The sequence below is a fragment of the Onychostoma macrolepis genome, chromosome 14, assembly GCF_012432095.1.
Source record: "Onychostoma macrolepis isolate SWU-2019 chromosome 14, ASM1243209v1, whole genome shotgun sequence".
Classification (NCBI taxonomy): Eukaryota; Metazoa; Chordata; class Actinopteri; order Cypriniformes; family Cyprinidae; genus Onychostoma; species Onychostoma macrolepis.
The window spans coordinates 3753055-3825143 of record NC_081168.1 but is presented as its reverse complement, the minus strand read 5'-3'; the positions used below and the strand labels follow the sequence as shown (position 1 = coordinate 3825143).

The 72089-nt window shown below is 36.6% G+C and overlaps 3 protein-coding genes across 5 annotated transcripts; all 3 read left to right on the top strand.

Annotated features, from left to right (window-relative positions):
• Positions 1–36254: 36254 nt before the first annotated feature.
• On the top strand, positions 36255–48253 carry cpeb4a (cytoplasmic polyadenylation element binding protein 4a). Of its 3 annotated transcripts, none has more exons than XM_058798242.1 (10): positions 36255–36374; positions 37259–38436; positions 39680–39770; positions 41535–41558; positions 41807–41983; positions 42073–42162; positions 42406–42524; positions 42718–42832; positions 43107–43288; positions 45282–48253. In XM_058798242.1, exons 2-10 carry the CDS (start codon positions 37321–37323, stop codon positions 45507–45509), a joined length of 2142 nt encoding a protein of 713 aa, XP_058654225.1. In that variant the 5' UTR covers positions 36255–36374; positions 37259–37320; the 3' UTR covers positions 45510–48253. The 3 variants fall into 3 exon arrangements, with proteins under 3 accessions (XP_058654225.1, XP_058654227.1, XP_058654226.1); XM_058798243.1 differs by lacking the exon at positions 36255–36374 and adding an exon at positions 36403–36799; XM_058798244.1 differs by lacking the exon at positions 41535–41558.
• A 2352-nt stretch (positions 48254–50605) lies between these two features.
• Positions 50606–54936, top strand: si:ch211-277c7.7 (uncharacterized protein LOC100538111 homolog). Its single transcript, XM_058798340.1, has 4 exons — positions 50606–51070; positions 51175–51230; positions 51313–51427; positions 54050–54936. Exons 1-3 carry the CDS (start codon positions 50752–50754, stop codon positions 51424–51426), a joined length of 489 nt encoding a protein of 162 aa, XP_058654323.1. The 5' UTR covers positions 50606–50751; the 3' UTR covers position 51427; positions 54050–54936.
• A 6897-nt stretch (positions 54937–61833) lies between these two features.
• msx2a (muscle segment homeobox 2a) lies at positions 61834–64483 on the top strand. The gene is made up of 2 exons (XM_058798338.1): positions 61834–62304; positions 63056–64483. Exons 1-2 carry the CDS (start codon positions 62007–62009, stop codon positions 63508–63510), a joined length of 753 nt encoding a protein of 250 aa, XP_058654321.1. The 5' UTR covers positions 61834–62006; the 3' UTR covers positions 63511–64483.
• The last annotated feature ends 7606 nt before the right edge of the window (positions 64484–72089 follow it).

The following is a 72089-nucleotide window of genomic DNA, read 5'->3' as shown; positions in this document are numbered from 1 at the left end:
CTTCTTCCTTACAGTGATTACAATGTCACTCTGTTAAAAATGCTATAAAAACAACATGCAGGGTTGGGGAGAAACCGAATGCATGCTACTTAGTTATTTAAAATGTGAGTAGCTGTATTTCATTACAGTTACGTCCGAAAAGTATTTTAGATTGCCAGAGTGATTACTTTGAGTTTTAATGTAATTCCAAAATAAGACAAAATAACTGAAATTATAAAAATAGCCCCAATCAAAAATGTATATACCCTTGAATCTTAACTGTCTGTTGTTATCTGGATGACCCATGACTGTTTTCATGTTTTGTGATAGTTGTTTGTTCTAAACAGTTAAAATAGCCGCTGTTCTTCAGAAAAATCCTTTTTCCAGCATCTTTTGCATTGACACCTTTCCAACAATATTGGATGAATTTGATATCCATCTTTTCACACTGAGGGCAATTGAGGGACTTATACACAACGATTACAAAGGGTGAAAACATTTACTGAGGCTCAAGAAGGAAATGCAATGCATTAAAGGTTTAGTTCACCCCAAAATGAAAATTCTGTCATTAATTACTCACCCTCATGTCGTTCCAAACCCATAAGACCTTCGTTAATCTTCAAGATATTTTTGATGAAATCGGAGACCTATCTGACGCTCCATCTTCCGCCATTTTGAAGAGTACCTAAGAACGTATTTGACGTAATGAGTGTTGTTTATGTTCAGGGGGAAAGAGCGCATATGAATGTAATCTTGTTTATGCTTGTTTATGCTTAGGGGAAAGCATGTGTATGCGTTGTGATACTTTCTAAGGCGGATGATGTAACTCGGGGGAGAAGAATGATTGAGTAAATTATGTTATTTTTGTTTTCTTTGCGCAAAAAACGTATTCTCGTAGCGTCGCAAAACTGAAGTTGAGCCACTGATGTCACATGGACTGTTTTACCGATGTATTTACTACATTTCTGGACCTGGGAACATTTCAGTTGTGTTGCTGTCTATGGAGGGTCAGATAGCTCTCCGATTTCATCAAAAAACATCTTAATTTGTGTTCTGAAGATGAAAGAAGGTCTTACGGCTTTGGAACGACATGTGGGAGCGTAATTAATGACAGAATTTTCATTTTGGGGTGAACTATCCCTTTAAGAGCAGGGAGTGTAAACTTTTGAACAGGATGATGTGTACATTTTTCTTATTTTGTTTAAAGATCTTTTTTTTTTTTTTCATTTAGTACAACCCTTCAGAAGCTAATACTTACATGTTTCCAAGAAAAAATATGTACAATTTACCCTGTTCATACCAAAACGTTTACACACCCTGCATTGTTTTGGCTACTTGAGTATTCATTTATTTATGTATTTAAGTTTTTTGCAATTTCCCTTCGCAAAGTATTGCAGAAAACAATGTTGTTAAAAAATCTGATGTTGCATTAATATTGCAAAGTAATTTAAAGTATTTAAATGAAGTTACAAAACTTGTGTATTCTAACACAAAATACATTACAAACTGTAATCTGTAGTGAAATACATTTTAAAAGCAACCTTCCCAAATTCATGCACAATTGAAAAAGATATGCAAACACATTAAATAATGCATGAAAATAGCACAGAGAAACAATAATACAACACCTGCTGCCAATAACGTCTATTATTACTACAAACACTTCATCTATTGCTAAAGTTATTATTGCTAACTTTTCAATGTCAAGTGCTATGCACATAGGGCTTAATAGCGTTCTCATTGTACATTCCCATGCCACAACAATCTCCTTATCTCATATTATGCAACCGACACAGCTAGTGCACTGCGCTACAAAGTTTCATTTTCATTAGAAATTTAAAAGAGCCAAGAGCACAGAGGATTTGTTTAATATCTAATGATTCGCCTCAAGTGGAGATTGAGAAACAGTCGCTGGAACTCAGGAACCCTGCAGAGAGCCCGATCCCGCTGGCTTATGCAGATCAGTGTGAACTCATTAAAATATCTCCCCTAAAATGAACTTTGTCCAGTGCTGAGGAGGAAATTTGAGTCTGACTTTTATGTCAGTCTCCAGTATAACATTTGAATTGGGGAGGGCGAGAGGAGAGGGGTTACCTGAGGTGGATCAGCTCAAGAAACGGATCCCTCACTTTGACTTTGGTGAGAATTTTACAGAAGTCTGGAATTAAGTATTTGTTCTTTAAAAAGTACAGAATGTACTACTACTACTGCAAGTTAATCCCAAACGTTTTTTTGAAGTTAGATATAAAAAGAATTAGATTAATTAGGAAGGATGTGTTTTGAGTGCTTTAATTGCTCTATCCGGAGCTGAAACCAGCCTTTTAAAATTTCCAGATGTTTGCACCTACACTAGAGTGAGTGTAGGTGCAAACATCTGGGAATTTTAAACGTTGGACAAAAAAAGGTACACCGTAGTATCTTATTTATCCCTAAAAGGTGCATATTAGTACCTCAAGTCTGCATATTAGCATGGTATCTTTAGATTAGTATCTTTTGAAAGGATACAGAAGCAGTGATAGCATTTGTATATTTTCTTTCTGAGAATGGGACACAAAACTAATGCACTGCAAAAAAATATTTTTTTTTGTTTACAGTGTCTAAACATTCTTAAAACAAGATCAAGCCAAATGACTTAAGATATTAAGTCTTGTTTTCTGAAAAAACGATTAAAATTAAGTGAGTCCAAGTTTAAAATAAGAACAAATATTTGCCAGTGGGGTCAGAAAAATAATTGTGTTTTCCCTTTAAACTAAGTTTATTTTCTGACCTTATAAGCAAATACTTTTTTCTTGTTTTAACTATAAACTCACTTAATTTTGAGACATTTTTCAAGAAAACTACACTTCTTATCCTGTGTCATTTTGCTTCTCATATATATGCATTCCGATTTAAAAATGTTTAGATATTTGCACTGGAAAACAAGAAAAAAGTTTTTTAGCAGTGCAAGACATTCTTCAAAATATATTCATAGTCATACAGGTTTCGGGACGACATTAGGGTGAGTAAATGATGACAGAATTTTCTGTCCCTTTAAATGTCAGTCCAAAATAATAAAAAAGTGAGTAAAGACTATCAACTACAAATATATCTTCTACTACTCAACGTTTGGGTTCAAGACCCTCATTGCAGTTCATTTACAAGATGGCCTGTGTACGGTAATCAGGGCAAAACGTGATGTTTTGAAGGTTGTTGGTCTCTTATAGAGAGGTGCAGAGATCCCGCAGAAGTGGGAATGGTGGTTGCAAATGATCTATAAACATGGAGGAACAAATGAAGTACAGTGTAAAGCATAATTTGGGCCCCTAAATCATTACCCCTCTGTGTGACAACCCTGGCAGATGCTTGCCAGCGCTCTTCAAAAAAGTGGGTGTTCTGCTAACCCAAGAGCATTCAATGCATCTGGCCAAACACAACACTGGCGGCGTGCCCACCCGTTTGCTGTGCTGGCGCGAGCCCACATCCAGCGCAGCCTTGGCGATCTGCGGGTACACTGGGAAAGGTTGCAGGTACTTCAAACCCACGGGCACTGTAAACCAATCACACAGACCACATTATATGCAACCGTTTGCTGAAATTGTAGAATCAAGAATCAAGAGATTGAGACATCTTGTGATTTTTGTCATTTTGATCTTGTATATTTGTAAAACTGATTTAGCAAGATTGAAAAAAGACAATAATAGCTTGAAAAAAAAAAAAAAAACAATAATAGCTTGTTATTGTATTATTTGTCTGACTGAAAGGAATACTTCACCCCAAAATGCACATTGCTGAAAATTCCAAAGGCCTTCCAAAATGTTGATAAGTTTGTTTGTTCATCGTAACAGATTTGGAGAAATTTCATCACTTGTTCAGCAATGGATCCTCTGCAGTGAATGGGTGCCGTCAGAATGAGAGTCCAAACAGCTGATAAAAACATCACAATAAGTCACAAGTAATCCACACCACTCCAGTCCATCAGTTAACATCTTGAGAAGCCAAAAGCTAATTTACTGTAATAGACATTTAAAACAGATCCATCATGGTTTTAACTTCTTAAATAATATTGCAGTCCATAATATTACACAGATCAAGCACCATTTATAAGTGAAATTAAAACACTTCTAAACAAATATGTGGGTGGATTTTGATGTGAGAGAACAACAGGAGATGGATAATTGTGATGTTTTTCTCAGCTGTTTGGACTCTCATTCTGATGGCACCCATTCACTGCAGAGCATCCATTGGTGAAATCTTTTCTACATTTCTTCTACAGCTCGTCTACATCTTGATTGACCCAAGGGTGAGTAAATATTCACCATTTTTATTTATTTTTTTGGCTGAACTATTCCTTAATTTTACCACCCTTTAATTCAAGGTTACTCAGTCCAGACCTGTTTTGTAAATCTTCACATTTGTCATCTGTTCCTGGTGTCCTGGTCTGCTTCTGTATGATATCGGTTTTTAGAAGCTAATGTCAGTGTTGACACTAAATAAAGCAGACTACAAGTATGCTACTGAGCTAGTTCCAATGTCATGACAGCCTTGGAAAAATTTCATATTTATTTTGCATGCAATTAGACTGGGGCCTGTTTTCTTCAGTCTCTTGTGGTTGATATTTTTATCAGCCAGCTAGGATTATACTTTTTGCAAAGTGCCAATACATTTTTCCTAGTGTGCCTGCGTGCGTGTGTGTGTGTGTGTGTGTTTGCATTCATACTGTATGCATATTCAAAGCACACCTTTCTGCCAGTGCCCTTTACCACACTTGGACTGAAGAAACTTTCTTGAGAAAAGTCACTACTGGTCCCAGTGCGCACTGCATATACATAGACCAGCAGCTCTGCCAGGATGACGGCGATCAGTGGTGTGTGTCAGCAAAAAGTTGAGATGTAGTCTTGAGGTTTCAATGTACTTTGCTTTCCAGGTGAATGTATAGAGGGCATTTCAGCATGCGACCTGAGATAACTTCAAAATGAAGCTCTTGGCCAGTATTGCTTGGAAGCGAATGAATGGTGATAGCACAGGCCAGTTCTTTGTAGGGATAATTCATCAGTGGTTGATTTATTAAGGATATCATTATATTTGGCATATTCAGGAATGAATTGTGCAGGCCAAATTCAATGCATATATCTCTTAACCGGCTGAGTGTTTTAGACTCATATTCATTAAGGGCTGTGTACTGATGAACGATCCAGGGAAGCTATGTTAGGCAGTAACTTGAGACGAACATGAAAACAGACTTGGCAAAAGCTTCACAAATACCACATCAGGACTTTGAAAACCATAATTGTGGGTTACATTTTTCGGCATTGTTTATTTCAGAGTCTGGGGTTACAATTAAGGGAATTTGCCTTGCAATTAGTATGTTAAAAATAATAAAACAATTTACCTAAAATACCTGCATTTTGTGTAATGATTCGGACCAGCAAATTGAAATTACAATGTTTCGACATTGCAGAGTTCTGTTTAGATGTTTAAGCGAAGGTACCGCATTTTTGCGAATCAGAAGCAAATTGAATGTCAAGTCAACGGCATCCGTTGGAATTTTATTTTGAGACTCTGCGAATTGATCCTCTGACTTATTATTATTTTAGTGATGATGTCATTTTAAAGTGATAGTTCACTCTAAAAAATTCTACGTTTTATGTCGTTCCAAAGCTGTATGACTTTCTTTCATCTGCGGAACACAAAAAAGATAGGTTGGCTACTAAACATTTTTGGCAAACATTGCATGGACAAAAAACACTGAATCATTCATCAAAATGTTGCTGTTTCCGGGTTGGTAAATAATGACAGAATTTTCATTTTCGGTTCATTCTGGCTAATTCAATTTCATCATGGATTCAAGTCGGTTCACATCACATAATATTTAAAGAGTACAGCTCTGGTTGTTGAACGCCGGGTTTTTGTCTCGCTTAGAGAAGTGCTTTAGTATGCAGCTGGGAATGAGAATGATTTCTGAAGATACCCAGAGGGTGAGACATTTTAATGACAGACAGGTCCCTACTGCTGCAAACTGTAATAGAGCTGAAGAAACTTTTGATATCACCATTAAACCATAAAAAAGCTTTTTACTTTCCAGCTTAGTTTTACCATAAAACAGATACGGATGAAAGTTTATGAGGCAGTTTGCAATGGATTCAAATCTGCTAAACAAAGCACATCTCATTTTCTAAACTGAATGTTTCCTAAGTTCTTTTGACTGATGTATTTATATGAAACAATTTGCATTGAATTCGTTTATGATTGTTAAAGGAATAGCTCACCCAAAAATGAAAAATCTGTCATGGTTTCATCCTATGCATCCCACTTTTGTGATTTTCTTCTATTGAACAAAAGGAAATAAATATCTTTACTGCTCAATGACAAAAAAGCACAATTGAATTATCATAAACAAGATCTTTCTGAAGCTTTGCAATAGATTTGTCTCATCCCTATTCACTTTCACTCTGTGAAAAAGAGCAGCCAGGACATTATACAAAATAAGTCCTTTTGCATTCCACTATCAGTGACTGCTTATGGCTTTTCAAAGGACTTTTTGGTGTTTAGATTATGGTCATGATGGTCGAATTAGTTGACTGACAAGCCCGTGCTGCAAAGTTCACAAGCCGTTTTATATCTTGTATATCTTTATATTTTTCCATGAGCTCTTAAGTTTATGCCTTTGGTTATTTCCTCTCAGTTGATTAGTTTAATATGGAGTACACAATTAAGACCCAAAATAGCCAGATAAACCCATTTTCTGTTCCATTAGCTACATGCCTTTGCTTTTTGAGGTTTGTAGCTATATTTGGCCAAAGCCAAGTGTCCAGTCATCTGTGTGTGTGTGTGTGTGTGTTGCTATAGAATCTGCGCTTTTTCCATTGAGCGTGACACATGTGCTTTGAGGAGAACAGAGTAAACCATAAACAACTGCTGCTCGTCCCACGCAAGCCACTCGTGCTGGGGGACCGACTGAGGTCTGGACCTGTCGTGCAGGACTGGAGCTCTCGGCTCACGGAAAGCTCTGTCTCTCATCGGGGCTTCTTCTGCTGAAGACTCTTCGGCCATAATTAGATGTGATGTTTCGAGTCCAAAACGACGTAATTAGACACAGGCTTCAAATTTTCAGCGGCTACAGAGGCAGATGTGCACAGGCGAGATGGTTTTGGATGGAGCTAACCGGGATGCTTGCCGGTTCCACAGTCACCCGTGCATAAACACCCGAGCTCGGCCTGGGGCTTCAGCAATGACTGGCATTCAACAGGCATCGCGGCGGTGTGCCAATGGAGCCAGGCGCTCCTTATCTCCAGCCGCGCTGAATCCTTCGCGCGTGGAATGACAGCTCAAATGTCCGGTCCCTCTGTTTCTCTCTCCAGCAGCTCTGAGTTGCTGTAATAACGTTTGATTTCCCACATGCATGCGGTTGGCTCACCATGAGAAATGCGAAGGCGAATTCCAGCATATATTTAACTGGCCCTAAAAATAGCAGAGTAGAATTGAGATGACCTCGGAAATGAAATCACTTGTCACTTTTTGCTTTGGGTATTTAATAGGTTTTAGGATGTTCTAAGGTTACCTTTTAAATGGATAGTTACTCGAGATCATGCTGAATTGTGAACATAGACGTGCAAATGGGAAACATGGGCTGTCATTGGTTTATATTCAAATGATAGAATGATTTTATAATAACATAAAACCATAAAACGTGAAACTAAAATAAAATTTCTGTCATCATTTAGTCACCCTCTTTCCAAACATGTACAAACATCAACGCAAAAGTAGATATTCTGAAAATTGTCTTCCATTTTGTCCATTCAATAGAAGTTAATGGTATCCAAAACTATTTGGTTACCATTACATACCATAACATTCTTCAAAATATTTTATTTTTTGTGTTCCATAGGAGAAATGCATTTTGTAATGACGTGATGGTACCTAAATGATGACAGAATTTATAGTCTTGGGGAAAAGAAAAGCAATAGTTCAATAGTTAAAGAAATGGCCATCCGAGATGTAGATGAGTTTGTTTCTTCATCAGAACAGATTTGGAGAAATGTAGCATTGCATCACTTGCTCATCAATAAATCCGCTGCAGTGAATGGGTGCCGTCAGAATGAAGCGAAAAGCTGCGTGTTTGTAAAAAACAAATCCATCAAGACATTTTTAACTTAACTAAATGAATCCTCTATTGATAATAAAGTCATCTGGTCTGAATCAGGAGCGAAATATGCACATATCAAGCACCATTTACAAGTGAAAACATCTTGGCTAAAATTCTTTAATGATGAATTTATCACAAACAAGCAGCATGATGTTAATTGATGGACTGGAGTGGTGTGGATTACTTGTGGATTATTGTGATGTTTTTCCAATGTTTTTTTGGACTCTCATTCTGACGGCACCCATTCACTGCAGAAGATCCATTGGTGAGCAAATGATGCAATGCTACATTTCTCCAAATCTGATGAAGAAACAAACTCATCTACATCTTGGATGGCCTGAGGGTGAATCATTTTTCAGCAGATTTTCATTTTTGGGTCAAATATCCTTTTAAGATCTAACCTATTGAAGGCATTGTAGACTACTTCAATCCCTCAAAGCCACATTTTCATTTGTGAAAATTGAATATGGCATCTACCCTTAGAAACTGTCCTTTATATTTCACTTTATATTACCTTTGAATGGCTTGAAATACCAAGATCATTGCATTCACATGGTGTTCTTTTCTGTTCCATTCTACATTCAGAAATAATTGTGTTAAAGTGCAGTTAGAGATGAGGACATTGGTGGCAATTATATGATGGTAACACGGTGTTATTAGTTTCCAGTGCTCAATTTGTGGTTTTCAGGACAGAACAAAATACAAAATCTTAGAATTTCCTCTCAAACGGCATTAAATCATCTTTTGAGCTGCTGCCTTGAGAATCAACCACCTTTCAAAATCTTAAATTACAGTGCTTTTAACCAGCGAGAACACAAAAATCGAGTCATGTAATATGCTTTTTAGATATTTCAACCAGTTGTTTTTGCTCTGGAATTTCCTCAAGGACATTTCTACTTATAGCACACTTCGGCACGCATAATTTGTCAAATATTTAACATTTGGTTTCAGTTATTCACTGCACATGCAACGAATGACTGACAATAGATAAATAAAAAAGTAAATATTGTTTGTTCATGTTCGCACTCTCATGTTTATGGCATGCCATTTAGGTTTGTTTATCATCAGGTGAGTTTATAGTTTCAGGGCTAATGGATCTTGTCGAGTGTTTGGGCATGTGCATGTGAGTGATAATGAGAACATAAAATCTCAGCTTTAAATACATACATACATGTCAATACCATGCACAAGAAACACTTGTTCTATTTGAAGTCTGCGCACTTGAATGCAAAGACTGGGATCAAAGCATTACGTAGAGCTTAATCAGAGGGTCTGTTTTTCACTACAGTCGTCAGATGTGCCGATGTGCCTGCTAGTGTTGACAATCACAGCTGTATATTAATTGTTAATGGTATGAGACTCCTTTTGCCTTTGTTTCAAGAATTCTTTAAATAGTACATTTGTCAGGCTTAATAAAGGCATTTTGGTTTTAGTTTTTGTGCACCTTTCACCATGCTGCAAAACAATCCATATCACACAGAATCAAGCTTGACGTGACCCATTGTGCTCTTCGCTAAATAGAGGGAGTTGATGTTGAATTAAAGGATTTTAATGACAGTCCATCCTACAAAAGCCAGACGAGATGTAATATTTCCATAAATATCACTCTATACACTCCCGGTTCTTATGCACATGTGAGTATGTGTGTCCAGCCGCATGCACACGAGGAACGTTACACCGATTTCTGCCACAAAACGGTCCCATGAGCCTCGAACACAGTAGCAGGCCTTGTGAAATCTGTCTCTCCTCACCATAGACAGAGGCACTTTGCTGAAAGAGAGACAGAATTTCTGAGCAAAAGGAAAAAGGGAGAGCAAATAACAGCTTTGAGAATGTTTGGATTTTAAAACCAGAACATTAGTACAAACCATAATAGCTGGCTCAGAGAGCGTCGGGTAACTCCAGAGTCTCTCTCACACAGGCAGTGATGTAATGCCAAACATTTCTGATGAAGCATTCAGTTGTTGTGCTCTGAGAGATCTATTTATACTTTGTTCATCCACTCCAGAGCGCTCCGTGTTTTGTTAATGGCTTGCCATAAATTATTGCAACCAGTTTTTCTGATTTCTAATGGTTTGGCTTCACTGTCGGTAATCTTCAGTGTCATTATCACGTAGGATAACAAAATACTTCAAGGGATGAGAGGAATTCAAAATAGCTGCAGTCAATGGAGTCAGTGAATGAATAGCAATAGTCCAGTAGCTGATTTAATGAAGTAAAAAACAAGTCTGTGAGCGACTGGTTAACTCATTTTTTAGTGAGGCCAGATTAGTCCGCTTTTAAATCCCAACAGAAAAAAAATATACTGAAGGTGTTGAAATGTTTCTTTTTGATTTAATGTTGAGCAAAACGCTTTTGAGGAAAATTCCTGGCTTGGTTTTGGTGGTCAGCTCTACTTTTCAGTGTAAACAGACATGTTTTGGGATGAATCTCGCTGTTAGGTAGAACTTTTTGCTCATCGGTCAGTGCATCTGTACTGTTAAAATGTATCTTCCTTGTATTTTTAAAAGGTAGAGCACACTGCAAACAATAGAATATTGATATTATAGATTAAAGGGTCAGGAAATGTAGCAGTTTATTGTAAATGAAATTATTTTGCCCCCTGGTGGCTGCATTTAAACCATTTATTTCCCTCATCACACACTCTTCCTTAAACCATCTCTTTGTCTTAGTCCCATACAGGCTTATATATATATATATATATATATATATATATGTAGAGTTCATTTGCAAAAACAGATTAACTCAAAAATCATGTTTTTTTTTATCCTGCATTCCAGTTTATATCAATCAAACTGCAGTTGGGTTGTTTTGATTAATTATTAACTAAATTAACTAAAAAAAAAAACACAGCTAACTAACACAATAAATCACAATTTATTTATTTGTTTGTTTATTTAACAGGGACAATACATTAGGCATTGTTACACACAGACAACCGATGCCGTGTACATAGGGCATATAGCATAAACTGATTGAGAAGCTTGACCCCAAATTATCGCACAAGGTCATATGTGATAATATCATAGCATGCATAAACACTTGAGCTGCTTTAAGAGATATACATGGTCTTATCGTACAAAAACAGTTCAAATTTGTCTTAATAGTCTTAGACATTTTCTTAATATGGGCATCAAACGTAAGCTTAGAGTCGATTATAACACCTAAATATTTAAATTCACTCACTTCCTTGATTTCCTTTTGGTCACTTTTGATTTTAAATACATCCAGTGCTTTGTTCTTTAATGAAAAATACATTGAAACAGTTTTGTTGTAATTTAAAGTTAAACAGTTATCCTGCAATCACTGGGAAATACAGACCAGTTACATGGTTAACATTTCACCAGCCAGATGAGAAGTTTCTGATGTTACATAAATAATTCTGTCATCTGCATACATTTGACAATCAACCTCCTTGCAGCTTTCAGGTTAAATCATTTATATACAAACAGAAGAGCAACGGACCTAATATTGAACCTTGTGGTACACCTAGTTTGCAATTTCAAGTGATGACTTCACACCATTAATTTTAACACATTGCTGTCTACAATCCAGGTATGATTTGAACCAGTTTAGAGCTTGTTGAGAAAAGTTAATTTGTTTCAATTCATTTATGAGTACTACATGATTCACAGTATCAAAAGCCTTTTTAAAGTCTAAAAATACAGCTCCCACTACTTTTCCTTGATCCAAACTACTTTTTATGTTATCTATAAAATGACATATAGCCATTTCTGTTGAATACTTTGGCCGAAATCCAAATTGCTTAGAGTTCAGCAGATGATTTTTTTCCCAACTAATTCATTAATTGTTCAACCACTAACTTTTCTAAAACTTTGGAAATTACTGGAACAATTGAGATGGGTCTATACTTACACACCTCATCAGTCTCCCCAGACTTAAAAACGGGGGTCACCACAGCTGTTTTAAAATTTTGTGGAAACTCACCAGTTTTAATAGATAAATTTAACAAATGAGCTATTGGGCTTACCAACGTTGCGCTATATTTTTTAATAAAAGAAGCATCTAAACCAAATATATCTTTAGCTTTTGAAATGCTTAATTGATTAATAATTTTATCGATTTGATCTTTGTCAACCTGTGAAATATAAAAAGATGATGAATTTCTTACTACATCATATATTAAACAAACAGAATTGAAATTTGTTGCAAGTTCTTCTACTGATTTAACAAAAAAAGTATTAAATTCATTTGCAATTTCCAAAGCATCAGTGCTAACCTTTCCATTTATATTCAGCTTTGATATGCCTTTACTTTGACTAAATTTCTGATTGGGTAATTTATTCATAAGTTTCCAAAGAAGTGAGCTATTGCCCTGAGATTCAGCAAACAACTACATGAAATAAGATGACTTTGCTTTATAATAAGTTCACTAACCACTTTATTTCTTAAGCCTTTACAAATCAATATATCTGTTTGTTGTTTTGTAGATATAATAAACAATAAACATGATAACACAAAAAACATGATTTATGAAAATTAATAAAAACGGAGTTATCTGTTTTTGCAAATAAACTCTTCATATATATATATATATATATATATATATATAATTTAGTGTTATCCTTACACTGGATCGAAGTTTCAACTATAAAGATACACCTCTATAAAATGAATTCTTAGCGACTTTTGCTTTTCATTCTAATTAAGATTAATTTTCCAGGTGTGCCAAACCTGTCAGTGCCTGTCTTGAAGGAAAAGTTAATTCCTTCTGGCATTTCTTTAGCCGTTGCCATTGCCACCTTCAACATCAAATAGCAAATATATCTTAAAAATGACCTTGGTCAAGGTTTGACTTGAGCTATAAGCAATCATTATGGCAGAGAGCTTCCTCAGCCTAAGGGAAGACTTTTTATTGTCCTCGGCGGTGGGTGGTGTGAGTTACCTTGCGCAGGGCGGGAATACAGGAAGACTTGCTCCATTTCAAACATTTTTGGGAAATGTTAATGCCTATGAGTTATGGGATGAAAACCATAAATGTCAAGGAGCGTCTTTGCTTTGGGCTAGCGGAGAAGATGAGTGGCCGGTCAGGCACTCTGCTGGACTTTGGTTCCCCTTCTGTGTCAGATTTGGACGAGTCCCAAAGTGACAGGCCAGAACCACTTACCAGGGCCGTGTTTGGTCCCACGCATTTCCCATGCTCTCTCACACCAAACAGTGAGGTTTACCACAACTCACTCTCTCTCCTTTCCAACTTCCTCCACCGGTCCATGTGCTTGCTTTGTGCCGTCGCACAAAACCCCCATTCTCGAGCCCAAGGTTTTTACACATGGGAAATCATTATCAAATGAGGACACTTAGGGTCCTCTTTTTTGCTTGTTCATTTGTCTTTTGTCGTCTTTTTGCTTGCTGTCCTTTCCAGACTCTTCCGTACAATGGGTTTGTCGTAGACAGAGAGTATGTGCATATACTGCTCTCTGCCCCGTTGTCTCCTAATTATAGCCATTGTCCGTTTTCACATAAAATGCCATGATCTCACAAACAGAGCAGAAAGGAACTAATTAGCGCCTGCTTCTCGCACACAAGGACCTCTCTGTCATGCTGGTCATGACCTTTGACCTTCTTAAGTGCAGCATCACTGAATCATGGATAAGTACTCAATCAGCCAGAAAACCACTGAGACCCCCCGTGAGCATAGCAAATCGGATTTTGTTTAATAAATGTGATTTTAAAGTGTAATGATTTTTTAGCAGATTTATTATGTTTTGTTTATAATCATCATCATGTTTTTGTGTTGACATTTTTTTTTTGTAACATAATCAGTGAAATGTCAAAAATATATATTAAATATTAACCCTGTAAAGCCTACTGTACCATATTTATTAAATTTCTAAGGCCTCTAAATTATAAACATAATCAAAATTCTGCTGAAAAACCTGTTGATAGTTTAGACTTTTTAGCAAGACTTTTTAGTAAAAGTCCTTTTAGTATAATCGTAAAAACATCCCCCTTCTGGTTATGGTTCACATATGGTTCACTTGTCTTTTTACTGTGAAATCTGATTTTTAACTTTTATATTATTAGTAATATTTCAAGATGAACGCTTACTGGATTGAAGCAACTACAATAACTTACATTTACTTGGTTATCTATGCACCGTTTTTTGTTTGTTTGTTTGTTTTAGAAAAATCATGTTAAAAAATGAGCATCAGATATGCTCATCAGGCTTTTAGCAAACATTTATCTGTTCATCTCTCACGATCATTGTATTGCATTGCATTATATGTTTTGCCACCACAATAAAAACTACAGAGCTTTGATCATAAAACTGAGCATTCAAATATCTTAATAAACATTATTGGGAGATAAAGAGTGACAACTGATACTTATATGCATTTTTGTAATTAGTCTGCTATACTGTTATAAAGATCTTGTTGATTTACATTTCAAGCTATCACAATTTCATCTTATTTTTTTTTTGGCTAGCAACTGCACCAAATGTAATATTTTCAGAATCAGAATCAGAAAGAGCATTTACTGCCAAGTATGCTTGTGCATACAAGGAATTTGTTTTAGTGTCATAAGCTTTAAAAAGCTTTTCTGTTAAAGCAGTTTACAGAGACAACCACGATACACAGACAATAAAAATAAGATGAGAATAAAAAATACACATATATAAATATAAATAAACAGGAAAATTTAAAAATAAAAATAATTTGAAACATGAATGATTTAACATTTAACTGTTAAAAGTTCAAGAAGGGGATGACTTGGATGTGAGGGATCCAGAGTGATTTTCTGAGCCCTTTTCCTCACTCTGGATGTACACAGTTCTTGAAGGGTGGGCAGGGGGGAACCGATAATCCGTTCAGCAGTCCGAACCGTTCTCTGTAGTCTTCTGATCCCTGATTTTGTAGCTGAGCCAAACCAGACAGTTATTGAAGTGCACAGGACAGACTCAATGACGGCTGAGTAGAATTGTTTCAGCAGCTTCTGTGTCAGGTTAAACTTCCACAGCTGACGAAGGAAGTACAATCTTAGTTGGGCTTTTTTTACAATGGAGTTGATGTGAGTGTCCCAATTCAGGTCCTGAGAGATGATGGATCCCAGGAACTTAAATGTCTCCACTGCAGCCACAGTGCTGTTCATGATGGTGAGTGGGGGGAGAGCAGGGGGGTTTCTCCTGAAGTCCACGATCATCTCCACTGTTTTGAGTGTGTTGAGCTCCAGGTTGTTTAGACTGTACTAGACAGCTAGCTCTATATCCTCCTGTCTGTAAGCAGACTTGTCACCTTCCTGGATGAGGCCGATGAGTGTGGTGTCGTCTGCAAACTTCAGGAGCTTGACAGAGGGGTCTTTAGAGGAGCAGTCGTTGGTGTACAGGGAGAAGAGCAGTGTGGAGAGAACACATCCCTGAGGGACACCAGTGTTGGTGGTGCGGCTGTTTGACATGAATTTCCCCAGTCTCACTAGTTGCTGCCTATCTGTCAGGAAGCTGGTGATCCACTGACAGATAGAGCTATGGACAGAGAGCTGGGTTAGTTTGGTCTGGAGGAGTGTAGGGATGATGGTGTTGAAGGCCGAACTGAAGTCCACAAACAGGATCCTCACAGAAGACCCTGATTTGTCCAGGTGTTGCAGGATGTAATGCAGTCCCATGTTGACTCCATCATCCACGGACCTGTTTGCTCAGTAAGCAAACTGCAGGGGGTCCAGTAATGGTCCAGTGATGTCCTTCAGATAAGCCAGAACCAGTTTCAAATGACTTCAAGATGACAGATGTTAGAGCCACAGGTCTGTAGTCATTAAGTCCTGTTATCTTGGGTTTCTTTGGAACAGGGATGATGGTGGAGCGTTTGAAGCAGGAAGGGACTTCACACAACTCTAGTGATCTGTTGAAGATCTGTGTGAAGATGGGGGCCAGCTGGTCTGCACAGGTTTTCAGACAGGCTGGTGTCACACCGTCTGGGCCTGGTGCCTTCCTTCTCTTGTTCTTCCTGAAGACCTGGCGCACATCTTCTTCACTGATCTGAAGTACAGGAGTGGGGGAGAGGGGGGTTGCTGGAGGTGTTGACGGTTGTGTAGAGAGATGGTCATGACGGGTGCTGGGGGATGGTGTCCTGTACTTGGTGATGGCTTTCAGGCCTTTCCACACTGAAGCGGAGTCATTGGAAGTGAACTGATCTTCCAGCTTTTTAGCATAGGTCCTTTTAGCCACTCTAATCTCCTTATTCAGTGTGTTCCTGGCCTGATTGCACAAGACTCTGTTCCCATTCCTGTAAGCATCTTCTTTGGCCTGACGAAGGTGTCTGAGTTTTGCTGTAAACCATGGCTTATCATTGTTGAATGTTACATAAGTCCTGGTGGGAATGCATATATCCTCACAGTAACTGATATATGAAGTTACAGTCTCTGTGAGCTCGTCCAGATTGGTGGCAGCAGCTTCAAAAACACTCCAATCAGTAAGGTCAAGACAGGCTTGTAAAACCCGCTCTGTCTCGTTGGTCCATCTCTTTACAGTCTTTACTACAGGTTTAGCAGATTTAAGTTTTTGCCTGTAGGTTGATATAAGATGAACCAGGCAGTGATCAGAGAGCCCCAAAGCTGCCCGTGGAACAGACTGATATGCATTCTTTATTGTGGTGTAACAGTGATCCAATATATTACTGTCTCTGGTGGGACATGTAACATGCTGTCTGTATTTTGACAGTTCACATGAGAGATTTGCTTGATTAAAGTCCCCACGAATTTTTAAAACAGAGTCTGGGTGTTGTTGTTCTGTGTCTGTGATCAGATCAGCCAGTTTCTGTAAAGCTGAGCTCACGTGTGCTTGCGGAGGAATGTAAACACTCACGAGAATGAATGAGCAAAACTCCCGTGGCGAATAAAAAGGCTTACAGTTAATGAAGAGAGCTTCTAGGTCTGAACAGCACATCTAGAAGCATGTCCCGCCGCCACGCAATTTCCCCGTTGATTCTGCGTCGTGGTCCGCTCTAAACAGCTGAAAGCTCGGCAGATGAAGCGCGCTGTCCGGAATGTCGTCGTTCAGCCAGGTTTCTGTGAAACACAGAGCAGCAGAGTTCGAAAAATCCTTATTTGTCCGGGAGAGCAGAAGGAGTTTGTCCGTTTTGTTGGGTAGAGAGCGGAGATTTACCAGATGGATGCTAGGCAACGGCATTCGAAATCCGCGCTGTTTGAGCTTCACGAGTGCGCCGGCCGTAGCTCCGCCGACTACTATGTTCAGCAAAACATCCGAATAATCGAAAACTGGTAGGAGATTTTGTGCCGAATGTTCAGCAGTTCTTCTCTGGTAAAACTTTTTTTGCTCATTTTGGGCCTCAAAATAAAATGTTTATATATATATATATATATATATATATATACAGTGGGTACGGAAAGTCAAGTCAAGTCAAGTCAAAGTTTATTTCTATAGCACGTTTAAAAGCAACAGAGTTGCGCCAAAGTGCTGTACAACAGATACAAATACAATACAGCAAATACAGTATATATAAAAGCATTCAGACCCCCTTAAATTTTTCACTCTTTGTTATATTGCAGCCATTTGCTAAAATCATTTAAGTTCTTTTTTTTTCCTCATTAATGTACACACAGCACCCCATATTGACAGAAAAACACAGAATTGTTGATTTATTAAAAAAGAAAAACTGAAATATCACATGGTCCTAAGTATTCAGACCCTTTGCTGTGACACTCATATATTTAACTCAGGTGCTGTCCATTTCTTCTGATCATCCTTGAGATGGTTCTACACCTTCATTTGAGTCCAGCTGTGTTTGATTATACTGATTGGACTTGATTAGGAAAGCCACACACCTGTCTATATAAGACCTTACAGCTCACAGTGCATGTCAGAGCAAATGAGAATCATGAGGTCAAAGGAACTGCCTGAAGAGCTCAGAGACAGAATTGTGGCAAGGCACAGATCTGGCCACGGTTACAAAAAAATTTCTGCTGCACTTAAGGTTCCTAAGAGCACAGTGGCCTCCATAATCCTTAAATTGAAGACGTTTGGGATGACCAGAACCCTTCCTAGAGCTGGCCGTCCGGCCAAACTGAGCTATCGGGGGAGAAGAGCCTTGGTGAGAGAGGTAAAGAAGAACCCAAAGATCACTGCGGCTGAGCTCCAGAGATGCAGTCGGGAGATGGGAGAAAGTTGTAGAAAGTCAACCATCACTGCAGCCCTCCACCAGTCGGGGCTTTATGGCAGAGTGGCCCGACGGAAGCCTCTCCTCAGTGCAAGACACATGAAAGCCCGCATGGAGTTTGCTAAGATGGTGAGAAATAAGATTCTCTGGTCTGATGAGACCAAGATAGAACTTTTTGGCCTTAATTCTAAGCGGTATGTGTGGAGAAAACCAGGCACTGCTCATCACCTGTCCAATACAGTCCCAACAGTGAAGCACGGTGGTGGCAGCATCATGCTGTGGGGGTGTTTTTCAGCTGCAGGGACAGGACGACTGGTTGCAATCGAGGGAAAGATGAATGCGGCCAAGTACAGGGATATCCTGGACGAAAACCTTCTCCAGAGTGCTCAGGACCTCAGACTTGCCTTCCAACAAGACAATGACCCTAAGCACACAGCTAAAATAACGAAGGAGTGGCTTCACAACAACTCCGTGACTGTTCTTGAATGGCCCAGCCAGAGCCCTGACTTAAACCCAATTGAGCATCTCTGGAGAGACCTAAAAATGGCTGTCCACCAACGTTTACCATCCAACCTGACAGAACTGGAGAGGATCTGCAAGGAGGAATGGCAGAGGATCCCCAAATCCAGGTGTGAAAAACATGTTGCATCTTTCCCAAAAAGACTCATGGCTGTATTAGATCAAAAGGGTGCTTCTACTGAGCAAACGGTTTTTTAATAAATCTGCAAAAATGTCAACAATTATGTGTTTTTCTGTCAATATGGGGTGCTGTGTGTACATTAATGAGGAAAAAAAAAAGAACTTAAATGATTTTAGCAAATGACTGCAATATAACAAAGAGTGAAAAATGTAAGGGGGTCTGAATACTTTCCGTACCCTCTCTCTCTCTCTCTATATATATATGTATTAGTTTATTATTATACACACACACATATATATAAATTAGTTTATCACATACACACACATACAGTATGTGTATATATATGTTTTTTTTGTCTAAAGTTTAATAAATGGTTCAATTAAAAAAAAACATTTAGTTGAATAGATTATGTCAGGCTTTACATTAAGATATATATATATATATATACACACACACACACACACACACACATATATATATATATATATATATATATATATATTTTTTTTTTTAATATATATATTAATATTTTATGTATCATTCATGTCCAAAGCATATATTAGTTAGGGCTTTGTTCAATTATTATGTTAATAAGCATCACTAACTACACTTTGTTGACTTTGAATGTAAGACAATGTACATTTTCATGTAACTTTTCCCCCTGCGTACACTTGGTGTTGTAAATCATAGGTTTGTCAGTGTAATTTACATTATTTGAGTATATGTGTTTACTTGTATGACCTAGTTAGCGTATGAACAACTGGTCACTCTGGGGCTAGCGCTGTCAGGCTGGCATTTCACTCGCCTGGCTGTGGAGAATGTTGTGTATGGCGGAAAGGTGAGGATCCAACACCCTTCAGCCTGCAGCAATCAATCCTTGTCCCTGCTGGGCATATTTCACATAGCTGAGCCTGATTCTGCGCTCGCTGCAGTGAAGTCTGCGATCTGCCTCTGGAAGCAAAATGGCCCTTTAGTAGGTGTACGTGTTCAGTGGCCACTCACAGAAATGAGGCATGTATGTGCAAAAACACAAGCCTCTCCTCCAAACACTGGGGTGGCGCACAGCTCAGGCCAGAGGAATGCGTTGTCCGTCTGTCAACAGGATAGTTTTTACACCCTGGCAGTAGCCGAGGATTTCATAACTTGGATGATTTGGAGGACACCTTTTGCCACGGGCCCAGTGCTCTGTTCCCTTCTACACTAGAACAAACAGATCATAATGAAACAAAAACACACATGGCCGTAAGACATCTAAAGGATTAAAAAACTGCTTGCTTCTTTACATAAGATGGGATAGTAAGTATAGTGGTTATCAAACTTTTCAAGCTTTGGACCAGCAGTAAAACAAAAATAACCTAATGGTTCAAATCTGGGGGAAAGCACCAACTATAAAAAATAAATCTGTAAAATAACAGAAGAAGTACTGACAGCTCATTACACACAACATTATCCATTAATTTTCCATTTTAATTTTCCATTTCTGTTAACTCTAAAACACAATGCAGTGAAGTGTATAATTAAAAAAACTGGTAAAACACCTGTAAAAAATAAATACGGAAAAATTCCTTCAAATTATACAGTATATTGTGCCCTATTTTTACAGATTTTTTAGAGTGTGCCTACACCACAACAGCTACTGCTAAGCAGTATACAAATTACTTTTATACAGAGGTGCAAAGAGTACCTAAAACCATACTTGAGTAAAAGTACAGATACCTAACCTGAGTCATTATGTTTTGGGGATTCCCCAGATTAAAAAGTTTTTGGATAGACATCTTCAGAACATTTTAATCTGTATGTGATAAAGACATGGACCCTAATCCCTTGACTGCCATTTTTGGTGTACTGCAGGAATAAGTGCACCTATCAGCTATTGGCTAGGCGCCTGATTCTTCTCAGTTGGAAAAAGGCAAGGCCACCATCTCACAAACACTGGGTAGTAGAGGTGATGTCTTACCTTAAACTTGAGCACCTGAAGTATACTATCCGAGGCTCTTCTGGAAAGTTTTATAGGGTCTGGCAGCCCTTTTTTATCTTACGTTGAATCCTTATGAGACACTATTTCATAATTGATCATATCTGACACTGATATTTTTTTTTATTTCTGTTTGTGTTTGTTATATGTGTTTGTTGTTTGTAGTTATGTGTTTTGGTGTGAAATATGTGATTTAAGAAGAATGTTGTATATGTTTGTGTGGCTGAGATTGTTGTATAATAATGAAAATCAATAAAAATATTTGAATAATAAAAGTACAGATGCCTTAGAGCGAAAATGACTTCATTACAAGTTACAGGTCACCAACTGACCCTTTGCTGGGAGTTTGATTGACAGGCGATTTGACTAATCATAACACTGAATCTGATATTGTGTCTGACAAATGAAAAATGATGTGTATTGACGTCTTTCCACGGTTGAAACAATACCTTCTGATGTTCATTCATGTTGATTTTGTGCTATAACTAGTAAAGCGGAAGAGACGATCGGTTCACATGCTGCTTGGACTGAAGCGCTATCTGTCATGACACATTAAAGAGCCGCAAAATGGCATTTATTGTTTGAATTTCTTAAAAAATGTCCATTGTGAAAGGGGAATGGCATTGAGATTATGGCCTGGCATGTAAGGTTTTGTTTTGTTTTGATTGTGAAAGGAAAATGGCGTTTAAATTCTGTCCTGGCATGTTTTTTTTGTTTTGTTTTTGGAATTGATTGACCGTAGGCCTCACTGATCTGAGCTTATGCACCTCAGTTTTTAAGTAACAATTGCAAAAATTATCCTTAAAATTAATATGCTTCTTTTCACTCATAAACTGAGGTGCATACGCTCAGATCAGTAAGGCTCACGACCAATCAGTTACAAAAAGAAATACAAAACCTGTGCTAACTGAAAGAAAACTAATTAAAAAAATGAAAAAAAAAAATCAAATGAATCCAAGATAATATAGCATAATGTGAGATTTAAAAGCAGGTCATATTTTTTTTTTTTTTAACAGGAATACCACAAGTGTAACAAGATAGGGGAAAAATCCTTTATCAAGTACAAAAGTAATCCAAATTCTCAAAATTTTCCCTGTGTCAGTAAGTCAGTAAATTTCAGTCCAATGCAATGACGTTAGCTAGCATTTTCAGGAGAAAGAAAATCCTCTCCAGGTCAAAATGACCGGAACACAGCATGAGGATTAAGCAAATGATCTGCAGAAGGTGTGACTTGACTGGAGTGAAGACATTTAGAAATGTGAATGTGCGATTTCTGTCACAGAGTTTTAAACAAACACTTTGTACCTAATCATGCTTAATAGTCAAATATTCAAACATTTATTTTGGAAGTTGCTTTTAAAATCCACTTGGCCCAATCTGATGGGGCACGTGCCTCTGTCAACCGAAGAAAGTGTCGAACACATTTATTGTATGCATGTGCAACCTCAGGACACTCAAAAAGTCTGTGTGGGGTTTTCTGGCTTTCGCTTACAGACCCCAGGCATCACACTGGGTCTCCTCCTCCCCAGAAGCCAGGAGCTGATGAATGCTGTGCTCTATGTGTGGCCTAGGCCTGGCCTGCACCACCTGAGTGATGAATCTGTCTTCGACTGAGCGTCTCCAGCATGCCTGACCTGCTGGGAACACAGACATGCTCTGTGCTGCCCCTTCTGTCGCAGTGGCAATTAGAAAGTTCGGCACAGGGAGCACAAGCCCTGCTCTCATGCTGTCAGGCTGCATTAGAGAGAAGTGCTGGATCCAGGGACACTAGCTCCCCTGTGGATCCCTGCGAGGTCAACACTTTACTGTACGGGACGTGCTACCCCAAAACGGCCCGGTGACTCCACAGCACTCACCTCACACAACGCTCACTGTCAGCCTTGACGTTTATTATTAGCTAAATTAATTTAGCGTGCTTAATCCTGGTTGTTTTTGGCACAATCAGTCACCACACATCATTTCATTTCTGTTCTCTCCGCTTTAAAAAATGTACATCTAAATTTCTTGTTTGCCACAAAATATGTTAACCATAGTTTCTGCCAAAAGAGTTACTTGGTTTATTGTTATTCCTGATATATCAATGTGGGATATGATTATATATTAAGAGGTAATATCAAAATCTCTCTTGTCACAATAGCCCTCTTTCCATATTTCATCTGTGTTCACACGAGCTTTAATTTCTTTTTATAATAAAATTGTAATAGTAATATGAATATTTTAATTGCAATATTTTAGCATTTTAAATATTTGTGCTCACAATTGCTGCATTTAATAAATGTGTTGTGCACGTTATGATTATTTTGTCAATATGATTTTAATTAATTAATTAAATGAAAATACATTTGAAACCATCATCTCAGTGTTTTTCTCAGCATATTTGTTTATAATAAATTTGGCATATTATTTTTTTTATCTGATGGTGATATGAAAAGAAAACACTTTCACTCACTCACTCGTTCATTTGTTTATTTATTTAGAAAATCAGATTAAACCCATGCTGTAGTCTTGATTCATTCTTCATATAAGTGGATTTGTTTATTTTTGATCTGATCTTGATATAAAAACATATTTTATTTTATTTTATCATTTCATTCTATTTAGCTAGAATTCAGTTTGAAACCATATTGTAATCTTATTTCATTCAGTGTGGATGCTTTGTTTATAATAATTGGCTTGTTTATACATTATCTGATGGTGATATGAAAGGAAAACGGTTAATTAATGACTTTATTTATTTATTAAAATCCAGTTAAACCTATTCTGTAGTCTTGATTCATTCATTCACAAGTGGATTTGTTTTTAATTGGCATATATTATTTTTTATCAGATCTTGATATGAAAACATTTTATTTTATTTTATTTTGATGCAAATCAGTCTATCTATCTATCTATCTATCTATCTATCTATCTATAATCTGATGGTGTTTTGAAAAGAAAACATTTTCATTTATTTATTTACTTAAATATTTATTTATTTAGAAAATCAGATTAAAGCCATCATGTAGTCTCAATTCATTAATTCACTTAAGTGGATTTGTTTATTATATATATATATATATATATATATATATATATATAATTTTATTTTTATTTTTTTGCCATGCATTATTTTTTAAATCAGATCTTGGTAAGAAAACGCTTATTTTATGTTGTTTTGTTTGTTTTATTTGTTTTATTGCATTGCATTAAATCCGTTTGAAACCATCCTGTAATCTCAATTCATTCATTTACTGTGGATGCTAGATTTGTTTATAATAATTATTTGGCATAAATAATTTTATTATCTAATGGTGATATGAAGAGATGCACCTGAACATAATGTATATACTGAATATTCTGAACACATTAAAGCAAAAACATTCCTTGATGCATAAACATTAGTTCTGTTGTTGTTTTTCCCTTTTGTCCAACTACGATTTTACCCTGCAGCCAACACAACACAACAAAGTCAAGCCTTGATGTTATGTACACAGTAGGATTTTTCACAAAGAGCGTAAATGAGCAACTCCGGACACCCATGTGACCGAGGCAGGGCTGGCGTCACCCGCAGCGCTAGAACTTTGGACAGGAACTCAAATAAAAGTGCCAAGGACTTGACGTCCACACACACAGAGAGGGTTGTGGTTAACAATGCACTGTGTGGCCCTGCAGGGCAGCTAGGGACCCAAAACAGAGACGTGCTCAAAGTCCAGTGCTCTCTCCGAGCCTGCTTTTGTCTCCTTATGAATAATCTATAGTCAAATGTGGTAATCAGACCTTCTAGGCAAGCCCAGTTACAATGCTCATCATTTACCCCCATTAGCAACGCCGTTACCTCATTTCTTGGTTAACTCAAATTGCATGGAAACAAGTCAGCGTGTAAGTGGCCTGCCAGCAGTCTGGACTAGATCTACAGCGGTACATTATGACGGGGCAATTACTGTTGGATAGGTGGACTTTGCCATTGTACGCCTCCTGCGTGGTCCGTGTGGCACTGGGAAGCGCAAACAGAAGATGATGAGGTCATTATTGTGCAAACCCACATTTATTGGATATGACATCAACAGCAACACAATCCTCTGCGTTCACACACGGACGATCGCACCAAACCACAGACACACATAAACAGACACACGTACAATCAATCAGTCTGCACAAGAGCGCTTTACTGCATGGTTTACTGGCAATTCATAAAACTCACGCTGTGCCACGAGCTTTGCCAGCTCATTTTTCCAACTGTCTTCACGCTGGCTTGTATAACAAACACACACTTAAACGATGATCATGTGGTTTCAGTGTCACTGCTAAGATAAAGGAGCAACGTTTCCTCCTTTCAGCATACCTCTAGTGCACATAATAACAATAATATACTTTTTGGACAGTTAAATGTTATTTACAATGAAATTAAAATGTATTATAGCTTAAATTTATATTAAATGCAATTAGTTCAACTTGCAGTTATTTGATATGCTTTTTTCACTCACTTAAGTAAAAGTATCTTTAAATGTAATTTCAATTGCTCGATTGTCTTTCAAATATGGTTAATGTGTACCACCAAGCATTTCTGGTAAACTAAAACATACTTTCATATCATTTCTGTCGATGCCATGTATTTGAATATATCCATTATTACAAATCTGTGATGACTGAGTTGCATTTTAGTACTTTTAAAAATGTATTCTCAAATAATAAATTATAATCAAGTACTTTACATGTGCTTTAATATGTTAGTCAATACATCAAAACAAGCGTACTTTTATAAAGTATGACAGTATGAGTTCAAATCTACTTTACAGTAAAACCTTTCATTTGACATTATTACAAATTAGAATTTTGTGGACTTATATAACTAAATTGGGTTATATATACATGTGTATATATGTATATACATACATACATACATACATACATACATACATTTTATTTTATTTTATTGGAGTAGCCTATACATCTTGGAGCTACTATGTTTACTACACTTTTGTTAAACTTTTTTAAATGTATTTTTCAATATATTTTTTAGAACTTGTTGCCCCTGCAATGTTTTAAAATGACTAAATGTTGATTCATTTGCACTCATGTTCATTTATTGTTTTTTAATTAAAAAAATATAATTAAAAATAAAAATATTTTATTTAATAATATTTTATTATTAAAAAATAAAAAAGTCAAATTCTACATTAATCTGAAAAACTTGGGAAGAAACATATTCAGCAACAAATTTTGCTTTGTAATAATCTTGTGTACCACTAGAGGATGCTGTCTTACTTATTTTATATATCTTAATATTTTTTAAGCTGAATTTGAAATAGCATACTAGCATACTAATCTTACGATTTGTGTGTCTTTATTTGGCAGAAACAGTAAAAGCAGTGTGGTAGTATGCGATTGCAAATTCAGTAGAATAATGTGAGAACAGATATAGAGTAGAATAGAGATGCAGATTTATATATAACCAAATGACAACTTATTGCGTGTTTAGACTGAAGTTTTGAACAAATTTCTGTATTTCATAGATGACGTAGTGTCTTTTGCACCAGCCTTTTTTCTTAACTTAAAATAATCTCAGGCAGAAAAGCAGAAAGTCAGAAAACAGTGTATTTTGTGCAGCTGAATGAGTAAAGTGAAACTGCAGTAAAGTTGTTAAAGTTTTAATGATACTGGCCCGCAGCCTACATGACTCTGCATGACTGTTTATTGATTATACGCTTTCCCGCTGATATTCTTCACAGAAAATTGCCAGCGGGGGCAATTTAACTTCAACACACATTGTTTTCGGCATCGCTCAGGCCGGGTTTTTTTTACATTTACAGAGGTTAACATCTCTAAACGAGTGTGTGCCAGAGAGAGACAATGAAAAAACATCTTTCTTTTTTTAGAAAAACTGCACATTAGAAATGTAATATTAAACAGCATTACTCACAATACAGAGTAAAACAGGCTCTTTGTGTTGTTTTTTCAACAGTGATTCAAACATGACTCATTGTTTCATATCGTAACTTGATCATGATTTACACACACACACACACACACACTCACACACATCAACCATTTTTAAAAACATATAATGAAGGAATACAACAAAAATTATTTTGCATCTGTGCTCACATACACTCCTTCTTTTAAGTCATATTCTTTGCAGTGAATGTGACTTAAAAGTATATGACTTATGACAATCCTAAAGCAGTGAAAAATGCATCTCTATATTCATCCTATGTGTCCTCTTACGGTAAAACAACAACAACAAACAATTAAATAAATCAATCAATAAATAAATAAAAACATGGTTACTATAGTTAAACCAAATTAACCATGGTTTTTCTACACTAAACATAGTTTAGCCATGGTAATTGTAAAACTGTGGTTATGCAAAAAAAACCTACTACTTTTACTACACTTTAATATAATAAACCATGGTTAATTTTCTTTAGGGATTTGTATTTGTGTATTATTTCTTTCTTTTTTCTTTGTTTTGTTTTTACGTACTGCCTTAATGGTTTGATGTTTTGTCTTATTTAATTAAAATGAAACCAGAAAAAAAGATTTGCAATCCATGCTCCATAGTCCCGATCTAAATAATGATTCACGAACCATCATTTTAGATTGTGATTTTGGAGCGTGGATCACAAATCATTTTGCGAATGGAATTATTCACGATCCACGCTCTGAAGTCCCGATCTGAAAAGATGGTTCGCAAACCCACTCCTAAGTTCTGATATGAATCAAATAAAATATCCATATTTCATTTCCAAAGATAACATCCAACACAAATACGACCATATTCAGGCGAGGTAACCGGTTTACTGCTAACTAGTGAAAACACTCCATTCAAATGACGAGCTGCACCAAATGATCGAAGTTGCAGCTTAACTCACTATAGTTTGACCACTGCAGTTCAGTTGGTGACAATTCAATAAGAAATCAGTTAAAAGCATTCAATCATCTCACACAGTGAATGTTCAGTTTCAGTATATCAGTATTATACAATATCAGTATATATTACAATTAAATAATTGAGAAATTATTATTGAATCTGATTGCATTAGTATATACAGAGTGATTTGTAAAAAGAGCAAATGGGAGAAGCAGAAGCACTGTGGGCAGTATGAATCTATTCTAAGAAGATTGGAGGCTGTTTTGAAGGTGAATTGTGGTAAAACACCTTAATGAATAAATAAATATTGGTTATTTCCAAAGTACACTGTCTGGCAAAAAAATAAAAATAAAAAAAGAAAGAAAGAAAGAAAGCTGTCTGAATTTAAATAAGCAAATACTAAATTTTTTTAAGATTGAGTCAATATTGCAGTGATTAATATGTTTCTGACATGTATGATTATGATTGGCACCAGTTCTTTTAACCCTAAAAGATGCAGTGCACAGCTTTTATTTATCAAACAGCCATGTCAGAAGACGTACCATGTCCATATTCCAGGATGATAATGTCAAGATTCATCAGGCTCAAACTGTGAAAGATTGTCCGCCACAGAGTCCTGACCTCAACCCCACTGAAAGTCTTTGGCACGTGCTGGAGACGACTTTGCGCTGCCGTACACTCTACTATTCCACTGGAGCGCCTTTAGCTTTGATAACATTTTTCTTTCCTTGTGGCATTGTTTCAATAATGTTATGCAATTATCACAACATTTATTTCCATCAAAAGTTGCATTAATTTTTGGCTGAGATCTTGTATTGACAATGGGAGAGTCGAACCACTCTGTAAAGTCGCCTTTAGGCTTTCGGGTTAAGCTCAGGACTCTGTGATGACCAATTCATACATGAAAATGGTTCCCCATGCTCACTATTTCACAATTTAGGTCCAAAGAGTCTTGACATTGCCATTCTGAAATATGGACTTAATAACATCATCTAACATGGTTGTTTAAGAAATGGAAAGCTACACACTGCATCGGTTAGGGTTAAAAGAATAAACACACAATACAACATGCCAAAGACATTAATCGCTGCAATAAATCCAATCCTAAACTCTTCAGTATTCGCTTTTTTTAAATCCAAATTGTGACTTTTTTTTTTTTTTTGCCCAGGCAGTGTTTATTTCTTCTAAATCATATTATATGTTTGTTATCTGATCACTGCAGATATGTAAGTGTTGTACGAGAGTCTCCTCTGGTGTAACAGTTGTGTTTGTGTCTGCGTGGGGTGAGAAAGTGACAGATGCTGCATGCCAACACTGAGGGTTTGTGTGCTGCATGGGCTGCCAGCTGCTTGGCTGCTTATCAGTCTTAGTCTCCAGTCACTGTTCTGGATAAGATGGGACACTGTTGCTATGGCAGCCACAGTCCCATCAGGCATTACAGATTCACAGTTCCGATACAGGTTATTATAGGTGTATGTAGTATACATTTTGAAATGAAATGTGGTGGTTTATTAATGGTGGGGTGGTTGTCTGAAAACTGAGATGTGATTTTATGAGAATATATGATAAATTGGCTCACACTTTGGCCGATATTAATTTGAATTCAACCAAGCTGATGTGTTTTTAGACAGATACTGACTGTATTATTATTAGCTTTGAGTCTTTTCTACACAAACAACTGAAGTGGAAACAGCCTGAAAAACTGTTCTAGCCTGGTCAAGTTCATTTCTCCACAGCAACTGCGCTTTCAGAAGTTGTGAAATAAAACATGCTTTCCAAAGCACGCCCCTCCCTTGTGTACGTCTGTAAAAAGAAGTACACAGGGGATACTATTTTAGAGTACAGATGTTCCCTGCAAGAGAGCTAGCAGCTTAATGCGTGCCCTGATTTGCTCAAAATATCCCTTCATTTATTCTACAAATTAAACATCGATGTCATTCTGTACACAATATAATGCATTATACCACTATTCAATGGCACTAAAGTCAAAGGAAGCGGACCAGGTTCATGATAATAAACATTGAAATAATTTCCAAGAAAATAATTTTATCTAGCTTTATATAACTTGGTTCTTTGCCTCTGTCCTTCAGTTACAAGAATATAATCAGTTACATATATGTATATATTTGGACATAGTATGATAGCACACACACACACACACACACACACATACACATACACACATATATATATATTGGTAACTAATTGTACAAATCAACATTTTCCTGGATGACATTTTTCATGATGATAATATTTTTATAAAAGCAGGTTTGACATTGTCACCTGCACTCCACTATTTACTGTTTTAACTTCAAAACAAAACATCCCACATGCTCCTCTTCAAAGAACACAATCATCCTGACACAGCAAACCAGTTTTTGTTAAGAGAAACACACAGAGGACTAGAAAAGGACACACGTTATAAATCAAAGAGAGAGAAACTAAAGCTTCCAGGATCTACGTGGGCCATGAATAAGTGATCAGGAAAGTCTGATGAATAATGAAGGTGGTTTGGAGATAAAGCAGACAGCCGCTGAAATCCCACTGTTCTCAGGTCTGAGGGTCAAAGGTTCAGAACTACACAAACTATTTGAGATTGTATGTTTACTTATTTTAATTTTGTGCATGCATTAACCTGAACTCACCACCCGCTTTACACTTAAAGATCCTACGCCAGACCTAAACAAGTTCAAACCAGTTCTTGACCAGATCGGTCCAAGACCTTTGACCAAGCCAACCACTTAAACACAGCAGATTATGCACAAACACTCATGCAAAATTATAAATACAAGTACAAATACTTAATCTAGGTCCAGACTTTATCCTGGTTTATAGGACCTTGTTTCACTGTTGTTTGTGTTTGCAGCCATAAATCTACATGGCCATATATGTGCCATAATTCTGCACTATACGCAGTCCATTAGTGAGTGTGTGTGTGAGTGAGTGTGTGTAATCAGTTCTCCCACAGAGCGAGAGCTCCTGCAGGTGTAATCTGCAGACCAAAGCAGAGAGCAGTGCTTCCGTTGAGCTATTTCTGTTCTGTTCACGCACCCAACCCTGATAATACAGCACACACTGTCTGGCTCAAGCTCCTTTAGTCTGCATGTCGTCGGCTAAGAAAAACGTGTGCATGAGTGTCTGGGTGTTGGTTTTCCACCAATAGCTGAGGAATAACAAACAAAACAATCAAACAAAAATTATACAATGGGGTTTTCTAATGATTGATCAAATGGCAGATATGAGTTCAGAAAATGCTGCCATGTTTCCTGCATACACTCTTAAAAATAAAAGTTTAAAAGGGGGATGTTTGCAGTGATTCCATAGAAGAACCACTTTTGGTTCTCCGAAGAACCTTTCACAGGACAGTTCTTAAAATAACTTTTTTTTTTTTTTGTCTTAGTGTGAAGAGAATTTTAATAATTTAAAGAGCCTTTTTTTAACTATAAAGAATCTTTTGTGAAATTGAAATGTTCCATGGACGTTAAAGGTTCCTCATGGAACCATCAATGCCAGAAAAGAACCTTTATTTTTAAACATAAATTAAGAATGATTTAAAAATAAAGGTTCTTTATTGGCATTGATGGTTCCGTGAAGATCCTTTAACATCCCAAATAACTTTTTCTTTGTGCAAAAGAAGTGGAAAATGTTTCTTCAGATTATTAAAATGTGCTTCACGCCAAGGAAAAAAATGGTTCTTTTAAAAGCTGTTCACTTTATGGTTCTTTGGGGAATGCAACATGCTTCTTCTATGCCATCAATGCAAAAAAATAAAAATAAATAAATAAAACACTTTTGGAATCTTTATTTTTAAGAGTGTCTATTTATATAGTTTGAAAGTTTGGTTTAAATGTAAAGCAATTTTTTTTACAATCATGTGCAATATCATGTGCATGTTACATTTCAATCCAAAATTTGCTGAGTGTGCATGTATTTAAACCCAGTTTTCGTCTCTCGCTTTCTCTGCATTACATCCTACCAGCAGTAAAAGGAGGCCACAAGCACGCTCTAGTCGTAGCAAGACTGGAAAAACATAGGAACGTGAGCCAGTTTTGGAGCCTCAGGCTTAGGTGTGTGGCTCTGAGAACACTCTGAGAAATCATTGAGTTCCACTTGAATGAAATTAGACAACATCAGCACGTACAGAGGCAGGCTGAAACAGTACAACATATCTCTCACTTTCCTTTTCACTTCCCTAAAACATTCACACAGACAGATGCATTATTGCTTTTTCACTATGCTGTCTCATCTACCTTCGACTCAACATGCTCTCTTGGCAGGGTTTAATACTTTGGCCAGGGTTAAAGTGGACTTAGATGTACAATACTGCTGTGTTAGCTTCAAGCCTGAAGTCTGAGAAACCCACTCAGGTGTAAAGAATAGGAAAATGGCCTGTCTCCATTGATTAGGGCTTCTAGAGGAAATGAGTGCTCACATTCAACAGCACATCCACAGGGACAGTCAAACATTCCAGGTCTGACGAGGCTGATTGAAATCATTAGCCTCTGCAACTGCAGATATTTATTTGTTATGCAATTAAACAATTAACTAACCATTTCTTTTTGTAAAGGAATGTTAGTTTTAAAATGAAATAACTAATGAGAAACAGAAAAATCTCGAGCAGATGTTAGATAATAAATTGGCAGCACAGTGAGGTGTATTACTTTAGTTTAACAGGCACAGGGAGTGAATCAGTGGTCAATAAATACTACGCTGACCTTCCTTCAGAGTTATTGACTGACCCATCCAAGTTCCAAATTGATATTTCATGGCCACAAGTCAATGCTGTTCTCTATCGTTTTCTGATTAAATTATCTGATTTGCTCTTTATTGCCACGTTACATAGAGTCTGATGCTAGTGTTTAAGGGATCTGTCAATAAACCTTAATCAGAGGAGATGCCATATTTAATTTGCCAAAAAAAAAAAAAAAAGGTATTTTTTAATACTTTGAAGGTATTAAATCACATCTAATTTTCAGAACCCAAACGTTTTTGTATTTCTAAAGATTTATTAGGTGAGAGATAAATAACAAACACTACAACCACATCCTCACAGCCTCATGTTTATTTTGTATCAAATGGACCATTTGCACATTTCTAGGTTTCTCAGAAGCAGAAGTCATCATAGTTGAGTGAACTTGCCACATTAACAAAGTGAAAAACCCACAGTGTTTCTATGACGGTCCAATGATGGTCAAAAGAGTAAAAGAGTCAAATTTGCCATCACTCCCTCAGCTTTTGTATTAGAAACACTTGCACGGCAGTGTTAACTCATTTGTGATCCTGGACCACAAAACCAGTCTTAAGTCGCTGGGGTAGATTTGTAGCAATAGCCAAAAATACATTGCATGGGTCAAAATTATCAATTTTTCTTTTATGCCAAAAATCATTAGGATGTTAAGTAAAGATCATGTTCCATGAAGATATTTTGTAAATTTCTTACCGTAAATGTATCAAAACTTAGTTTTTGATTAGTAATATGCATTGCTAAGAACTTCATTTGGACAACTTTAAAGGCAATTTTCTCAATATTTAGATCTTTTGCACCCTCAGATTCCAGATTTTCAAATAGTTGTATCTCAGCCAAATATTGTCCTATCCTAACAACCCCATACATCAATGGAAAGCTAATTCATTCAGCTTTCAGATGATGTATGAATCTGAATTTTGAAAAATTGACACTTAAGACTGGTTTTGTCATCCAGGGTCACATTTTATAATGCCATTTAATGCCAAGATACGAAAACATAAATGTACAATAAAATTATATATATATATATATATATATATATATATATATATATATATATATATAATTTTATTGTACATTTATATATATATATAAACTTTGCTAGATTTACAATGTTAATAACTGGAAATGCATGATCATCACAGTCTGTGACAAGGGTCCACTGACTAAGGTGCATTCTAAACTCAAAGTTAATAAAATATATACATGATTTGTATAAATTCAAGGAAAATTCCCTTCAAAGTTTTTTACCAGAAAAGCTTTGTTGCTCTGTGAGCAACATGCCTCGTGAAGTGGATGTTCAGTGCGAGAACAAAACTGTCATTGTACTCCTGCACAGTGTGTCTTGTTGCATTGCGCTTGGTGTGTGTGTCTATGTGTGTTATTGTTCATCCTCTTGCACTGTGACTCTCCTCGCTGCTGCCAGGCCAAAGCAGAAGTTCTCACATGGCCAAAGCCCTTAGTCACATGGCCTGGGCATGTGCCACATAGCGCTAGCAGTTAAAGCGCAGCAACACTAAAGCTTCTCCCCTTTAACATAGATAAAGGACAGTTTAAAAAAGAACAGGAGAGACGGAGACCTGAGGCCAAGAGCTTGAAGATTTTAATTGAAACCGAGAACCTGAAAAAGGACTGCAGGGGAATCGATGTGAGAAACTGAGGAAGGTCAAAGGAGGAGAGAGAGAGAGAGAGAGAGAGAGCAGAGCTGCTGAATTGCATGGTCATCTTCCCAGCTGTCCCTGAACATACATTGACATCGGCTTAGCTGTGAGCCACACATCAGGAAAGACAGAAAGGGAGGGAGAGAGAGGGAACACTGTGTGTGTGTATACGTGTGTATTTTGTTAGTGTAACAGTGCAGGAACAAGAGGGAGGGGTCCTTTCCCAGCTGTTGCAGTGTTTGCACATGGTTTATGACACTGCAGTAAGCGTAGCTCAATCCCTCTCCTAACACTGCTCACCGTTCACCTGTCATGGTCCTAAAATCTAGTAATGATCTGCTGGGGTCAAAAGGGAACTTTAGAAATTGGGTTGAAGAGCTTCTGAATGCAGTCAGGCTTCTGATTTACTATAAAGTCTTATTTTCTTCTACAAAGCACAGCTCGTTTTTGCTGTTCAAAGCTAGCATTTTATGGAATTTAATAAACATTCTTGATTGGTGAAATCATGCCTTTTGCATCTTTAACCTTGAGGGCTACTGCATAATACAGCGTGCTATTCTCTGCAGCCTACATTTCAAACAGCAGCATCAGTCATACTGTTGCCATGGAGAGATATTAATTGCTTTATTTCCAAAACATTCATGCCGGCAAGCACTGAGATACAACATTACAATAGCAGCTGAAGGAAGTGTGCATTAGTAATTTTTGTGGCACCTTAAGCTTGCAAATGTTTTGAGTTCTCGTCAAAGCTAAAATTAAGGTCACATCCTTTTCTTCAATTCTTGAAGAGCATGTGAAATAACGCAAAACTGATTGCATCACCTGGGGCGATATCTAGCACGCAAGTACAGTGCGAATGTGTTGGAACAACATTGTGAGCTACAAGTGAAGATAGCTGTCTTTTTAATCCTCTGAGCAGCACTTGTCCTTCTGCAAGATGACCTTGCGCGCGGTATCTTGTGACAGACCCACAGACAGACTGATGAAAGGAAAGACCACAAATGGTTATTCAGGTCCCGGCTCTGCCTGGTTTCTGGGAAACAGAAAGTGAGTGATGTCAATGATGGATGCATTTTAAACACAGCTGATTCATTTGAGGCTGTTTATGGCTGCTTTGATTTGCATCTTTAAATATATGGCATGGAAGCATTGCATGCAAGAGCAGTTATTATATTCTCAGACTAACTGCAATGTTATTACTTAATTTGTGGAACACTGTATGCTATTTGAAATGTTTTGTATATTAACATCATATGCAAGTGGTTGAATTTGGACAAAGCATGAAAGGCTGATCTGATCTATTCCCATTTCAGTAGACAGACCAAATATGTCAGTTCCCTTTCAGATGAATCATTAGTCAGTGTACAGCAATCACTAAACGAGACATATACACAAAAATGAATTGCTTAAAACAGATTTATCCAGTGGATGTCATACATGTTTTTAATCCAATCCTGCAGAGAAATGGATTGATTTTGATCTGGTCCAGGCATGAATAGTCAAGCGCTAAAACTCGATTACAGGCTGAAAATAGTAGCAGCTTACTTTAATGGGATTGCAGGCTGCAGTGAGCACTAGAACTGGCCTACTGAGACACCAAACCCATCATTAAAAAGATACTGCGTCTGGCCATATGTAAAGGCAGCATGCAGACTGAATGAATGTGAAGAAAAACCAAGCAGGAATCTGTGGACCATCATCAGATATTTCTCTTTAAAACGTGATAGAAAACATAGATTTTTCATATCCTATACTCTCAGTGGAAGCTGTGAAGCATGCATTTTCCAGACCAAGAAAAGGCTAAAGTTCATGTAAACATCTCATATTTCATTATTTGTCTAATACACGTATAATAACTGCAAAGAAGCTGCTTTTCAATTACAGACTGCACATGTAGGTTCATTACTGGCCCTCGCTTTTATTATTTCTAAAGGTTATTTATTATTAGCTATATATTTTATTGTTTAGAGGAATTTGATCTAAAACACAGTGCATAGACAGCAAATATTTAAACATTTCAAAACCGGTCGTATAAGGTATTTACATTCTGGGCAGGTACAGTCAGCTTTCTCTGTGTGACAGAAAGTAACTGGTTGAGAAAGAGGTGTGGTTGCGATTCTCTTGTCCAATCAAATGCCGCGTAGACGCAAACCTGGGCGGAGATTCTACTATACAAGGGCGGGGTTAAAGACGGAAGTTCAACCGGATTGGTCGCTCGATTGCAACATTCACAAACCATGGTCATCTGCAGCCTGTCCTTGCAACTTGGAAACGTAAGAAACCCTGTATCATTCTCAGTGTGTATTCTGAAAATCTTTAGCAAAAACATCCAAAACGTGTCGCGCGTAAATTGTTGTCCGACGATGATGCGCGATCGTTTTCAATCGCTGTCTTTATTATAACGCCGACTGCGATGCACGGTGTCATTAAGCAACCAGAACACGAACGCTGTCGTTTGCAGTGTGAGATCTGAAATAATCTAGCGTTGCATGTGAAGCAAATGTATCAGAAATCCACCGAGTAGCGTTCGGCATCACAACCGTAGGATTTAAGCGACGCGTCAATGTAAATTTGAGGATTTTTATGGTAAATTTCGGACACTACCCCTATCGCACATAGACTGAAACGTCATCAACATTTTCCTGTATTTAAATGGTTGAGAGAGAGGAGGTCATTGCTGAAATAAGGAAGAACGCCGGTAGGTCAATTGCATTTCTTGAAACATTTGCGATGACAATGCTTTGAAAATGCGTGCGTGAAAATCCTCCATCATCGGCCGTGTTGAATTATTAGACAAGGTGGCCTGTGTCACGATGACTGGTCGTGATCTGTTAAAAGACGACCCCGTTTTGCTTAGAAGGAACATTGTCGATGAAATCAACGGTGCACTGCCTACGGCGTTTCTCGTTGCACCATATTTTCCTTTTTTATATCATTAAGATTGAGAGCAAAGTGCATAAATCCATGATAGAACCGTATTACGCGTCTGACTATGCGTGATGGGTGTAAAATGAATGGAGAATGCCTAGAAGAATGTATTATTATGGTATAATGGTTGGATGATTTGATTCATTAGCTGTTTAGTATTCTGAATATTTTCCATTTCTCTCTCTTTCTCTCTCTCTCTTTTTCTCTCTCTCTCTTTCTCATACACAAGGGTATTAAAAGAAACTGAGGGAATTACACACAAGTGAAGATTTACTCCATTAGGCTACATAAATGGGGGATTACGGCTTCCTGGTTAAAAACAACGCTGCAAACAAATCCGTTTTTCCGGTAAGAATTCATCCACACCTGCAGCATCCGGTTCACCACCAGACAGCACCTCCAAGCCCCCCGGCTTTCATCAGCAACAACAGCACTACCAATGGTGGAAGTGTTGGGTCTGCTTGGCTTTTCCCAGCTGTGACGACCCACTCTAACATGCAAGATGATATTTTGGAGTCCGAGACGTCCAAGGCTCCGCAGCCGCAACAAGAGAGTCAAGAAGGACAAGATAAGCAGGCGCTCTCTCCGCCAGGTCACCAAGAAGCACCGGGAATCATATCGGAGTTGGACAACACCATGCCAGAGGAGAACCAGCTGGAGAAAGGGACCATGGAGAACGCCAACGGGAAAGAGGCGCTGCGGCTCGAATCTCCAGTGTTATCAGGGTTTGACTATCAGGAGACGTCCGGTATTGGTACTTTAGCACAGTCTAGTAGCTCTTCTTCGTCGTCCCTTACTGGCTTCAGCAGCTGGTCCACTGCTATACCCCCCAACCCTTCCACCTTGATCGAAGAGGTTGGCTTTTTCAATCAGGCTGCTACTACTAACAATGCTCCTCCGCTGCTATTTCAAAGTTTCTCTCATCACACCAGTACAGGATTCGGGGGGAACTTCTCCCACCAGATAGGGCCTCTGTCTCAGCACCATCCATCTCCTCATCCTCACTTCCAGCACCCTCATAATCAACACCGCAGGTCCTCGGCCAGCCCCCATCCACCTCCCTTCTCCCACCGCAGTGCTGCTTTCAACCAATTGCCCCATTTGGGGAACAACCTAAGCAAGCCTCCTTCCCCTTGGGGGAGCTATCAGAGCCCCTCGTCCACCCCATCTTCTACTTCATGGAGCCCAGGTGGAGGGTATGGAGGCTGGGGAAGCTCTCAGGGACGGGAGTATCGCCGAGGGCTGAACGGAGGGGTCAATCCCCTCAACTCGATCTCTCCTTTAAAGAAGTCTTTCCCAAATAACCAAACCCCAACGCAGAAGTATCCACGCAACAACTCTGGCTTCAACACTAAACCCTGGATGGAGGATACCATAAACCGCAATGACAGCATCTTTCCCTTTCAGGTAACTAAAACTGCTAATTATTAGCTATTGATTGATTTTTAATAGAGGAGCATGTTGTTTAGAGGTTTAATAAGGTTGCAAAGATGTGTTTATTGGGGATGAGATGAAAACAAATCTGTTTTTTTTCTTTCTTCATTTGCTCCCTTTGGCCTAACCTAATCTGATAGTGACAAAGTGCTCATGTGGCATGTTTGTTAGATAAATGTGATAGATCAAAGCTCAGATGAGTAATGCGGTGCTGTCGCTCCACTTCTGCAAGCTGTGAATGTCACCGATATAAAAAGACATGGATGAGTGAGTCAAAATCAGGGGATGGCACAGGCAACAGGAGGAGAACTGGAAAGTCTGATACTCTGATATAATCCCCAATTATCAGTTATTCCAGATATTAGCATTCACTGATACTAGGGACTTTTCCAAATTTAGTCAAGGAGGCTATTCTTATTACTTCTGTATCTGTCATGGATTTATTAACAGTGCAAGACCAACAGATGATTTGATAAACAAAACCTTCAGATTTGAGTACTTTTAGAACACAATTGCTTATCTGGCAATATTTGTAGCACTGTAACTAATTATTTTGGTAACTGTCTGATTTGCATATTACCAGCGAGTCTGAACTGCATTATGCGCTTTGGTACACAGTGAGATTATGTTCTTGTTTGAACCGCAGTGGTAACTCACCGAAAACACTCACTGTTTCACATGCTCAGTGTGTCCTCCCTGTTCGGTTTGTAGCCTAATACCAAGAACAAACCTTGTATTGTGTTAGTAAGGCTTTTTCCTCTTGGTAAGCAGAGGCCTGTTGTGCTGCAACACCCAAGGGTAATGGATAAAGGCTACGAAGGCACTCTGAATCAGGTGACTACAGACTCCATGTAAATTTTTGGATTGCGAAGCATTGGTCCCTTTGCAAGAAAACCGACAAAGAGAATGACCTCTTTTCTTTGGGTCTGTAGCCTTAGAGAGCCTTGATGTATTCATTTATTGGTGTACATATCAAGTGCCCAACTGTGTGAGTCTCTGTATGTTAATGTGTGCCCTAGTTGCAAGTTTGGACGGGTGGGATGATGGATATCATCTGCATTTTTACTGTTGCTGATATTCAAATTCAAAACGAAATGATGTGCATGCGAACAGTTTCCAGAACTGTTGATATCACGTGAAGAGAACTTTGTCTGCATAAAACACATTTAAGACAGAATGACGGGGTCTAATCGCATCTCCCTTGTTGTTTTTGCAGGAGCGCAGTCGGTCCTTTGATGGTTTCAGCATGCACTCTCTAGAGAACTCTCTGATCGACATCATGAGAGCTGAGCAGGATTCCTTGAAAGGTACATTATTCACTACCATCATTGCAAATCCTGCCTCACATTAGTATTAGGTAATATATTATGTTTTTTTACAAGTAAAAATGACCAAATTTGAGTATTAAACATCATTTAGAATTTGTAGGCAAGGCATTTTCAATTGTTCAATTTTCTCTGCTAATTTATACTTTGAGTTTTGAAAGCAAATATTCAATATATTTTTATATAAATATTCAATAGCATATTTAATTCTGTGGCTATGGATTTAAATGTATTATATTAAGAAAAAAAATTTATGGCTTTTTTTTTTTTTTTTTTTTTACAAAATAATAGTATTGGTTTACTTTGCTTTGATGCTTCTTATGTTCGTGCAATGCAATGCCTTTGTTGTTGTTGTTTTATGCCCCTTTGATATTTCAGTTTAAAATCTGTTGTATTAGTTATTAAAATCTGGATTCACTGACCAGTATGTTGTAATCTCAACATCATACAGTAGTTTCAGTGTTTGCCTGAAGTCAAAAATAGATTTTTTTTTTTTTTTCAAACAAGGGAGCAAAGCAACAAAGGCGAGATGACAGCTGCCATATCTGACCATCTCGCTCGCAGTTTACACTTTTATACAGTTTTTAACCAGTGATCTTAGTGTAGGTGTTCTCTTCCCTTTCTCTCCCTGAAAACTCCCCAATACTCCCTAATTATTTAATATATTTAGTTAATTTGCATAGCGCATTTAAAAACAACTGGAGTTGGCTTTCCATTAAAACAACGTTCCATCAGCCTAAATGACAAAAATCCCAAAATTATGAAACGCCAAATAAATATACAATACAATGAATCTACAGTAATTCTTCCGTCATGGTCACCTCATTAATTGGTGATCTTGTTCTCTTTCTGAGGGTGGCAGACTGCCAACTAGCCTATGTCAAAACATTTTAATTGAATCATAAAGTGATTATTCAGTGCATTTGCCTCATTATTTTTAGCCAAAGAACATACTGAAGACCATGTGACCCAAAAAGCAACTTGGTGTCAGAGCAGATGCAAGTAATGCATATCACAAGAGGCCGAAAACCAATGTTTCATTCAGGCTATTCTATAAACTCCTCTTAAAAATCTAATAAAACTATACCAAATTTCCCCCAAACTCCAAAATATGCCAAAAATACGTAACTGATGTTATTTCCATTCATCATAACAGATGTGACAAATGCATACTGTGCCCCATACTAATGTTTTCCTGCATTTGAGTAACACATATACACAATCCTGCTTTCTAAGTTTGGTTTTGGAATCTGTTACAGCTTAGTGATTTATAGATGCCACAGGATGAGTGTTTCAGAAAGCACAGCCACTGAATAAGTTGAAAGAAGGGGCATGGAGATGCTCTCCCAATATATCACCTAAGCTCCCTTCAGGATTTGAAGGCTAATCTAGGACAAACACTGGAGAGTTGGACATGTAGTTTCTGCACAGACCTGGTTTGGTTATTTTCACGTACTGTATTTGCATAATGTACGCTACTTTAAAAAAAACAACAACAACAAAAAAAAAACATTAATGCTTAATAATATGGGATTTAATAAATTATGTTTGAAAAGCACAAATATGGTAAACCAGAGGATTTCATGGTTTGCTTGTTCTGTGTGAAGTGGGTTATGTTATGCTTTCCAATACTTGTGGACTTGGATATGTTATTGTGCATTTAATACAAATATCATCCATTTTACCAGTAGCATTTTAAACTGTTTGATAGCATCTGAAGTTTATTCTGTCTTATTTCACATGCAGCGAGGAATTACGGGAGACGACGAGGTAAAGATCTCAGAAGTGTCTATCTGTCAAGTTACAACATGCCTTTGTGTTAAATTGTGTTGGTTGCCAGGCTAGGTTTTTGTACTCTGTTGTTTAGAAACTTTGCTTTCTCATTGTATTCAAATGAAGAAGGATGTTAATTGCTACTCTGCAAAATCTATAGCCGCTTTTCAATGCATATAAATGCTTGTTAGGTGACTACAGCACCAGTGCTACTAAAGTGCCTTTGGGGCTATATTGTGTGACAGGTCACTCATCGTTGTTTCCCATGGAGGATGAGCGGACTTACGGAGAGGATGAGAGGTCTGATCAGAGTCTGAGTGGACTGGGCTCACCACACAGTTTCCCTCACCAAAATGGCGACCGCATTGAGCGCTTTTCTCGCAAGGTCTTTGTTGGTGGTCTACCTCCAGATATAGATGAAGGTACTAAAGCATAACAAGCGTTTCTTTCCAGTTTTTTATTTTTATTTTTAAATGCATCAAGCACACATGAATTTTATATAAAATTTCAGATGAGATCACTGCCAGTTTCCGACGCTTTGGACATTTGTTTGTGGACTGGCCTCACAAAGCAGAAAGCAAATCATATTTTCCACCGAAAGGTGAGTTCGAAAGTCATTTGCACGGATGTTTATTAAGAAATGAGTCATGCAGATATCAGCTTCTTTCATTTCAGCGGATGAATTTTGCATTCCTATGTAGGTGCGTATACGGCACGCCCTTTGTTTAAAGCTGAGCTCCAGACGAATATCATCAGTGGGGCCTGAGCAAAGGCTACAGGTCAAGGTTATTGAAAGTGACTTGCTTCTTACATGCATACCTTCACTGCACCTGTTGTCCTGCAGGTTATGCGTTCCTTCTGTTTCAAGACGAGAGCTCGGTCCAGGCACTGATCGACGCTTGTATGGAAGAGGATGGGAAGCTCTATCTCTGTGTCTCTAGCCCTACAATCAAAGACAAGCCAGTAAGATATTAAAAGGCTGTATGTCTGCTGTTTCTGTGACTTTGCAAGTTGTGAGAAAGCAGTAGAGCATTTTAAAGTTAAATATAAACCCGAAAGTTGAAACCTGCTCCAACACGGTTTCTACTCCTTTCCACCTGTGTTTGCTGTATGGCACGACAAGCTAGTGATTCTCTTATGTTCACTGTGTCCTCAGGTCCAGATACGACCCTGGAATTTGAACGACAGTGACTTTGTGATGGATGGCTCTCAGCCCCTTGACCCCAGAAAAACAATCTTTGTTGGGGGAGTTCCACGACCTCTACGAGCTGGTTTGTTTGGCTTTCAGATATTACCATGATCAACTATTTTATTTTATTTTATTTTATTTTGTTGCTACAGTAAGGTTTTTTTTGGGGGGGGGGGGACATCATTTACAGTGTGTACTGTAGTAACAATCATCTAGTACATTTTCTCTGAATACATGCTTGTTGCACTATGATTGTTGCATGCATGATGCAATTAATGTTTTGAGTGTTTTTGAAGGCCATTTTAAAGTTATTCTATTCCTTTTTTTTTTTTTTTTTTAATGTTACCCCATTACAGTGGAGCTCGCAATGATTATGGACAGACTGTACGGCGGGGTGTGCTATGCTGGCATTGACACTGACCCTGAGCTGAAGTATCCTAAAGGGGCTGGACGGGTGGCCTTCTCCAATCAGCAGAGCTACATTGCTGCTATCAGCGCTCGCTTTGTGCAACTGCAACACGGAGAGATCGATAAACGGGTGAGAGTGGGGGTTGGGTCTTTGAGCTGTGTAGTACATGTAAACTGATATAGTCATCTATTTTTTTCTGTGCTTTGCTGAACAAAGTTCTTTAGCTTTCCATATATGCAATATTAGCATCATCTACTGCAGGGCTGGCAGTAAGTTTTATATGGCCCTCTGACTGAATCTCTGCACTGCCTGATTGTTCTTGTAAACTTTTCTAGTTTGTTTTTGTTTTGAAATTTAAGCGTCTATTATTAAGAAACTATTATTTATATATATATATATATATATATATGTATGTGTATACATGCATACATACATACATGCATATATATCCATATCCAGTTCCTTTTTGAACTCTTTTTCTTTAAATAAGCCGTTTTTGTTTCGCAGGGTATGTGCAGCATTTTTAAAATCAGATTTAAGTCTATTTGTTTATTTATTTTTTTACTTTAAGACCTGCACAAGTAAAATTAATATCGTATGAGCTATGTCTATGGTAACATTAAGCCATAAAATGACTGTAAAAACATGTTCAGATATAGGTTTTCACAAAAACAAAGTTTTATAAAAAGTTAATATTTCTACTAAAAAAAAAAAAACATTTCGGCCTATAAATCATTTTTAAGAAATGGGATGAGTGAAAAGTATCAGTTATTATATTAATTTTAAACATATAAATAATTATATCTTACCGTCTTAATTGTGTAGATTTTCAGAAGGCATATTAGCTTCCTATTGAACCACTGGTTCACATTTCCAACTGCATGTTTGCTTTTTTAAAAATAATGTTTTTATTTTTATATTTTTAGTGTTTTTTTTTTAAATATGCAATAGTCTGGGGGAAAGAAACAGCAGTCAGGCTTATTAAAAAATGCAAATTCATTCCCTGCCAGTAGGTGATGGGTTTTAAATCGAACAATAGCAGTTTACTGGTAACCGCTGCACACAAAGCAGCACTGCACTAATAAACGCGACTTTATCAGGCAATATACATAGGCAAGATGAAATGAAAATGCCATCCATACATTTCTGAAGACAGACGTTCCCTTCAGAGATACGTTCAAATAAACGCCCCGCGTTTTGACTTTTGCAGCGCTCATGTTTATTCAACAAAATGCTAGCCTAAGACTTTATGGCCTTTATAAATTTAACACTTTAAGGTCCTGCAGGAACCCTGGTTTCATGTTAATGTGCTGCTTCCAGTGAAACCTGATATTGAATAATTTCTCTAGGAAAAAAAATCCCACAAAGTTTTCATATGGATAAGAAAGTAGAGCTCTGGGCCCGTATTCACAAAACATTTTATCTTGCCACTAAGAGTTCTCCTAAATAGCAGTAAAAGTTTTTAGCTAAGTTTTCTCTTAAAACTTATTCACAAAGCTCCTGAGACAAACTTTTACTAAGGAATAGAGAGAGATGTCTTAAGCTAAGAGTAAGGGTGAGGTTGACCTTGTTGCTATGGATGGTACTCACTAATTATGCACACAGTGATTTGGCTGATAGTCAGATTTATTCATGGAAATATTGTAGAGCACAAATAAATAAAGGTTTAAAAAAAAAAGTGTTAAATGCCACATTCAAATAAAGATTTTAAGATGCCGGTTAACTGTCACTAATTAAACATGTGTATATATTCAGCTAATTGTCAGCCTCTTACATATGTGCTTCTCAAGAACAATTAGCGGGTGTGCATATATAAACAGCCTTTTAACTAACAGAGTAGAATAATAATGCATGCAAACGTAAAAAAAAATAAAATAAAATAAAAATAACTTGACGCAAGAACAGCTGTTACTTCTTGCCCAACTGGTTGATGAAAAACGCTAAATTTAGGATTGACACGCCCATTATTTTTCCGATTTTCTCCTAAATCGGCGAGTTATGGGAGAATATAGGCCATGATCTACTGTATACTACAATAATTGTTTAAATGGTTTCTTGCCCTTGTTCTTCATCGTCAGCCTGCCTTAACATGTGCTAAGCTAAAAGTGTCTACTTTTCCCAGGTGGAAGTGAAGCCATATGTACTGGATGACCAGCTGTGTGATGAGTGTCAGGGCACGCGTTGTGGGGGCAAGTTCGCTCCGTTCTTCTGTGCTAATGTCACTTGTCTTCAGTACTACTGTGAATACTGCTGGGCAGCCATTCACTCGCGTGCCGGACGGGAGTTTCACAAGCCTCTAGTGAAGGAGGGAGGAGACCGGCCTCGCCACATCTCCTTCCGCTGGAACTGATCGGGAGGTCAAGGCTGTGCTATTCATATACATGCACTTTTCATTTTGCTAAGTCCTTTTTATTTAGAGTTCTTTTTTAAGTCTGAAATTGTATTTATTCTTAAGTTTTTAATTTTTTTTTTTGCAGAAGAGAATGCTAAAAGAAAATGGTGTAATCCTGATTTTTGTTGAAAAGCTACATTGGTGCGCATGAAGACTTGAATGCATTAGATTTAAAAAAAAATATAGATGTTTAGCCTGACTTGACTCTGAATTACTGTTCTATCTTTTATTCTCTCGGAGCCTCATCTTTTGTTTGTAATGGGTCACATTTTCACTTTAAACTGTTGAAGGCTACACACAAAGAGGCTGGAAATGTAAGGGTTCGAGCCTCGTTCATATGACTTTAATGTTGAGGATTGCTCTTTCAGTGATTAATCTTAAATGGCTGCATGGCAAATGTGGATTCACAGTTACTCCTTCAACAAAACGACAACACAGTAACAACTAACAAGAGACCACAAGCTATTGTATGAATGACTTAAAATGACATTTTTAAGGGTTCGTTCTGGAATGGATTACATGGACTGGTTCTAACATTTAAGGCAAATCTTTGTGATTTAAGTGGAAAAAAGATTTATGATATTAAAATCCTTTAGAGGTTCTCATTCTAACAATGCTCAGACACTGTAAGATTACTATTTAACTGCATCCAAGTTACCTATAACTTAATCAAGCGTAAGATCTGAGGCAAGGCTAACGGACAACAACAACTAAGAACAGCAGTGATGCAGGATGTGACTGTTTGTCATGCTTGATGCACAGTTTTTAGGTCAGGCAAACCAAAGCTGAGCCTTAGAGATGTCCTACTGTCTGTGATACAATGAAGATTATATATAAATATATATGATAGAAAGCTTAAATTTAATTGGTTTGATGGGTTAAAAAATAACAATCTATTAACTTAAGTATTTATAATTCTTGTAATGGTTATGGCAGTAACTTTGGCTCATTTGTCAGGGATTTTGTGCTAAAAGCTAACTCATTGTTGTAGTATTTGCTAATGAGAAATTACCATGTGTTGCATTGATAGTGTTTTACTGCATGGGTTTTGCCATGGGTTAATTGGTGTTCTAACCGAGCATTGCAGTAGCTGAGCACATTTCAAAGAATTTGAAAAACAAATATTATTTTTTACATGGTCTGCTGATTTTTGTACTGTGTTTTATAGCTAATTATTTTGTCATGGACGTAAAACCATTATGCACTACTTTTCTAAATATTGTTTTTCAAGTCACTTTTTTCCACAAATGGAAAGTCCTTTTGTGATAACTTTTCTTTTTTTCACTTGTTGAATATAGATTTTGTACCTTTTGTTACTGAGAGATCTGGTTATAACGCAGGCATACCTTAAGGAAAAGAAAAAAAGCTAATATAATTTTGTTTAGGTTTTTATGTATTTATGTGCTGAAATCCCTAGATTGTCACATATATATTTAGGTGACTGTATTGTTGAAACTAATATCTAATATTTGCAAAATGCAAACAGTGTTCTGTTCTGTCTCAATGGACAAAGTAAATATTGAATCTAGCATGACACAAATTCCTTAAAATGTGTGGTACATGTAGAAATATATACCTACCCACTATCAGTTATGAGAATGATGATACCTCCCTCATTATTGGCTGTAGAAAATAAAATAATTAACACTGTAAATTAGAGTAATGTTAGGATGCACCTTGTATCACAATGATGAATGTTCCATATTGAAATATCAATGTTTACTGTTATGTATAATTCTGAGAGGCAACAAGGTTCATTTATTCATTAGGTACGCATGAGCTAAATGAATAAGTTAGGGTTTAATTCTTTTCAGTTGCTTTAATAGTACTTTTGTTTCAACCCTTTTCCCAAACTCTCAGTTATATGTACCTTGCCCATGCACAAAGTGTGTGCATACCCCACTGTACCGTGTTTACTAGTTGACAAAAAGAAGCATACGAGAGGGCGATTAGTCGCATATTGATTCAGGGTTTACTTGAATACGCTTTCAAAATATTGACAGTGAGATCTGTGCAATACTTTCTCCCAGAGACCTTTACAGTGTACTTCTAATATAACCATTACTTTCAACGTGTCTCACCTCACAAACTCTCCTTCAGCCATTATAACCTTTAACATTCTCTGATTTATATATTAAAAAAAAAATACCACTGAAATTATAGGTGTTTTCACTTTTATGTATTCACATATTTTCCTACTTGAGTTCATGCTACTGTGATTACAAACAATGTAAATATTAAGTGAATAATGTTTTAACCATTTACTGATATATTTTTAATTGGAATGTAATAATTGTCATTTCGATTATAGTTTTTGATCAGTACACTTATTAGATTTTCTAGTTTTAATAATCACTATATTGTGCTTCATGTCTACAGAAGGATAAGAAAAAATATCAGAAAATTCTCTATGTAACTGCTTATTTAAATTTACATAGTTTATAACTGTGTATGGGAAGGTGTATTTATCAATAGATTTTTATAAGAGGAATAATTTTTTTGCTATGTCATTTCTAAGTTTTAATTTTTATATTTTAAATCCATTTGGAGTTATGTAAAGAAAAATATCATTTTATAGTTGGGTTAGTCATACATGTGCTTTGGTAGTTGAGTCTTGATTATTTGCAGTTAAATATTTATAACAGAATGCTTAAAGTATTTGTAATGTGAAATGTTGAATGAATAAACTTGATTGCAGGAAATGCCGTCTTAGTCTCGTCTTTAACCGTGAATATGAATCAAAGTTATCAATGAACCCTTTGAAAGGAAATTTGATCTTCGTGTGATTAATTTCAGTCAACCTATATAAAATCAAAGTGCAAGGCATCATCTTTTAATAGAGCACAATAGGAAATGCAGTAAGCTTCAGGCACGCTGTCTGAGAATGGGGTCAAGTCTATTTTTAGCTTGTCTGATACAGCACATGCTGCCTAAAAGACAGTGTTATGATGACAAGCAGGGCAAACGGGTGAGACCTTGATTATTCTGGAATTACCGAGATTAATTACTGTTGATTGATTGATTACTGTAAGGTTGAGCTGCTGAGAGGGCAGGCCTCAGAATGTAGTGCATCTTAACCTGTGCAATTGCATTACTTGGAGCCCGTCATGCTGCAATGTTTATTATCTGTGAATCATGTGCTGTATCATTTGTTTAGGTCTGAACAGGGTATCTTAATGCAGGCACTGATTTAGAGGCCGCCTACACGATTACTGCAGAGGCACACAACAGCACCCTCTGGCGGTAATGGTGTGTATATAAAAAAAAATATGTATAGTGTAATAAAAATGAAACATAGTAGGCTATTTCATTCATTCATATCTGACATTTGAAGGAATTTTAGCGTTCAAATCATGAGTATGACTTTACATGTTTGTGTATTTTTGTTAGAATTGCATTACTTTTCACTGAGCCACACTGTATGTGAAGTAACTCACAATATAACTGCTGGGACAGTTCATCTGCAGCATGCTGAAGTATCTTCAGGGCAACAGCGATAAGTGTAAAGGAAATCTGAAATGAAAAGAGCATGGTCACACTTTATATTAGGTGGCCTTAACTACTATGTACTTACTGTGTTCATATTGTATTGCAAAACACTTTTGCTGCTATTGAGGTGGTATACGGGACAGGTTAGGGACCGGTTTAGTGGTATAGGTAAGTTTAAGGGTGGGTTTAGGTGTAAGGGATGGGTCAACAGTGTAATTATAAATGTAATTACAGAAATTAATTACATATAGGTGTTTTAAAAAATATATAAGTACAATGTAAAAACATGTATGTACACAATAAGTGCATTGTACCAAATTATTAATTCAAATGTAAGTACGTAGTAGTTAAGGGCACCTAATATAAAGTGGGATCAGAGCATTTTCTCATCATTTATTAATCAGCATTCGTCTTCAAACCAGTGCCATAGGCACCATTTCTAAAAGCTAGAGAATAAGATTTTGAATGAATAGCCTAATGACTTTGCTCATGTTCTTCATGAATCTTTGGTGCACAGAACACAAACGAAGCAGAATGACAAACTTCTGGAATCAATTCACTTTCATTGAAAAAAGATTCTGAGTTTTGTGTTCCAAAAATGACATATAGACGGGTTTAAAATAATAATAATAATAATAATGAATTGCCTATTTATTCGTTCGTTCATTCCTTCATTCGTTAACTATTCCTTTAAGAGCCTACCTTAGCCAGTGTTGGCAACTTAGCAATTTTGTTGCTAAATTTAGCAACTTCTCACACTACCCTAGCAACTTTTTCTTCCAAAAGCACCTAGCAACAAATTTAGCTATTTTTAACATTTATTTGGCAATTTTTTTGCAACTTTTGATAAATGACTCTAAATTACACAAAATGAGTAAACCAAAGATGCATAGCAGTACACACACATCATTAAGTTAGCTGCTATTTGCAATTGTTCAATTTGATAATAATAATTGAATAATTGTTCATTTGTGATACACCTTAGCTTGTACCTGCGATTGTTGATCAGTTAGTACACTGTAAGAAAAATATCTAGAGAAACGGAAAAGGTACTAGTAATTTTTCAGGACGTTATGTGCTATCCATTATCCGTTGTAACCCGAAAACACAAAATACAATGCGTAATTAAAAATGCAGATAAAAAATTCCTTAATGTTAGTAGATTGTGCCCTATACAGACCTTTCTTAGATTGTAGCACACTAAATAACTATTAATACACTGCTTAAAACTATAACTGTTCAGAATGTTTAGTTTTATAAGTTCACTAGCTAATTAAAAAACAAATAAATAAATAATAATAATGGTTCAAAACTGTAAGTGTTCAATAATTCAGTGTTGTATTTAAAAATACAGTTATTTATATTTTAATATTATATTAGGCATTTATATTATTATACAAACAAATCTAAATTGACATATATAAAATATATTTTTTGCTGAGATTTGATGTAGTGACACATCTTTGCGTCGTAATTACGCAATGATGTCATCGGCAATGACATCACAACGTCATTTAGCAGCTTCCGCAACACTGACCTTAGCTCCTCCTCCTTTTGTGCGGCCTCCATTTAAAGCCTGAGTAACCGTTGCTGAGCTCTTCCTCTTCCGGTGATAATAGTTACATTTACAAAGTTTAACTTCAGTTAAGTTTCACAATACTGAAACAAAACTTTTTTTGAATAACCTAAAAGTGTGGTGCCGCTGTTAATTATGGCAGCTTTCCGTAAATTACTCTACGTACCGCGTTTCGACACTCAGTCGCCTCAAACCGACAAGGAATCGGGATATAACGGAGAAAACAACAAACACCATAAACTGAACGGGTTGACTCAAGAGGCGACTCCCTTGCTCTTCCCAGACGTTACAAGTCCCGAAATAACACCATGTTTTTCAAGAAAGGTGAAAACAAACCAACTTTTGAGGTTGTACGCCAATATGAGATCAACGGTTAATCTGAGGGCATCTAAAGGCGGGAAATCACGGCGCGCCAAACGCGTCACTTACAAAGGTGTAGAAGAACAGCCGAAGAGTAAGTGATTAAAAACGCACATTTTATATATATATATATATATATATATATTATGTTGAGTAAAGTAGCTGCATAATTGCTCTGTGCTTTGTCCTTTTTTATAGGGGCCTCATCTGATACTTTTGGATTCCCACCAAGAGATGTTGAAGCAGATGAAATGGTGAGTTCGGTACAGTGTTAGCATTTCATAGCATTTCATTTTCATTATCATGACCTATCTTTATTTTGTATGGCTATGTCAGTACCGATCCCGAACAAAACAGTATGTATTGAGGACAATCAAGAGAATGGTGGAGGAGAACAGGGTCATCAGAGAGCGGTTACTCACCTTGAGGCAGCAGAGCCGAAGCAAATGAGGTTTGCTCAGTTAAAAGGGATAGTTCACCCCAAAACAGAAAATTCTGTCATCATTTGTTCACCTCTTTATGATACGCCATGGGTGTCCAATCCTGCTTCTCGAGGGCCGGTATCCTGCAGAGTTTAGCATCAACCAGCTCCAACACATTTGCCTGGAAGCTTCTTGTGAGTCTGAAGTCCTTGATTACTTTGGTTCAGGTGTATTTGATTAATTAAAGTTTAAGGTAAAATCTGCAGGACAGTGGCCCTCTAGGAATAGGTTTGGACACCAATGTTTAAAAAAAAAAAAAATGGAACATAAAAGGAGAATTTTTGAAGAATCTTCATGTGAACTGTGTTCATTAAAAAAAGAGAAAAAATGCACTTTAAATTAGCCATAAAAGTAGTTTATATGACTCTGTGCTGTGACTACAAGTTTTTTGTAGCCGTGTTATTATGGTGTAGTATTGAGAAAGAGCTGTGTGAAGAACATTACAGGGAGAATAAATAAGGACATACAGTGGGTACGGAAAGTATTCAGACCCCTTAAATTTTTCACTCTTTGTTATATTGCAGCCATTTGCTAAAATCATTTAAGTTCATTTTTTTCCCCCTCATTAATGTACACACAACACCCCATATTGACAGAAAAACACAGAATTGTTAACATTTTTGCAGATTTATTAAAAAAGAAAAACTGAAATATCACATGGTCCTAAGTATTCAGACCCTTTGCTCAGTATTTAGTAGAAGCACCCTTTGATCTAATACAGCCATGAGTCTTTTGGGAAAGATGCAACAAGTTTTTCACACCTGGATTTGGGGATCCTCTGCCATTCCTCCTTGCAGATCCTCTCCAGTTCTGTCAGGTTGGATGGTAAACGTTGGTGGACAGCCATTTTAGGTCTCTCCAGAGATGCTCAATTGGGTTTAAGTCAGGGCTCTGGCTGGGCCATTCAAGAACAGTCACGGAGTTGTTGTGAAGCCACTCCTTCGTTATTTTAGCTGTGTGCTTAGGGTCATTGTCTTGTTGGAAGGTAAACCTTGGCCCAGTCTGAGGTCCTGAGCACTCTGGAGAAGGTTTTCGTCCAGGATATCCCTGTACTTGACCGCATTCATCTTTCCCTCGATTGCAACCAGTCGTCCTGTCCCTGCAGCTGAAAACACCCCACAGCATGATGCTGCCACCACCATGCTTCACTGTTGGGACTGTATTGGACAGGTGATGAGCAGTGCCTGGTTTTCCACACATACCGCTTAGAATTAAGGCCAAAAAGTTCTATCTTGGTCTCATCAGACCAGAGAATCTTATTCAGGTGTTTTTTAGCAAACTCCATGCGGGCTTTCATGTGTCTTGCACTGAGGAGAGGCTTCCGTCGGGCCACTCTGCCATAAAGCCCCGACTGGTGGAGGGCTGCAGTGATGGTTGACTCTCTACAACTTTCTCCCATCTCCCGACTGCATCTCTGGAGCTCAGCCACAGTGATCTTTGGGTTCTTCTTTACCTCTCTCACCAAGGCTCTTCTCCCCCGATAGCTCAGTTTGGCCGGACGGCCAGCTCTAGGAAGGGTTCTGGTCGTCCCAAACGTCTTCCATTTAAGGATTATGGAGGCCACTGTGCTCTTAGGAACCTTAAGTGCAGCAGAAATTTTTTTTGTAACCATTTAGTCTCTGAGCTCTTCAGGCAGTTCCTTTGACCTCATGATTCTCATTTGCTCTGACATGCACTGTGAGCTGTAAGGTCTTATATAGACAGGTGTGTGGCTTTCCTAATCAAGTCCAATCAGTATAATCAAACACAGCTGGACTCAAATGAAGGTGTAGAACCATCTCAAGGATGATCAGAAGAAATGGACAGCACCTGAGTTAAATATATGAGTGTCACAGCAAAGGGTCTGAATACTTAGGACCATGTGATATTTCAGTTTTTCTTTTTTAATAAATCTGCAAAAATGTCAACAATTCTGTGTTTTTCTGTCAATATGGGGTGCTATGTGTACATTAATGAGGAAAAAAAAATGAACTTAAATGATTTTAGCAAATGGCTGCAATATAACAAAGAGTGAAACATTTAAGGGGGTCTGAATACTTTCCGTACCCACTGTATGTGACCCTGGACCACAAAACCAGTCTTAAGTCGCTGGGGTATATTTGTAGCAATAGCCAAAAATACATTGTATGGGTCAAAATTATCGATTTTTCTTTTATGCCAAAAATCATTAGGATATTAAGTAAAGATCATGTTCCATGAAGATATTTTGTAAATTTCTTACCATAAATGTATCAAAACTTGATACATTTTTGATTAGTAATATGCATTGCTAAGAACTTTATTTGGACAACTTTAAAGGCGATTTTCTCAATATTTTGATTTTTATGCACCCTCAGATTCCAGATTTTCAAATAGTTGTATCTCAGCCAAATATTGTCCGATCCTAACAAACCATACATCAATGGAAAGCTTATTTATTCAGCTTTCAGACGATGTATAAATCTCAATTTTGATAAAATTGACACTTAAGACTGGTTTTGTGGTCCAGGGTCACATATGTTTTTACTATCATAGGTAAATGTGTCATTGTAATGCAAAAACATTAAATTAAACAGTTTTTCATTTTGTAGCCTAATTCTTTTAAATTTCAGTTTCAGGTGGTACCACATACAGCAAATTTTCAAGAGGAAAGGAATGTTCACATGCCACAATGTTGTGTTTATTATATGCCTCCATATATGTTGTTATTATTAGAATCTAAATTCTTAGGACTTAAAAAAATGACAAATATATGGAGGACACGAGCATGAGTTACAGATGACCACAAGATGGTGATATTTCCAAAATTAAGAGCAACTACATAAAGTGTAGCAGGGCTCTTACGTCCACTCTCTCCTTTTAAATTATACTGTATGTAGTTGCTGTGTTTGTTATTAGTTTTTTTGATATTTATAAGGAGAATGACCTTCTAATGTGTTCATTCAAGACTTCTTTCATCACTAAAACTCTTTCTCTTCGCACTGTTTTGTTCCATTTAAGCTTTCTAGTGACAGCTTGTATTTTGTTAGTCAGGTTGTTATTAACCAAAAAAAAGAAAAGAAAAAAGAAACACTGAATGGCCATCACTGATTACATTTATTTATTTATTTATTTCTAGAGGTTTTTAAAAAACAACAAAAGGTGTTTGAGAAAGGTTTGTTATTGTATGTCAAGCTGTTTGTGACAAAAATATTTATTAAATCATTGAATGACCATCGCTGATTACATTTATCTTATTTCTATTCCATTCGATTTTTACTGATACTAGATGTTTCAAAAAGCAACAAAAGGAGACTTAGAATTCATTGAAGACGGTTGTCAGTAAATGTTTTGCCCACAACAAAATTGCATTACATTCCCAGTGTCGAAGGAGCTCAAAATCTTGCTTATGCAGGTTGTGGTTTTGTGGCAGAAATCATCAAATAGAAAAGCTATTGTTGAGAACATGACCTCAGACATTTAAATTGAGATCGATTAATCATGTTGTCAAGTCTGTATAATGAAGCAATAAACCCAAGGCTTGATTACAGACAATGCTTATAGTTTAGGCCCCTCTCCTGGGCGCCTGTGATGATTATGTGTTTTCCTCGAGCATCAGCTAAATGGCAGTGGGTAGATCTCTAAGATTAAATGCAGGTTAAATGCAACTACTGTAAATGTTTGTTGTAGATTAGGGTAAATTATAGAACTCGAGTAAGAAAAGGAATAGTTGCTTGGGGATGTTTAGATCTGACAGTTACCAGCTAAGCATGTATTTCGCAATAGATTATATAGCCCTTACAACATCTTTGGTTCTTATAATTAAGTATCTCGCAATGAATCAGCAATAAATTGATAGGAGCATGAATTTAACTGCCATAAACTGTTAAACAAACTTCTAAGAAAGTGGAAAGTCCAGAACAATGAGCTGTAGTTGTGCACGACTGCGTGACATTCAGGCTTTGCACATCTGATACGGATTCCAACACTGAATTAAGCTGTAATTATTTTCACCACCAGACCAGGCTCATTTAGCTTCATGTGTTGAAACATGCTAAACAAGTGGAGCCACACCTTCTCTTTTGCACTGTTATGAGTCCTTGGCTACAAGCAGGGGTTGCTTAATGTAATTTTTATAATGATGTGCGGATAAACAGGGAAAACACAAATTATCTCTCACAGGATAAGATAGCAATATCGGACCACACCGCATCAATGTACACAATTTCCAGACACATCCACTCTAAGAAAAGTCTGTAGCATATTACTCTTGAAAACAAGGGTGCTTCACGATGCCATAGAAGAACCTTTTTGTATAAATGGCTCCATAAAGAACCTTTCTGTTGTTTGTGGCGAAAGAAGGTTCTTCAGGTTATAAAAAGGTAAAAAAGAGATGGTTCTTTGACCGAATGGTTCTTCAATGGCATCGCTGTGAAGAACCTTTGGTAACACTTTACAATAAGGTTCATTAGTTAAACATTAGTTAATGTATTAACTAACATGAACTAACCATGAGCAATACATTTGTTACTGTATTTACTAATCTTCGCTAACGTTAGTTAATAAAAATACAGATGTTTATTGTTAGTTCATGTTAGCTCACAGTGCATTAACTAATGTTAACAAGATTTTAATAATGTATTAGTAAATGTTGAAATTAACATTAACAAAGATTAATAAACGCTGTATAAGTGCAGTTTATTATTAGTTCATGTTAACTAATGTAGTTAACTAATGAACCTTATTGTAAAGTGTTACCGAACCTTTTAAGCACCTTTATTTTTAAGAGTTAATGTACTGTGTTAACGTGAAGGAATTTTCTGTATCGTGATTTTGAATCATGTATTGAATTTTGTCGTGCTTTGAATCATGTGTTGTGTTTTAGGTTTAAAGGAAATGTCCGTAAACTTAATGGATAATATTCTGGCAGAAAATTACCAGCACCTTTTCTGTTTTTTGTTCCACTTTTTTCGGTTTATCTGTAATAAATCAATTAATGTATTGCGTGGGCAGTAGATATATGTGACCCCGGAGCACAAAACCAGTCTTAAGTCGCTGGGGTATATTTGTAGCAATAGCCAAAAATACACTGTATGGGTCAAAATTATAGATTTTATCGAAAAATCATTAGTATGTTAAGTAAAGATCATATTCCATGAAGATATTTTGTAAATTTACTACTGTAAATATATCAAAATGTCATTTTTGATTAGTAATATGCATTGCTAAGAACTTCATTTGGACAACTTTAAAGGTGATTTTCTCAATATTTGGATTTTTTTGCACCCTCAGATTCCAGATTTTCAAATAGTTGTATTTCAGCCAAATATTGTCCGATCCTAACAACCCCATACATCAATCTTATTTATTCAGCTTTCAGATGATGTATAAATCTCAATTTCTAAAAACTGACACTTGAGACTGGTTTTGTGGTCCAGGGTCACGTATCTTCTGTGACCAGCCCTGCTTTATGTTTTGTTTGAATTTAGCTTCAAAGGGCTCATTGAACTTCAATACAATACAGTTTAATTTTGGTTGGTTGTATTTTCTTTTCTCTTGTCTACGTCACCATAAAGCTATGTATCATTCTTTCCACTTCATCTTTGGCATTCAGATTTAATATATTCTGTTAAATGACACATTGTGTCATAATTAGCTCCAGTTCTCTGTTTTCCGCTCTCAACTTTGCACTGGCTTGATGTGGTTGGATGCACACAAAGCAGCACAAAGACAATGACAGTGACTCATCTTTATGCTTCCTCACACACCTTATGCTACTGGTTACATTTGCACATCTTTTTCCTCACAGCATATTTCCTTTTAACTACAGCATCCATAATTAATGAAATATCACCCCTTGAACAGCTGGAATTAGTTCTGAGGCTAAAAAGCTTTCTGTTTGAGGCACATGGGAGGAGAGATATTGTGAAAGCATAGGTGCTTTGTAGTTGCGTCTCGAACACCGTTAATATCACTGATAGCAACTGAATGAAACTGTACAGACCTGTAAATATATTGCACAAATTCAGCACCACCTGAAAACGTATTAGATTACTAAACTAGATTATGTAATCAGATTCCAAAAATTAGGTACTTGTAATTAGATTGCATTTTAATCAGTATGCTCATAATCAGATTACAGTTTTATGAATTACATGATTACATAGTCACACAATGGCAGTAAATCATTCTTAATTTATTGATTCGTCACAGTTCTTTTTCTTTAAAATTTTCCTTTCACTTACTGTATATAAATGAGACTAATAATTATGCAAGTTACAAAACACTGTTGATGCACAACTGTGAAATCCTATGTCTTCATCATATCCAGTGACCTAATTATTAATATTCAAAGTGTGGTCAAAACCTGAAAAACTTTGTCCATGTAATGTCATGTTTTCATGTTTGTTCATGTAATGTACGGATTCCCAAGCTTTTGACATTTTTATGATTTCATTCATTATTAGCTTTTCATGAACCCCAGTTTGGGAAACCCTGCTGTAATGTAATGTTTAATGCATTTATGAAATATATTTTCTTTCCCTTTGTTTTTTTGTTGTTTTTCCTCAATATGGTACACAATAATCACATTCAAGTCTATGTGATAAACAAGTTAGGTCAAAAAAAAAAGTAGTCAGACTACTTTACCTAATGTGTGTAATCCAGATTATGTTACTAACTAAAATTTTCATCATGTAATTTGTAATCTGTAACGGACTACAATTTGTAAGTAATCTACCCAGAACGGTAGGTGCATGTGAAAAAGCCCAACATGGCCAAATTCCCGATTGTGAATGATATACAGCTACAATTTAAGACTTATCACAGACAATAAGACTTCATTTAATAGATGTGAACCAGTGACCCTGGCTGACGGCGATCTCATTAACCAGTGCTTTACGGCTTTCAATTCACAATGTGACAGAGCGCAATAAAATGCCCTGTACCTCCTGAATTATAAAACATGCTGTAAAAAAGTCCTTGATAGAAGCAACCACGGGGTTCAGCTGCTTGTGTGAAGAAAATACCACAATAGCACAAATCCATAAAGAATTCCTCAAAATCTGATGCTTAGAAGCCACACCGAAATGATTCTCAAGGAAATTATATTACTTTTCCCAGAAAAGGTTTTGTCATCTTAACTGCCAGTGCACAGGTATAATTGCATATCGCCATGAGGAAATAGAAGAGTGTCAGCAAGAAGCCTTCAAGCGCTTTACATTGTGCAAGCGCTGATGAGGGTGTAATAAGAAGCTGGATCCATATAGCCAAGAGGGACACAGACAGGCAGTCCAGCTTTGTCAGAAACATTAGGCTCACTGTGCATGTTTCATTTAGTATGAGAACTACTCACACTCAACAGCTCTTCCAAGTTCAGTCACAGTACAGCGGCTTCCTTCTTGACTGGCACTGCATATTTCATCACATGGGGTCTATTGGAAAAAGCTATCTGGGTGCAATTGTGCTGAACGTCATTCTTGCTAGCCATGTGAAGAGCCTCATCTGGTGTATTTTTATGTAATCTGAAAAATGGGGTCAAGTTTGATATTGTGCTGCATTTATGAACTGAATGTTCCCGTTGTGCAGTTCAACCCTAAAAGTGTGGCTGTCTGCTGCATCAAATACTTTGCCTCTAGGGATACGAATTGTGCATAATGGTCTGCTTACATTTCAGTGTAGCTTAATGAAGAGAAATGAACTGTTTAAAGGCAATGAACGGCGAAATTGTTATGAGGTTCAAAATAAAATCTTTAATTTTGTATATTTACAGAATTTCAAACTGAATAATGTAATTGTTATTCTTGGCTTCTTGTCTTTTTTAGGATTTTATTTAATTTATTTAATTTTAATTTTTTTTAAATGGAAATTTGGCTTGTGGTTGTTAAACAAATTTGCTGAAGTGCAAATTATGTTCCCAAGCAATTTGAATTCAGCAGTCTAGTATAAATTAGCCTTAAATGGTTTGTTTAAACTAAGAGGATTACTTTTGTGTTTATGCTCATTTATAAAATATATTGTTTCTAAAGTCACGCACTATTCAAACTAGGGCAAAAAAAAACTATACCAAATATATTTTGGTATTAAGTTCAATGAAATGTATTTTTGAAATATTTTTGAAAACCCTCACATACCATAATATCTTTCAAAATGTATTTCAGGGCCAAGAAAATATATTTCCACTCTTACAGTATCCTACATTTAGGTTATTTTTTAATATTTGCAAAAATATATAAAAAATGTCCAAAAAAATACATTGCTAGAAAATATATTTACACAAATATATTTTGAAGCAAATTTTAGCAAATATATTTTTTTGGCCATTTTGGTAATTTGAAATATATTTAAAAATATATTTTAATTTTTTTTTTTTTTTTTTGCTGTATACCTTAATAGGTATGGCGTTTTCTAAATCCCAAATCCTTTCTTCAAATGATGTTGTTCTCTGTGATACTGGCCCAGTGTCATCCATGTTGAATTACGAGCCAAAGCAAGCAACAGAAATGATGTCTAAAGTGGTTATAGTATGCTACATTATCCTATGAATTCTCTAAAACGAGCTTTGTTCTGCTCATTTTCCCATCCATGAGTTTGTTTATGGTTTTGCTTGGTCTGTTTGCCCTCAAAAGCAATCTGGGCCAAACAATTAAAAAAGCAAATCCACTGTAAAGCATGTTGTAAATAAGAACTGATCAATGTACTAGCATACTAACATTTATTTGGCATGCTAACTATATAGTTTGTGTCATGCTTTTTAGTTCATATCATGTTTGTACACAACAATAATTAAAGCAAACTGTGCGAGCATTGCTTTCAAATTAAAACCACACAGCAATGCCAGTGCATGTCAAATCTTATTGACTGCACTGATTTCTTTTCTAAAAATGTATCTTTATATAATTAGGTCTTCCACTTTAATCAAATCATAGTCATGCAATATCTGAACAGCTTGTCCAATGCCTTCCCATGCTCTCTGTAGCAATCATTCCTTGTAACAATCTGCCTTGTCGAGAGCGCCACAGGCCACTGCAGCCAAATCCTTGTCAAGGATTATCTGTTAAAACTGCCCTCCAGTGTTGACCCTGCACATAGAGTTTGTATTGCATATTATGTGACAGTATTGGCAGAAGTGAACTTCCTGACGTTTTCTCTTTTTCCACTAATGAGCACAATACGCTGCTCTCGCTGACAACTTAATTCTTTTTCTTCAACTTAATTCACTAGTTTAACAATCTAAACGACTTTAAAGACACCACAAAGGAACACAAATTACCTTGATTTTTAACCTCAGGAGTGCACCCTAATCACTGCTATTACAGAGGGGAATATGTAAAGGTGAATGCTAAAATGATTCCCAAAGCATTTAAGTATAGAACGCAAGTGATGCGAACACAGTGATTCATAAAGCTTAATGAAGCCATAAGCCGAGGCCTTTGCCACAGAATTAAACCTGTCACGATTACAGAGTATGACTCCTCTGGAGAGCTGTAATAATGGTGCAGGAGCCCAGACTTGGTGGAGACACTTAAGTGTTAGTTTTGACAGGACTGACTTGTACTTCTGCATTCTGTAGGAATCAAATAATTGCCACAGAGCAATGCAAATCTTGCAGTGGGAAAAAGGGAGTTGCATGTTAAGTTTGTATTGCATTGCATTTGTTTAGATTTCTTGGATAAATATCACAGAGAAGCCTGAATTGTGCAAACAGCGTTACATTAAATGCACATTTAGTTTCCTAACAAACCTTTTCCATTAGTTTCAGTGCATTTCATGGCATATTACTCGTGAACTCTGACGAGTAGAGTTCACAGCCTTTAAATTGACAGACTCGGGCTATATGAGTGGGCGCCATACACCTTGAGAAGGTAGCAATTTTCCGGTATTACGGTTAAATCCTGGTAAAAAAGAACCGGATTCCAGGAGCCTAATTACAAGGTGTTAATAGCAACAACAATATAATTACTGTAATTTACACACTAGCCTGAAACCTTTATTCCCCTCCAAATGTATGTCACAAATGTTATCATATTTCATGTTTTGTTGTCGCTGTGTTTCGGTTTTGATAAGTTGCTATTTTTCTAAATGTTTAAAAAACAAAAACACTACTAGGCAACTTTGGATTAAGTCAGTTTGTTCAAAATTGTTTTAAAATAGTTATTGTAAGAAGTTACTATATTTTAGCTTGACTGTGCATCTTAAAATGAACAAATTACTTATGTGAAAGCAATTTGAAGAAAAACTTCAAACCTAATTTTAGCTTATATATTTCCCCACTAAACACCACATTATGCTCTAAATATAACCGTGAAGAGTATCATTTAAGGGCTCAGGAACTTTACTGCAGATCTCTTGATGATGCAAACCCTACAAACACTCATAAAAAAAGCTGCCTAAGTAGGCGGCTCTCCAGGATCTGAGACGCAGCCTCTGAGTGAACGATGATTGGTTATTGGAACTTTGGATAGTCTTGTAACTTCTGTCAAGTTATTGTTAGTTAGACATGTAAAAGTTAAGCACCGGAGAGCACGCGCGACTGCAGGTTCTTTCTCAAGTTTCCATGTGGAATATAGCTGTAGTATTTTTTCCCCCGGAATGATTTCAGCTAATTATAAAGGTAAAACATCTTCCGATGAAGACGATGATGATCAGGGTTCACGGTCATCTCCGCCGGAGCGTTCAGTCCAGACGCAAAGTCTGTCGTTCAGCGTCGAAGCTCTCATGTCGAAGAAAGGACGGAGTGAATCAGCTTCACACGAACCGATTCAGATGCCCTGCATAAGAAATCCGGAAGATCGAGCAGTGATTTATTCAGAGTCGGTGGATTTCCCCAAACTCTGTGAATCTGTCAAAGAGGACTCTTCCTGGATCAATAAACCCACATTATCACCACGTAAGTTACCATATAGCCTACTGTTACGCTTAAATAATAACCTTTCAATGTTTGAATGACATTATACAGCATTAGATATGAAATTACGCGGCACTTGTAAACAATAGCCTGACCGACTTCCTCAAAACTAACTTTTTTGAAACATTGTTGCAATCAACTGGTGTCAGTTATTTAAAATTGTATATATATATGAAGACTTCAGGTGCAAAAGTACGTCTGAGATTTTTCTTTGAAATGAGGCTCTATTAAAAAAAAAACACACACAGTTTTGAAAATAAGGCATTAAGTAACTGGCTGACCTAAAGTTTAATTATTGAACCTAAACATATAGGAGCCTGATTAAAAGTGCTCATTTAAAAGAAAAAATCTCAGGTGGACTGAGAGTTTATGCATCTGCATTCTTCATATTTATCATTTAAATGTAAAATAGTGATATAACAGGAGATAAGGCATTGCCCTCCAAAAGTAGCCTATGAATTTTAGAAACGATTAAGTCATTAGACAACAAAATCTTAAACCAAGTAATAAGCACAGACAAAAAAAAAAAAAAAAAAATGAAACAAATATCATTATTTACAGGCATAATGAGAAAGTCTGATTTCCAAATGAAGTATTGAGACACAGCAGCCAGATGTGACCTGGTGTGTGTACTTTATGAGTTTGTCCAGTGTTAAAACTAATTATTCGTCTGCCCGAGCTGTTTATTACTGAGTGACTAGTTTACAAGCTAATTTATGAACTAATTTTACAGGACCGCAGAGTCCAGCGGCATGCACGCTCCGAAAGCACAAGACGAACCGTAAACCCCGAACCCCTTTCACCACGACCCAGCTCTTGGCCCTGGAGCGGAAGTTTCGTCAGAAGCAATACCTGTCTATCGCAGAGCGCGCCGAATTCTCCAGCTCTCTCAACCTGACCGAGACCCAGGTGAAGATCTGGTTCCAGAACCGCAGAGCGAAGGCCAAGCGGCTGCAGGAGGCAGAGCTGGAGAGGCTCAAAATGACCAGCAAACCCATCTTACATCCCGGCCTCACTCTGCCCTTTCCACTCTGTACGCAGAACCAGACAACAGCTCTCTTGTGCGGACAGTCTTTCCCCTTCAGCAGACATATGCTGCCCTTTGCACCTGTAGGAATATACTCCACACCGCTGGGTTACAGCATGTGTTCTTTCTCCAAAGACGGCTTCTCTGTGGAGCCAGTCTAGAGGATCTATTGCATCAAATTGAACTATTCATGGAAAAACACTTCTGGTTTGTCTGCTGGACATACTGACATTTTTATGTTTGATAGGACGTTATAAAATTTTATGTATGCTTAGGATTACTTTTTATGTTCATTTTTTAATTTTCATTTTTGAATGTGACATTACACTCTTAAAAATTAAGGATCCAAAAAGAGGTTTTCTGATGCCGTAGAAGCATTTTGGGTTCACCAAAGAACCTTCAAGTGAACCGTTTTTAAAAGAACCATTTTTTCTTAATTATATACCATGTAAAATTTCCATGGATGTTAAAGGTTCTTCAGAGATCCAAAGATTCCAATAAAGAATCTTCATTTTTTTTAAGAGTGTAATCTACTTTGGAAGCCACAAAGAATAAATGAAATCTAGATTTGCAGGGTGTAAAATGTAAAGTCTTCTCTAATTTCCAGGGCATTTTAGGATATTATATTATCCAATATTTTGCATTAAAATATTGATCTTAGTGTGATTGTGAGTCACACTAAAGAAAAAGTCAAAGTATATTAATTATTTTACCACATTAACTTTTTGTATGACAAATCCTAATTTGAATGTGTTTATGTCAAGGAAAATTAACCTAATATGGTCACACTTGAAGGACCAATTCTCACTATTAACTATGACCTTTGCCTCAATAAACTTATAATTCACCGCTTATTAATAGTTAGTAAGGTAGTTGTTAAGTTTAGATATGGGTGAGGGATCTAAAATATGGTCATGCCGAATATATGTGCTAATAAGTACTAGTAAACAGCCCCTAATATGCATAGTTAATAGTGAGAACTGGTCCATAAAATAAAGTGTTACCCATAATATATATATACTTTACTCTTTGTATTTACATTTAAGAAATTTGCTGATTTAGAGTTACGACCTATAATATAGGCCGGTTGATTTGTTCTTAACTGGAAATGTTAGAGTCAAATCTATTAAGAATAAACCATTTTTGCTCAGATTTGTGAGGTGTGAGTGTTTTAGGGAAACTTTGGAGGCGGAGATCAGCTCAGCCTTAAATCCGCAGGATTGCTAATGCTTTTTAAATTGAGCTGCTGAAAAGAGGCTTTTAAGCGTTCATGCTCATAATCAGTGGAAATGTCGGCTGACCTGTGCAGCTCTTTTCATGCTGGTGGTCCCAGGAAAGTTAATTAAACGGTGTCATTACGTGACGCACTAAAACACCGGGTCAGCCGCATAAGTATTTCAGTTCATAAATCTGCAACAGAGGAATGTGTCGACCTGATGCTTTTCTAAAATCATCTTAAGGAATTCAGCGTTGCATGTAATTTATGACAGATTAATTGGCTTTGTTGTACAGCTGACTTTCCATTAAATAATCTGTAATCTTCTGCTGGTGTAATTACATAAACGTGGGGTATCTAGACAGTATAAATAGCCTGATATAATAGCCCCCTTCAGTCACAGTCCCTGAGCTGGAGTGAATTGAACACAACTGCTTATTTTCCATAGACACCAACCGTGTCTTAGCATGTCCCTTGATAGGTCTTCTCCGTCTGGTCTACACTTTTGAAACCTTTGTATTGTAATTTGACTTGGAGCCTTAACTGATCGTGAATGCCGAGCTCTACATCAACCAGACCCTTTACTAATTGTCCTTACCCTCCAAGTTTAACTCCACCGGTGTGAAATGGTGTATGCTTAAGAGCCCAGTGATACAGAGCAAAAAGCATTACATGATTGGCTTCTCCTTCTTTTGTTCACTTAACTGTGGCGTTGTCTGGCACTGACTAAGTGTTTCTCGTTACTGAATGACCATGTTACAATTAGCAGTCATTTCACAGTCCATTTCTGCTTCTTTGTTTTTAAAACAAGCTGCAACATTAGTTTGATAACAGATCTTTCTGACTTTTTTTTGATAACAGATCTCTCTTGACTGTCGGCCCGAGAGGGCAGTTTCACTCCTTCTTGGTTGAAGTTTGAAAGATCTTCATGCCAAGTTTCTCTGACTGTTCAGGCCATTGAGTGGAAAGCTTTGATCCTGAGTGACTACGACCAGGGAGGTCGACATAGGTGTTTTTTTATTTTTATTATTATTCATGCAAATGTAGCACTTCAGACTATTAAACATTGAGCCTGTGAGAAAATAAAACCCTTTACTACATAATAGCCTCCTACTGACCCTAAAACTGAGCATTACTTTTACTTGGTAACATTTTACAATATGGTTTTGTTAGTTAAAGTTGGTAAATGCATTAACTTACAGTGAGCAATACATTTAATTAATCGGTTAATAAAACTACTGTTTACTGTCAGTTCATGTTAGCTCAGCTCTGTTAAATAATATTAACAGATGCAACTTTTGATTGTAATAATGTATTGGTTAATGTTAACATTAAAAAAAAAATAAGATTAACGTAGTTAATTCTAACAAATAAAACCTTGTTGTGAAGTGCTACACTTTTTATATATTTATTTTTTATTGTGTATATTGTTTGTAGCGCTTGACTCAAACGTAAAAATGCACTATGCATTTTATGTTTCACAACAGAAATAATGGTAGAAAACAAGAAATATGATTACCACTAACATCTGAACATAGTTGTGCAATGTTTTTACTTTCTCAAGGTTGGATCTGTAATCTTGATGCTAAAATATAATTAAAATGCTTTCATTTATTATGACAGATAACACAAAGTAACTACATGGCACAGCAGATATTGTGTTTAACAGTATATTCACATTTGCAGAAAAGTCATTTCCCATATGCTTTTAAAAGAGTTGGAATTCCTTTTGTGGACTATAAACAACATCTCTGCTAATGACACAAGTAAATAATCTGTGACTAAATACTGATAAAGCACAAGTTTGTTTCTTTGGTTAAAAGTCCCACATAAAAAACAAACAAACAGTGGCTTCAAAACATCATTGGCTTCCTATATGCTGCTATACAGATTTATTTCATTTATACAGTCCACATTTTTGTGATATGCCAGCAGTGCAAACTCTTGATGTTTTAACTATATTTGCCCACTAGGTGTAGCAATTACTTTGAGAAAATAAAGACAAGGCAGTCTGCTTACAATTCCCATGAAATAAAAGCGATACTTAGAAATAAATTATATATATATATATATATAGCATGTTTATTATAATATATAATAACTATGTTTACAATCAAATCTGTTTTAGTAATTATAATACAATGCATCTCTATATAATATATATTGATTGTACTTACTTAACAGCATACAGTACATTTGAGTGATTGTTTTTGTTTTACAAGAGTAGTAAATAGATCAGATAAAAAGAAATATGAATGGAGAGACATAGTGCCACTAACATCTGACCCCAGGTATATTTTATGTGGCAATCGTGCAACTTTTTTACCTGCTCAAGGTTGCATCGGTGAACAAATCTCAAATGACAAAGCCTGTCATTTTTTATATAGATGCACAATTCCAACTTCCAACTTCAGAACAAATAATTTGTGTGCAATGTTTACACAAAATATGTGAGGTTAGGGTGGAATAAACTGTGGTAATTGCTCAAAGCAGCGCACAAGTGATTGACAAAGAGCACAATGGCTCTGATGGGGAGGAAAAGACGCCAGCCGATGCTGCTGCGCTGAGCTCCACACACCTGCCAACATAACCAGCGGCTCAGTCATCTCTCTGCTCACCAGAGCATGCAGCAAAATCAGTCTGAGAGAAACAAACTTCAGACTTTGTGTTTTCCTCTTCACTAGGCTTCAGAGGAACATGCTTACTCAAAACAAGAGGCTGGCTGATAGAATCAGGTAGAATGACTCAGTGATGAAAAGTCTGCCTAAATGCATGTGCACACAGTTCATGTGATTTTTTTTTTCTACTCTTTGTTTACATCAATGTGGCAAAAACACAGAGTTCAGTTCATCCCAATGAGATTAAATGTCACATTGAGATGGAGGAAGATAGATTTGCACAATGGAAATCCATCTTTCAGCTACAGCCGATCATAAAAAGAGTCATATCTGAGCACACGGTGACTCCAGTACTCCAGAGGCTGAAATGAAACACTCTTTTTATTTTAGATGGTGTCATTATGGGAAATCCCTTTATCTCGCTTCAAAGCCCTTGAGCAGGTGTGTTTTACGAAACAATCACTTTATTCAGCCTCTTAACGGCAGGGGAATGTGGTTGTCTGAAAGCAATCCTCCAGGAGGATTTCTCTCTCTCTAGTTATGCAGGTGCCGCTGATGATTGGCTTTATTTGCATTTTGAGCTCATTATGACAATCATTAAACACTACTAACACAAACTCAGGTGGCTAAAGATGTTCATTTTAATATCCTTTAGGTCAGTTATTCTTAGTCGGTGCATGGGTTGGGAATCAAAAATGGGTCGTAGGTGTGTTCTGATAGGATTGCAGGCCGCAGGGGAAAATAATGATATTGCAAATAGTAAGGGCAGTGTCTGTTTACACTACACAGGCGAAGACTGTTTTCACTAACTGCCCACCATTGCTCAGATAGTTTACCTTCAGTACAAATAGCATATTACTTCTATTTGTGACCCTGGACCACAAAACCAGTCATAAGTGTAAAATTTTTCGAAATTGAGATTTATACATCATCTGAAAGCTGAATAAATAATCTTTCCATTGATGTATGGTTTGTTAGGATCGGACAATATTTGGCTGAGATACAACTATTTGAAAATCTGGAATCTGAGGGTGCAAAAAAATCAAAATATTGAGAAAAACGCCTTTAAAGTTGTCCAAATGAGTTCTTACACTGCAAAAAATGCTGTTCTTACTTAGATTTTTAGTCTTGTTTCCAGCCAAAAAAAAAAATCTAAAAATTCTTAAATCAAGAAGGATTTTCTAGACAATAAAAATTATTGTCTTGTTTCCAGAAAAAACGAGTCAAAATTAAGTGAGTTTTTGCTTGAAACAAGCAACATAATCTGCCAATGGGGTAAGAAAAATAATCTTATGTCAAACAGAAAACAAGATTATTTTTCTTGCCCCATTAACGAATATGTTGCTGTTCAACAAAAACTCATAATTTTGACTCATTTTCATGGAAACAAGACAATAATTTTTACTTGTCTAAAAAATCCTTCTTGATTTAAGAATTTTTAGATATTTTGGCTGGAAACAAGACTAAAAATCTAAGTAAGAAAAGCATTTTTTGCAGTGTAGCTATGCATATTACTGATCAAAAATTAAGTTTTGATATATTTACAGTAGGAAATTCACTAAATATCTTCATGGAACATGATCTTTACTTATTATCCTAATGATTTTTGGCATAAAAGAAAAATCGATAATTTTGATTTAAGACTGGTTTTGTGGTCCAGGGTCACATTTATGATATGTGACCCTGGACCACAAAACCAGTCATAAGGGTCCATTTTTCAAAATTGAGATTTATACATCATCTGAAAGCTGAATAAGTAAGCACTGATGTATGGTTTGTTAGGATAGGACAATATTTGGCTGAGATACAACTATTTGAAAATCTGCAATCTGAGGGTGCAAAAAAAAATCAAAATATTGAGAAAATCGCCTTTAAAATTGTCCAAATGAAGTTCTTAGTAATGCATATTACTAGTTTTGATACATTTACAGTAGGTAATTTGCAAAATGTCTTCAAGGAACATGATCTTTAATGTCCTGATGATTTTTGGCATAAAAGAAAAATCTATAATTTTGACCCATACAATGTATTTTTGGCTATTGCTACAAATATACCAGCAACTTAAGACTGGTTTTGTGGTCCAGGGTCACATTTTTGTGAAACTGTTTCTATATGCACTAAGCAAAATGCTATTGGTGCAAGTGTACATACTAATATTTAAACAGCAGAAAAATCGAACTGCTTTTCAAACATTTGGAGTTGATAACTTTTTAAAAATGAAATTAAAACTTTTATTCAGCAAGGATGCATTAAATTTATCAGAAGACTTCTATTGCACATAAATGCGGTTCTTTTGGTTTCAACTGTTTCAACATTCATAATGATAATCATAAACGTTTCTCGAGCAACAAATCAGCATATTAGCATGATTTCTGAAGGATCATGTGACACTGAAGACTGGAGTAATGATGCTGAAAAGTCAGCTTTGCATCACAGAAATAAATTACATTTCGCAATTTTTGCAATATGTTCAAATGGAAAGCAGCTGTTTTAAATTGTAATAATATTTCACATTATTATTAATCAAATAAATCTCTTGGTGAGCATAAGAGACTTCTTTCAGAAATGTTTTAAACAGTACTGGAGCTTTTTAATAGTCAAGTCACCTTTATTTATAGTGCATTATACAATACAGATTGCTTCAAAGCAGCTTCACAGTAATAAACAGGAAAATATCAGAATCAGTGATGAAAACTTCTTCAAATATGAGACCTATTCAAATTCTGCTGTATATGGTGTCATAATTTAGCTGAAGGCAGTTTAGTGTTGGTTAATTTCAGTTTAATAACTAAAGTTCATCAATTATGAAATTCAGCTATAAGCAGCTCTACAGAAGGCTACAGAATCGTCATTTAGCTCGAGTCAATTTAATGTTAATTCAAATCAGAGTTGACGTTGCAAAATTCATCAATTATGAAACAGCCGATTCAGCTGTAAAACAGCTCCACAGACGACAACTGTGTCATTATTCAGCTCAATTTAATTTGTGTTGTTCTTATCCGATAGAGTCAATGCTGTTAAATCATTAATATTACTGAACATTTTATATCTTTTGCTTAACTCTGTCCCAAATTCACAAACCTGCAATGCAACACAGGCACCTCCCCCATCACAAGTGGACACGCCCCTTACTGGTGATTGGCTAGAAGTGTGTTTTGCTTGGACCGTTCCACTTTCATCAGTTTTTGTCAGAAATCACGTACTGCACATTTAAAAGAGAAAATATCAAAGGCAGTGTTTCCAGTCAAACTCTTCTGTATTTTGACACAAATTCATCAGTAACTAGCCAAATTAGGCAGAAGCCAACAAGCGTGATATTTGTGATACCATAAACAAAATGATACAAAGAAAAGAAAAGCCATTAAATGTAGGTTCACCTGGCCATAATGTGTATAATGAAACCGTCAAAGAGCCAAAAAACAGTGCTGGGTAGATTACTTACGAAATGTACTCTGTAGTTACTGTTGAAAATTGTAGTCAGTAATGTAATCTTGATTACTCATTTTAGGTATTGCATTCTGAGTACTTTTGGATTATGACATAACTTTTAGATGTAAATTGTTACAAAACAAAGGAAAATAAAATGTATGACCATTAACAGACATCACAGAACATGCAAATGCATTGTTAAACGACTGAAATATTCATTTTAAATCTCAGGGGGACTTCAAGGAAATATTTTAGGTCAAAAGTTTGGGAACCCCTTCATCACATGTAATCATGTTATCCATAAAAAAATAAAAATAACTGTAATCTGATTATGAACATTTTAAAACATAATATAGTCTAATTACAAATACTAACATTTTGGGTAACACTTTATTTTAAGGTGTCCATAATACAAAGTAATTACCTAATTAAGTACTTAGTAGTAGCCATTGTACTTACATGAAACAAAATGTACTTACCATGTAACTAAGTTATGGAACAGCTGTACTTACAGTTTGTAATTATATAGATGTAATAGGCAGCTACTGTTACACATATGTCTGTTACACAGCTACTTCTGTAGCCAAAAGATTGTTACATATGTGTTCCAGACTTTATACAACATAATTATAAATGTAAGTACACAGACATAAGCTACTTAAAATAAAGTGTATCAAGATTGTACTTAAGTGTACTTCATGTGTATCTATACTATACGCCTTATCCAGCTGCACCTGTTTGATTTAACCCACCAGTGCACAGCTAAAATACATGTAATACCTTTCTAATTACATTACAATTACAGAATATTACACAAACATAAGCTACTTAAAATAAATTGCATCAAGATTGTACTTAAGTATTCAAGTAGCTGTGTAACAGACATATGTATAACAGTAGCTGCCTATTACATCTATATAATTACAAACTGTAATTACAGGCTGTTCTATAACTTAGTTACATGGTAAGTGCATTTTATTTAATGCAAGTACAATGGCTACTGCTAAGTGCTTAATTAGGTAATTACTCTGTATTATGACACCTTATGTTACCAAATTTTGGAATCTGATTACATAATCCAGATTACATGTAATAAATTACTACCCAGCATTAGAAGCCAATAAGGCATCGTTAATGAATAACTACACAGGAACAAATGACTAAAGCACTATTACATTCAACTACTATTACCTAGAAACTCTGATTAACGATTTAGTAAGTAATAGCGCTCAGTTAGTTCACTATTAGCTAATCAATAACTACTATTTTATATATATATATATATATCCTGGAGAACTACTAAGAACTACTGTATACAGGTTCATAATTAATATGAATTATGCATAATGTATGCTTGTAACCCACTAGTAAGTATTACCAAATCCTTCCAAAGGAAGTACTAATTTTGGATCAGTATTCTAAAGAGAAAAGCATCATAACTTCCTAATATCAGCTGAGGTCATTGTAAGCTTTTGAG

Excerpts from the sequence above, each read along its gene's own strand:
- si:ch211-277c7.7 (XM_058798340.1), top strand. The coding sequence starts at position 50,752 with ATGGCAGCTTTCCGTAAATTACTCTACGTACCGCGTTTCGACACTCAG. Across the intron at positions 51,071-51,174 it reads TGTAGAAGAACAGCCGAAGA|GGGCCTCATCTGATACTTTT; the intron begins GTAAGTGATTAA and ends CCTTTTTTATAG. Across the intron at positions 51,231-51,312 it reads ATGTTGAAGCAGATGAAATG|TACCGATCCCGAACAAAACA; the intron begins GTGAGTTCGGTA and ends TGGCTATGTCAG.
- cpeb4a (XM_058798242.1), top strand. The coding sequence starts at position 37,321 with ATGGGGGATTACGGCTTCCTGGTTAAAAACAACGCTGCAAACAAATCC. Across the intron at positions 39,771-41,534 it reads TGAGCAGGATTCCTTGAAAG|CGAGGAATTACGGGAGACGA; the intron begins GTACATTATTCA and ends TTTCACATGCAG. Across the intron at positions 42,833-43,106 it reads TCCACGACCTCTACGAGCTG|TGGAGCTCGCAATGATTATG; the intron begins GTTTGTTTGGCT and ends ACCCCATTACAG.
- msx2a (XM_058798338.1), top strand. The coding sequence starts at position 62,007 with ATGATTTCAGCTAATTATAAAGGTAAAACATCTTCCGATGAAGACGAT. Across the intron at positions 62,305-63,055 it reads TAAACCCACATTATCACCAC|GACCGCAGAGTCCAGCGGCA; the intron begins GTAAGTTACCAT and ends CTAATTTTACAG.